The sequence below is a fragment of the Manacus candei genome, unplaced genomic scaffold, assembly GCF_025592945.1.
Source record: "Manacus candei isolate 608988 ecotype Guabito, Panama unplaced genomic scaffold, ASM2559294v1 h1tg000049l, whole genome shotgun sequence".
NCBI lineage: Eukaryota > Metazoa > Chordata > Aves > Passeriformes > Pipridae > Manacus > Manacus candei.
The window spans coordinates 6,094,417-6,156,775 of record NW_026138097.1 but is presented as its reverse complement, the minus strand read 5'-3'; the positions used below and the strand labels follow the sequence as shown (position 1 = coordinate 6,156,775).

At 36.7% G+C, this 62,359-nt stretch overlaps 2 protein-coding genes across 5 annotated transcripts; both read left to right on the top strand.

The window, feature by feature from the left end:
- The first annotated feature begins 3,454 nt into the window (after positions 1-3,454).
- On the top strand, positions 3,455-51,864 carry SLC9A3 (solute carrier family 9 member A3). 3 transcript variants are annotated; one of them, XM_051798890.1, is made up of 17 exons: positions 3,455-4,464; positions 27,297-27,599; positions 32,151-32,311; positions 34,294-34,372; positions 35,213-35,390; positions 36,258-36,478; positions 38,377-38,579; positions 39,379-39,468; positions 41,069-41,139; positions 43,050-43,179; positions 46,335-46,450; positions 47,005-47,134; positions 47,660-47,836; positions 48,403-48,478; positions 49,454-49,530; positions 50,165-50,278; positions 51,611-51,759. In XM_051798890.1, the coding sequence occupies exons 1-16, from the start codon at positions 4,275-4,277 to the stop codon at positions 50,246-50,248; spliced, it is 2,286 nt and encodes a 761-aa protein (XP_051654850.1). In that variant the 5' UTR covers positions 3,455-4,274; the 3' UTR covers positions 50,249-50,278; positions 51,611-51,759. The 3 variants fall into 3 exon arrangements, with proteins under 3 accessions (XP_051654850.1, XP_051654849.1, XP_051654851.1); XM_051798889.1 differs by lacking the exon at positions 49,454-49,530 and having other exon boundaries at positions 3,456-4,464; positions 51,611-51,864; XM_051798891.1 differs by lacking the exon at positions 49,454-49,530 and having other exon boundaries at positions 4,322-8,138; positions 51,611-51,864.
- An 893-nt stretch (positions 51,865-52,757) lies between these two features.
- On the top strand, positions 52,758-58,577 carry LOC127476244 (uncharacterized). 2 transcript variants are annotated; one of them, XR_007906520.1, is made up of 3 exons: positions 52,758-52,888; positions 54,177-56,062; positions 56,895-58,577. XR_007906520.1 is itself a non-coding variant. In XM_051798936.1 (2 exons), the coding sequence occupies exons 1-2, from the start codon at positions 52,837-52,839 to the stop codon at positions 54,728-54,730; spliced, it is 606 nt and encodes a 201-aa protein (XP_051654896.1). In that variant the 5' UTR covers positions 52,758-52,836; the 3' UTR covers positions 54,731-58,577. The 2 variants fall into 2 exon arrangements, 1 of the variants encoding a protein (XP_051654896.1); XM_051798936.1 differs by having other exon boundaries at positions 54,177-58,577.
- The last annotated feature ends 3,782 nt before the right edge of the window (positions 58,578-62,359 follow it).

Sequence of the window (62,359 nt, the reverse complement as noted above, 5' to 3'; positions counted from 1 at the left end):
TGGCAACAACAACAAACAAGAAAAGTATCACAAACTGCCTGAAATGTCTGCCAATTTCAAAAAAATTGACTGAAAATGAGGGCTCTGGTAAAAATCCCCTCCACTTACACTCTTTAAATTCAGTCCTGTCTTGAAATGAGCCATGAAAAATCCAGCTAATTTCCTCTGCCATTCTACTTCTCGGCCAAAACCATTTTCACCTACCTCTTTGATTAATTCATCCTTACCCTAGCCTTCATTTTGTTCACTTAAACTGGTAGTAATGTGTGAGGGATGAATTAATACATTGCTTCTTAATGTGATTTCCAAGGCTCATATTAGTAATACTGTAAAATAGTGCTCTGTAACATCTCTTAGTCCAGCAGTTATTTGTCCACCTCGTTGCAGTTTAAAATTGCACAGCTGCACTAATTTCACTTGGAGAGTGGTTGGCAAAATGCCAGCTATTGAATCAAATAAATTCATTATAAATTCATATAGTTCTGCATTCATCTGCATATAAACTACATTAATTTTCACCAAATCATAGTTATACTGGTACAATGCTATTCACAAAAATTACTGTTCTATTTATACTGTTCTATTTATACTATGTATACGGTTGGCATTATGGCATAAAAATATACACTGGAACTATATTCCTTTCAAATCTTAACCTGCTTATGCATTTAATAGATATTAACATAAAAAGTGTACATTTCCTTGTAGAAAGACAGGAATGACAACAAATGATTTATGATGGTTTGTATTGCATCAGGAGATTTTTCAAAGTTCACTTGCCAAATCTTTTCTGTTTAGATTTATTTATTTTCCTTCATGAAAATTCTCAGTTTGACAGGGTTGTGCTTCTTAATTTCATTTCAGCTTAAACAGATTTGTTTCAAATGCTAATATTGAAAGTTAATTGTAACTTCTACCTCTAAATTAACGTAACTGAAATACTGAGTGTGCTTTCTAGAGGAAACTGATATAATTTTAAGGATTTCTTTTATTTTTTAGGAGTTGTTTTAACTGAAATTGTCTTTTACCTCAGCTCTGACAAAAATTCCCAAGAAGAAATCATTACAGGACACAGATTACCTGAAGGGTATGTATAATACTAATATAACACTTATAGTAAATAGAAATCTTCCTTGTGCAATCTTTCTGAAAGTCGGGAAATAACAGCTGTTGTGTGATATGATATCTTTTTGCAAACATAATACTCAAGTTAGCGCTTTTCATTACTGATACAGGATGAGGTCATGGGAGACTACATAAGGGATTCCATAAAGAACACACAAGAAAATGGAATCTATTAATAAATACATAAATGCAAATGTCTTCTTGTACAACTACATATTTTGTACAAGTTTGTGTGTGCTCAGTAAACTCTTGTTTTAGCATGTTTTGATGTACCTACAGCAGATTCATGATTGTCAGTTCCTACCTCTGTCCTCTCTGTGTCCTACTGAAATATTAATGAATTGCACAAGAATTCCCTGATATCTAGTCATTTGATACCAAGCCGACTTAAAAAAATTCCATAAGCAGTCACAGATACACTTTGAACTATTAACTTGTTGTTGTTAAGCAAAAGTAGTGTGTTGGCATTTTAACAGTGTTGTAAACCTTGTTTTGGAAGGTTTTGTGACAAGCAAAATTATATACTTTTGTAGCAGTTTAGACCAAGGCCTTGAAAAAAAAATCTTTAGAAATGCTAAAATTCCCACAACATCTCTTTGAGGTAGATTGATGGGCGTTATACTTTCAACTCAGGGGCATATTAACAGCTTTTCTGTGCTTATGTGGTACCTACCACCTTTTGTTTTTTCCTAGTAGTGGTCTATCTCCACCAGTAAACTCTGAATTGTCGTCTAACTCTGGTTCCTATTGTCATGGGTAGAACCCCGCCTAAGGGCAATCAGAGGCGTGATCTCAGCTGCAGCTCTTCCATGGGAAGTGTAAGCCTTTGCTTGTCTGTAGAAAAGATCCACTAGAGAAGGCTTTCTCATTTTTGTAGCTCTTCGGCAGGTATTCTTGATCTATGATATATTTGTCTAAACATTATGGTTAGCTTCAGCACTTTCAATAGAAAGATTTATTTCCAACCCAGTTATCATTTTGTGGAACTAGATTTAGGAAGAAACATGAATATAAGATAGGACACTGGCAGGTGTGGTGCTGTTTTATCATCTCAAGCTGAAATGTTTGATTGTGATGTGATGGTACTTGGAATAAGTTGTGACAATAAAAACAGTGCTGACAGCTTGTCGCTGTTCATGGTTCATGGTTCTCTTAATATCAGCAAACAGAATTGATAATAACAACTACTACTATCGACAGGGTTCAGCAAAAGTTTACACAGATGATCAGCTGCTACTTACTTCCAGCTGTAGTTTTCTCTCTCTGATGACAATGCACAAAAATGTTACTCTCACATTGGCTAAAGCCATCTGTAGAACCTTTACAAAACTTAAGAGCAAATCTAAAAGACATTTGAGTGCCCAAGTCATGCTCTGGAAAAGATAAAAAAAATGTAGATAGAATTTAAGTTGTTAGACACTGAAGTATTTTTCAGGTCTTTGTCTGCCACATTTACTGAAGGTAATGAAGGTATTTTGTTGTCTGTCATGCTTCCTAAAAAGAGTTGCCAATTCCATCTTCCGATTGGTTCCTACTTCAAAAAATTCCTCCATAATTTCCTTTCCCATAAGTAATGAAGAAGTGGAAATAAACAACCCAAGATGTTTCATTATTTGAAAAGAGATCCAGTCCAATTTGAGGCCCGCACTTGCTTTGAGGTAATAATATCAACATTTCATGGAAATTTATAGTTTTAATTAATCAGTTAATTGATTTATAGAGTGTCTGCACAGGTCACTTAGACTATGAAAAACTATTTAGCTTTTCTCCCAAGTGACTGAAATAATCAAAATAATTTCTCAGTCTTTCAATCACTTTAAATGAAAGCTTTATCCTGTTCATTTTTGACCTCCTGATAGGATCAATTGTCATTTAAGTAAAAAAAAAGGTAGTGTTTTTCCACAGAAAGTCACAGAAGCAGTAGACCGCACGTGAGGCCAGCTGGGTTGTTTTGGAGCACACAGTAGAGGAGAGGAGCTGCTTCTGCGGTCTGTGGAAGGGTACCCTCAGATCTGCCCACTGGGAACACTATGGTTTGCTGCCTTTTTACTGCAGAGTAACGATTATTATGGGTACATCTGCCTACAGCACATAACATGGATCATGCATGGTATCAGACAAACGCTATCAGCAAGAAAACGGGTTTTAGAGGGAAAGTGAGAACCTTCTAAAAGGTCTCACGGTGTAATCATTCGGGAAAAAAAAAAGACAAAAAGAAGAGGAGGAGAAGAAGCCAGATAGTGTTTTTAATATAGCACATCTCAACAAGCAGCTCCATGCAGACCTAAGTGGAAAGCCAAACCTTGCCTGCTGGTGTCCTTTCCCGGAGCACCGTGGGAAGAGATGCTCTCTGGTGGACAGAAAGAAAAGCTGTTTTGAGAAACCTGCTGCTGTGCCCTCGGTGAGCTAGATGAGGCTCAAGAGAGGATTCAAGGCTGAGAAGCGGCAGAGTGCATTTCATCTGTGACAACCTGCCGGGAGAGTGGGATTGAGGAAGGGAGTCTGACCAATTGCCCGCTCATCCAAAGCGCCCGAACGGAGATCTGAGGATGCCCTGTGCACCCGGCTGCGGACTAGGCGCGGACCCCGGGCTCCCATAGGACAAGGTGGCGGGAGCGCCTCAGCCTTGGCTCCGAGCGCCAGCAGCTCCGGGCAGCTCCTGTCCGCTCCCGCCCTGCCCAGCGCCGCGCTGGGACGGCGGGCACAGCCCCGATCCCGCCGCCACCCTCGCACAGCTCTCCGCCGATCCCGCCGGGTGCTCTGTCAGTCAGGGCATCGCCGTCCCCGCACAGCAGCCTCTGCGGGAGCGGCGGGAGGCTCCGCCTCCGGCCGTCCGGGAACAGCCTGATAAAGGCAGGTGCGGGCAAGCAGCGGGACCCCAGCTCGAAGCATCTGCCTGTGCGCGGAGCCCCTGACCCGCCCTTGGCCACCCCGTGCAAGGCGATACCCGAGCCCGCCGGGGCAGCCGGCGCGGGACGGGACGGGACGGGACTGGAGCCTCCCGACGCCGGCCGCGCGCGCCGCTGTCCCGCCGCCTTGAGCCGTCGGGCGCGTCTCTGCGAAGGGACAAGGACCTCGCCCCCAAGGACCTCCGAAGAGGCGGGATTTCTCCGGGAAGGGGAAGCAGGATTTTGTTGTGTGGCTTGGAGATGAGGCAGGTATCTGGAGTGGGGCTCCTCTTGGGGCTGATGGCTCTCCCAGTGGCGCTGGGACAGAGAAGCTCGGAAAGCGCTAAAAATAGCAACCAAAGCTTTGCCATCGTCTCTTTCGAATGGGATCACGTCAAGGAGCCTTATATCATTGCACTCTGGATACTTGTGGCTAGCTTGGCCAAAATCGGTAAGTCCGGAGTTATATATTAATACATGTCCTCTTCCTTTCCCTTCCCCCTTCCCCTTCTTGCACCCAACGTGAATGAGGAAAGCTTGTCATAAGTCCACTGACCCGTTTTCAGGGGGTTTACTGTACTCTGTCCTGATTTCATAATACAGCCTTACACAGTGCTTAGTAGGGTGATTTTCACCTGCCTCAAGGTGTTACCTAGTTCATTTTCACCGCCCAGACTGTGTCTTCTGCATCTGTCTCCTTGTAAACCCTTGCAATTCCTTGAGACCTTTCATTCCTGTTGCTCCCGGGAAAACCTTTTGCAAAAGTGAAACAGCAATCGAGCCTTATAGCTTACACAATACCTGTTCCACTTTACGGTGTGCCATTCTCCTGATTATGATTGTTAGCTCTATCAGCTAGTAAAATCAAAAATAAACACTATAAACTACACGTACGAACGTAGCATTCTCAGCTTTGAAGTGCATTGCTGAATTAGTGAAAGAGCATGGTTTATAAAGGTAATATCTGTTATCAGACCATTTGATGTAGCTGAAAAAATACAAGCTTTCGAGCACACAGAATTTTCTTCAAGAAATTAGAATCAATGAAAAACAAGGACTTAGCCTAACTTCAGTATAGTCTAAATGAATTTTTATTAATGCTCTAACTCTTTTGTCCTGAACTTCGTGACTCTTCTGAAAGCAGTTTTATATCAATAATGCTCTTTGCTGAACTAGAAGAGTCATCGTTCAATTGGAATGTATTTTATTTCATATATGCTATTGTTTTCAGACCTTTTATCTTGAAAGTTGAAAAGGTAAAAAGACTTCCAGTTTAGCTAACACTGTAAATGTCATTTCCATTTTCAAGAAATCTTCTCTATAATCAGTTTCAACTCAGAAGGTCAGCTGAAAATCCTATTAATATTTTTCTGAACTTGTACTCTTAGTACTAATTTGATGTACCAGAATCACATTCTGTGGATTTTACATGTCACAGAGAATGAAAGATGTAAAAAGCTATACTTAAGTATATTCTATCTAGCACAAAAGACAAGCACAGTAAGACTTGCGTGGAAAATACTGTTTCCGAATCCAAATAAAACATTTTAAAAATGAGGATTAAGTTATGTAAAAGTGATACCGTACAGCACTTTTCAGCAATATTTGAATCTTGGGTTTCACTTGATTAACCATAGATATATAACTAAATACCTTTATCTGAACCTTTATCTAAACCATGCAAATAGTTTGTGTTCAGATGGTTGCTGCAGCACCTGGGTTACATAAGAACCAGTTTTGTTTTAATTGACTTTTATTGATGGGTTATAGCAATTAGAAAGCTGGGGAAACCACATACAGGAAAAAACTGACAACACTGAGTCGCTATAAAATTGTGCAGACTAAACTAATAAACAGGCTACTCATTTGAACCTTCTTTTTGTGATACTTTTCTAAATAAGTATAGTTATTAAGGCGGCTTTGTGTTAGTGTTATTTAGCCTTTACTGCTCTGTACATGTGCCACAGTTGTACAGAGTAATATTAGTACTGCACAGCTAAATCAGTGTGTCTCTGAAACCCAATGAAGCTAACAGAACAGTTAGATTGTACTCTATTTATATTACAATGGCCTGGATTGAGATTCGTTGTGATTAAGATGAACCATTTTACCATGAAGTCCTCAATATAAACTCTTAATAAAGCACTAATTGTCAGGAGCTGAATGGTACTGATTCTGTTTTAAAGTTCTTTGTACTTCTTTCAGAGATGCACAGAGCATGTCACTTACTAGTAGATAGTACCTATCATCAACTCCATCACTTTTCTTCCCCGAAACTCTCAAGCTTCGTTCCTTTCTCTCTTCACATTTGTGTTTGTGATTCTATACTACACTGGACATTTTCTCTGAAGAAGCAATGGACAACTGCTGTATTCCCCCGAGAGCCTATGAATGCTCCTGCTTTCCCCACCAGTCACAAATAACACATAGACAAACAGGAATGTACATTCACTTTCAACAGCTTATTAATGGAGAAAGCCTGAAGGTGTTCATAAAAGTCAATGAGAAAGGGAACAGAAAAAACACAGCTTTTCACCTTTCTATCTGCCTTGGTGTGTCAAGGGTTCTGGAAAGTAGGTCAGAAATCTATCAGAAGATTTTGAGTGGCAAGAATCCTCTGCTTGTTCAAAGAAGATTTACGTATCCGAAAAGGAGACAGAAAAGAACAGAGAAAGAAAATACAGAACAGCTGCCCTTCAGTCTCTTGCTTTACTACCTGAAGGAGGGCAAAGGTAGTGTTGTCAAAATGCTGTTTTTGCTCTGGGTTTTTCAGCAGGGGAGGAGCTGATCTTATATACTCAAGCTCACTTTTCCGTGGCTACAGAGATTGAGAGAGCTGTTTTACTAGTGGATGATAGGCAACTGGGTCAGCAGAGAGTATTCTGGGAATTGCAGTTGGTAACTGGGGATAAATGTATACAAGAATACTTTGCCTTCTCTTGCATTAGAATAGCCTTAGGCTTTCTGTGTTTGTTTTGTTTGTTTGGTTGGTTTTTTTAGTTTTGTTTTTTTTTCATTTGTGTGGAAGTTTTTTTCAAAAAGTTTCAGTTCATGGTGTCATATGGCTTGGGGCTGTATTTATTAGGAGATTCTTACAGATTTTCTGAGGTTTGATGTTTATGTTGTGTACATTCAGAACGCAAATTAGTGCTGACAAGGTGTTCTGCAACATAAACTATTGTGTGTGAAACCTCATAAGCATCCCAAATACATGAAGAAGTGGCCTAGTGTTTTGGGCTCTGTGGAAAGGAAGCTGCTATTATAGTTTACTTTAGTTTAGTTTTTGGTCAAGTCTAAGTATTGCTACAAATGAAACTGTGGAAGAAGAGTCTTCATACACTTGGCTTTCATGCATAATAGGAAATAAGTTAATTTGTATCTCCTATGAAACTGCTGATGCATCTTGGTGTACTGTTTTACATATTATAATTGATTTGATTTGACCCTCTTCATTTGAAATGTTCCAACTCATCATTCTTCCACTTCAAGTGGAACTTTCATAAGGTTCACAATGTTCCATTTTGGCTAATGGTCTTTATTTCCTCTTTTGATAGGCTTTCTTATCACTATAGATGTGTATCCACATGGGATAGGGCCAATAAACTACTCACAGGTGTAAATCTAAGCCAGAAAAATATCTTATCTATGTGAAGAAGGTACATGAGGTACAACTGAGAACCCTCCTAGTGGACTTTATGTGTCCACTTCCTGATACCTCAGCTTTCCAGGTGAAATAAGAAATACCACTGAAAAAAACCCAAACAAACATGCACTTATTGCTATAGACTAGGGCATTTCCTACCAAAACTATGCAGGTAGAGGGTGTGCCATTTTTAACCAACATGCGTACAGAGTACAGTTCTAAGACGAAAGACGTGTACACTGACCAGACTTGCATATGCTTTCTAAATTCACTTTTTCATGTGCTCTCCTCTTTCTTTATATGTCTTTCATGGAACATATCTTGAAAATAATCTTTTAATAACAGACCTGTAGAAGATACAAAGAGTGTCTTGGCAGAAAAATCTGCTACAGAAAAAACCAGAAGTAGGCAGGAAATCAGAAAGCAGCTGTGGAAACAAGTGGAAGAAGGAAAGGAATAATGAATCCAGAAGCTAAAATTAGGTAAGAGAAGAAATAGTTTAAACACTAAATATTGTAGACAATTTTTTTTCTTTTCTGAGGATATCTCTCAATTGCAAAAAAAAAAAGAAAAAGGAGAAAGAAGAATGCTTTCTACTTGGGGGTTATCCAGTGCATGCTTCTGTACTTGTTCAAAATCCTAGGTAACAGAGAAAGATTGTATTTATATTTTCAATGGAGGTTATGTTGGGGAACTTGGAAAATTCCTAAATTCCTTCTTGTAGTTTAAATCCTTTTGTGTACTATAACATTTTTATGACATTTTTTCAGAAGGATAAGCAATCAGTCCCAAAATAGTAGTAGTAATAATAATAATAATAAACTTACAAAGCAGTCTGTCTGTCTGTCTAGCTCTCTGGATTTGCTAAATATGTGCAGATAAACAACTAGAAGAAATGGTGGGAGAGTGAGTGACTGTGAACAGGAATGAAGAAGGGTACAAAGCCTTTTCACTATTTGAGGCAAATGTCCTGCCAGCTGTTTTTGTTGGTATAGTTTATGCTGCATCTAAGAATGCCACAAAAGCTTGGGGTTTTTTATAATTTCTGTGTATTTGTATATGTATTCTAAAGGCTTTTATATTAGAAATTTAAAAGTGGGAGCGAAATGTGAATCCAGGACAGTGGGTAAATCCGTCTTCAGGAATGCCACAATGCTTTGGAGGAGGGGGAACAAGTGATTCAATAACAATGAACAAACATTTAGGAGAAGGCTGGTGAAGATACCATGTCAGATGGACTGGTTGAGTCCATCAGCTCTTGAGACTCCAGGAGGACATGATCTGCAAAGCACAATGCATCTCTAAACTTAGAGATATGGATCCCTACAAACACACTAGTTTCTGCATGCCTAGGCTCCTTCACATTGTCTCAAAGTACCCTGAGAAAGGATCTGTTTAGAGTATTTTGTGAACACAAACAATTGCTGTGGAGAATTTTAAGCATGTTAGGGATGGGCTGGGGAAGGAATTGTGAAATGCAGGTCTAACCACCCATCTAATTTCGACTCCTGGGGCAATATTTTCTTTGAAGAAATCAATAACCCTCCCTCCAAAGCAAACTGTCAAAACAAAAGCCCATTTGACTCCGAAGTTTCTCCTCCTGGCATTCTAGGCTACTGATAAGTGTCAGTTACAAAGCGAAAATGATTTAGGGTATTGTTTTAATGAAACAAAATGTGAGAATTGCTCTTCTGTTGCCAATTCTTCAGTAAATAACATCTTTAGGAAGAAATGTTAAAGGATGCTTAGCAGAACTTTATTGGTTGTATTTAACTGAAAATGGAGTCAGAAATTAAAACGGTAAAATGGTGTGGATACTATCAGACCCTGTAAAGTTTAAACTACCAGCCTTTCCCTGATTGTAGTGCTTGTTAAAAGCTGCTTTCATTAGCAAGTGATAATATGAAAAAAGGCTTTGCATTGTGATTTAGGAAGTCTGAATTGGCTACCTTCCCCTGTTCTGAACACGATAAGGGAACATCTTTTACCTTTATTGTGAAGTCAGTAGAAGCTAGAACAGGTTAACACACTTCTAGTGGAGGCATATGCATTTCCTTCCTGGATATACATAGAAAAGCTATAAATTTGTGCTGGCAACTGTGTTATATATCTGTGATATATTTAAAAATGCTGTATGTCCTTTTGCAAAGCGCTGTTTAGAATACCTGTGATCTAGGAATGTTAAGTACTGTAAAATCTCTACCTTCTAAGGAATTATCTTTTGTATCCAACATTTTATATATCTTAGGCAGCTGAAAAGAACATTTCCAACATAGAATAATAGCTTTGCATTTTTAATGCTAGGAACAACTGTGTAAGCCATATTTTTATTGAGTTTAAGAACTGTAAGTGCATGCCCATTCCCACGCTTTGTTTCCATTTTACTCTTGAACCTTACTCATCCTTTTCCTCTACTTCCTATCTCTCTGAAACACACATCTCTCTTCTTCTCCCTCCCCCTCCAAGTCTTGTAAGTCTCAAGTCTTAATTATTTAGAGCAGGGAAGAAGATATCAGGATAGTATAATTTGACAAGATTCAGATTACATCCCCTGACTAATAGCAAATGTACAATGGCAACTTGTGTGAATTACATAAGAAAACAATGGCATTTTGAGAATGGCCCTGAATTGAATACAGTTCAGGCATGCATACCTAAGAAAGGATCTCTGCCATCAATTACTTTCAGGCACCTGTGTGCAAAGTGCTCGGCGTTCTCTGCAGAACAATGGAATCCTTTTAATACTGTAATCTTGGGATTTTTGAAACCATTGATTTACTGTCTTCAGAGCTAAAGCCACTTATTACTAAAAGTGATCTACAGACCCCCGAAGTGACTGTAAATCTCCCATGTAGTAACGCAGCAGACCACAGTCCTGCAAGAAATAAGGGTAAGCAGTATATCCTTTCAGGTGTACACAGGTTCTTCAAGCAAAAGGGTCTCTCTTTGTTTTTGTGGGCCTTTTTGAGTCAGAGATGCTTAGCAGGGAAGCTGCAATGTAAATCCTGAATTATTACTTTGTTTAACTCATACAACCAGAAGCCAATAAAAAAATCAGTGAGTTTCACCACCAGTTTGCTTTAAGTAGCATTTTGAATTCAAATACAAGACTTTTTTTCCCCGTTTACCAGAGTTTTAATTGCTCTGAAGTAAAGGGGTAATGGATTGCTGAGTTCTTCTGTATCTTATGTCTTGCTCTATTCCAAGAGGAAGTGTTGAGTCCAAAGTCATAGAAGAATATTTCTTATCCGAATATTCCGTTTCCTTTCAGGAAAATGTCTCTGTGTTTTCTCATCTCTCTGTAGCAGCACAGTTAAACTAATGCCCCAAAGAACTAGAGGCTCTAATTGTTCTTCAATTTGCTAACAAGTGGCAGCCATTTAAAACTAGAGACCATGAAAAGAGTCCTGGAAAACCACGGAGCATGGCAGATTGGCTGTGGTTAATATTTTGATTGCTTTTTGTAAAGGAGTTTGCAGAGTATTCACCCCTATGAAAGGAGTGACTTGTTACCCCATTGGCTGCTATGTAAAGCACTGTAAAGTCATAAATACTGAAACTACAGGCTGACAAGGAAGAGCTGACTGAGTTGGAATACAAGACATCAAGTGGAAACACTTTTAATTAAGGTACGAATATTTAATGTTCATTCACGGAACAAGAAAACTGGAAAGTATTCTGAAAGGCCTGCACAAAACCAGAGTTTTTAAGTAGACGGATCTGGATAGTTTTTTTTCCTTCCAATAAAAGAAGCACTAGTTCTGGATTCACTAATATGCGCCTAGGAGAGAAGTTCTGCATTTGTCTATTGAAAGAAAAAAATGTCTTGGCGTTTTGTCAAAACTGAATGTTAAAATTGCAGTAATCACACACCAGGAAAGAAAATCTCAGTGTAGATTGTATACTGATTTTCAAAAACAGGTGGTTATGATTTTTATTTTCTTCAATTACAGTTTTTTACAGATGGAAAAAAAAGTAGAAAGGGAAAACTTTATGGATTCATTCACTTCCGTAAGCTGGGCTTTGAGGAAATATTAAATATTCAGAAACCTGCAAAGGTCTTGAACAAGTAAGATTTCATAATGAAAATCTCCCAGGTACGAACAGATTGTAAACTGATGGAGAAACTTGTTAAACACAAAACTCATTGTTAAAATATTCTAACTCCTTTATTAAAATAAATACTGTTACATCGTTTTGATGGTACAGTAGCATTCCAGGGACTAGGTGACACAGATTGGTATAATATGGCTTTTTGTTAATATTATGTTATGCTAATGTTAATACTGATATACTAACAATTGTACTGGAGGTATAGTTGTTATGTGACCACATATAAAACTAAATATAGTTGTAGTATGGAGGTGTTACAATCTTCCTACTCCAGTGGAATATCAGAACTGCTGAATATTTGGAGGAAGATTTTCAGGCCTTGACAGCATAGACATTCTGGGGATGACTTTGGGACAGTAGTGAACTGGGGAAAAGTGATCTTTTAAATTGGGTTGGTCTGTGTTTAAAGCTGAAGTCAGTGATGCACTGCTCATGTGATGTAACTTGTCTCTGAAGCTGATGGATAGGGAAAAAGAACACAGGACTACATGCATTGTGTCCTTTAACACAGACATCAGCTTGATATTTTATTGGATACTGGAACTCCTATAGATTTCACAGAAATCATGGAATAACAGACTCACAGACTGGTTGAGGTTGGAAGGCACAACATCTGGTTCAATGCCCCAGGTCATCTAGGGTGACTTACAGCTGGTTGCCCAGGATCATGTCCAGACAGCATTTGATTATCTCCAAGGAAGGAAACTCCACAATGCTTCTGGGCAACCTGTCCAGTGTTTGGTCACGCTCATACCCTCTGCCAAGCTGCTGTCCAGCTGGATGACCCTCTGCATATACTGGTGTATGGAGTTGTTGCTCATCAGGTGCAGGACTTTGCATTTCTCCTTGCCAAACTTTACAAGGTTCCTGTCAGCACATTTCCCCAGCCTGTTGAGTCCTTCTGGATGGCGACCTGACCCTCTGGCCTATCAGACACTCCTCTGAAATCTGTGTCATCAGAAAACTTGCTGGGGGTATGCTCTTCCCCATCATTCAGATAATTAATGAAGACGTTAAAGAGGACTGGACCCAGTACAGACCCCTTGGGTACACCACTAGTTAACAGCCTCCAACTATACTTTGCACCACTGATCACCACCCTCAAGGCCCAGACATTCAGACAGTTTTCAATCCACCTCACTGTCTGCCCATCCAGCCCCTACAACACCACCTTGAGGGGCTGCGAGGCTTTTGTGGAAGATTGTGCCAAAGGCTTTACCTTATTGATGGCTCAGTAGACACAAGTCGATTCTCTCCTCTCATCTTCCAGGTGCATCAGTTCATTGTAGAGTTTTATCGGATGGCTTCATGAAGCCATGCTGACTACTCCTGAGGAATTTCTTGTCCTTCATGTGCTTGGTAATGGTTTCCAGATTTAGTTGCTGTATCAATTAGTTCTGTAGATCCTAGTCTTTAAATTAGCAGTGTTCACACGTGGATGGACCTTTATCCACATCCTACGTAGTTGAAGTTAGCAACACATCTGCATGCCATTTTGATGCAGTAGGTATACTTTGATTAACTGGTGCAAAATTGCACACTACCAGAAGAGAGAAGAATACATGGTGGCCATATAGTGGCTGCAATGGTCATGCCATCATGAATTAAAGAAAGGAATGACAGGGTACCAGTATAAGGTTTATCTATCCTGTAACCTGGATGCTTTCTGGTGAGAATGGCTTCCACTCATATGTCATCCACTCTTCTCTCTTTCCTTATCTGATACAGTATAAGTTTCATCTCTTATTTTAGCCAAAGCTTTTTCCAGGATGAACTGATATTCTAGTGAATAGTACTACTTGATGGAAACGTGCAGTGAGATCTATTAACTGGTAGTACCAAGCTCAAACAGAAGCTAAATGAGTCAGCAGGAAGATGTGTAAACCTGGAGTTGGTGGTTGTAGTGTACAGTGTTTCCTATAAATCTCTCATCTGCACACAACTGTATGCCAGAAAACACAGCTCTGTAGTTCTCCTCTGTACCGTGCAGGTATTACTTCTGGGTCTTCCACTTGCAGCACTGGCACTTTGAAATCCTATTTCAGTTTCTCTATTTCTAATGGGATTTTTCTCAGGAAGACGGCCCTTGTTCTTCTAAGAAAAGAACCCTAAAACAAAAACAAAAAATAAAAATAAAATAACACCAAACCAACCAACTGAAAAAAAAAATCATTAGAAATAAAGAACCTAGCAGATTCAGAAACGACACTATTTTATTATTTCACAGTGAGATAGATACGGCATTGAAGTCAGTGAAAAATAAACATTTTGTAATTCACCTTCACTCCTTCCTTGCTCAAGTTAATTTGATCCTCTGCTCTGAGGATGAGGTTATTACACTTCACACGAGTCTGAAAAAAATGGACTGTCACATTTTTCATGGAGTTAAGGGGAGCAGCAATTAATTGATATATAATATACTAATCTTATTCGAAACCTTATGTTCTCTAGCTTTTCACTAAACAGAAGTACATCTTGTTTTCATGTCTTGAATACTTGTACTGAAGAAAATGGTAATTAAGTGAAAAGCCAAAGCTTTTTCTTTAGGAAAATCTATTACTTTTGAGCACTTAATAAAGCATCTTAATTTTTCAGCCTTTCTTAAGGAATAAAACATGTTTGGCCTTACTAAAACCAATACTTTTTAAGGCATGTTCACTTGAATCATGCTGTTTGGTGTTTGAAAGTATGAGGATGTAAAAACACCAGGAGGAAGTATGAAGTTTCCTTCTGTTTATTGTGATTTATGAGTAAAGATTAAAAGTAGTCCAAGATAAACCTGCCACTGTAAGTGGAAATTCAGCTCCTACGTGGGTACGGAAGTACTTATGTCAGGAAAGACCTACGCAAATGTAAGGATGAAGGGTCTTATAGCTGTATTTTCCTCTTGGTGCCTGGTGTAACACATGTTGTTTATCACATAATGGAGGATCCTAATGTGTTGAAAGTCAGTATATCTTGTCTATATACCCTCATCTGATAAATTTTTTCTGATTGTAGGCAAGTGAAGAAGTACTGAAGCCAAGAGTCGGGTTTGTTCTGTAGTATCTAAAACACAGTGTCCTGGTTCTGGCCAGGACAGGGTTAATTTTTGCGGTAGCCAGGAGGAGGCATAGCTAGGACATGGAGGAGGGGGCATAGCTAGCACCTGGAGGTTATCCTATACCACCTCACATCATTTTCCAGGATGGTGGAAGGGCTCCCATTCTGGGTCTTAGGGTTGCAGAGGGAGCAGTGGGGTGTTGTCAAGGGTTTTCTGTGGGGAGTGAGCAATAACATTTGAATCATTCACCTTTTTTCTTGTATCCTCTTTCAGTAGTATTGTTGCTGTTCATTGTCTCATTTTATTGCTGCTTTCAGTAAATTACTCTTATCTCAACCTATAATCTTTACCTTTTGTGCCTCCAATTTTCCTCTCCAGCCCACCGAAGGGGGAATGAAGGGGGAGTGATGGAGTGGTGCTTTGGAGTGTTTCAGTGGGAACACTAAATTGGGGAATACCATTCCAAAAACACAACACACAGTATCCGTACCTGGCTTGGTAAAGAGGCCCATACTTTGGGAACTGCTTATCAGTTAAGGATATGATAGAAATGTAGATAAATCATCAAGCATGTTCAGCTGCTGAAAAACTAAACACTCATAACAGAAACGAAAATTCTAAAATATATCCTGTATATCACATGCTTACTTAAATGCTAGTGAACGTGGCAGAAAATGGAAAATCCATAAATTTAAGGAAAATTCAGCTGAAAATTGCCTTCTGTCTTGACATTTGTTCATCTTTTTTTGCCTTCCTGTCAGATCTAACAGCATATTCAGGTGCACAATTTCAAGAGATTATTGGAAAAAACAATATTAGTACAAAATTGTGAAGTTTGGCTTTTCATAACACTTTATAGTTCAGAACAAAAGAAGGACTTAATCCACTAACATTTTTTATTTTACAGTTGGTATGAAGCAGTATCACTTCATCTAGGTCTTTCTCTCAGATTGACGCTTTTCTATTCCAGCACTCTTTTTCCAGAACTTACCCTGGCATTTACATGTACATGAAGATGCTACACTAATCCCTTCAGAATTAAATCCACATATATAATTTTTATTCAGTTATAGGCTTTCTCTCATTTATGATTTATCTATGCGTAAATAATTGAACTCCTTTTATTGGACATGACTCATCAATGTGCATTCATGGCCCAGAGAGCCAATCATGTCCTGGGGTGCATCAAAAGAAGCGTGGCCAGCAGGCTGAAGGTGGGTGATCCTCTCCTTTTGCTCTGGTGAGACCCTGCCTGGAGTACTGCATCAAGGTCTGGGATCCCCAGCACAGAAAAGACATCAGTTGGGTTGGGTCCAGAGGAGGGCCATGAAGATGATCAGAGGGCTGGAGCACCCCCCCTATGCAGACAGGCTGAGAGCATTGGGGTTGTTCAGCTGGAGAAGAGAAGGCTCTGGGGAGACCTCATTGCAACCTTTCATTACTTAAAGGGTACCTTTAAGAAAGATGGGGACAGACTTTTTAGCAGGGCTTGCTGTGATAGGACAAGGCATAATGGTTCTAAGCTAAAAGATTCAGACTACATATAAGGAAGAATTTTTTTATGGTGAGGATGGTGAAACACTGGAACAGGTTACCCAGGGACGTGGTTAGGTGCCCAGTCCCTGGAAACATTCAAGGTCTGGTAGGATGGGGCTCTGAGCAATCTGGTCTAGTTGAATGTCCCTGCTAATTGCAGAAGGATTGGATTAGATGACCTTTAAAGGTCTCTTCCAAGCCAAATCACTTTATGATTCTACTGAGGTCTAACTCCTATATACGTGGTAATAGAAGTCAAAAAGAGACACTAGTGTGGATAGTTTAGTTACATTTGATTCATACTGAACTCTTACTGCTCCCAACATTTAATTTTTTGCATAGATATTTTTAGGAATCTATGCAAAACCTTTTTACTATGTTGGAAGGGATCTGATTATATAAAGGACACTTACTTTTACAAAGCAAAGAATCCTATGTATCATAGAACAGAATCGTGTTTCGTTTATGCATGTGACACTCCGGGATGTTTTTTACTTAGGAAGGGATTTGTATCTGGTTTCTACCCTCCCTTTTTTCTTGAAATAAGCAGTCAAGTAAGCAAAAGGTTTGAATTGTGAGCTGCTTCAAATACAGCTTTAGCCTGTTTTGTTCCCCTCCTTTTTCTTTCTTCACTGTGGAAAATCTAATCTCCTCATGAACTTGCTTTTGCATGCTAACCTTTCTCATTTTGCCTGAGTATGCACTACAATACACAAATGCATAACTGAAAAAAGAGCTGTCTGACCACCTTCCTTCTCCATTTCAAAACATAGAAGCTATTTTTGATGTACTACCTTTTGCAGTATAAGGACGCTAATTAAACTACGGTTCTTCCTGCTGTTACCATCATGTACTTCACCTCTCAAATGAGATAGTGAAGGTATGAGAGTTAATGTATTACTTAATCAGAGAAGCCGTAAGGACAAAAATCAAAAGCCATGTTAAAGCACATTGAATGATAGCAGTATTTCAGAGCCTTTTGCAGGAAAAAGTTAGATGATATAAACTAAGTCCACCTTGCTCTTCTTAAATCTGAGGGAAAATAAATCACGTACTTGGATTTCTGAGCAAATTTACTTTCTTATGGGCAGGAATGAGTGCATTCAGTAACAAAGCATGTGATGTCTTCTGTTCTCTACTTCCAACACCCCTGCCATGGGCAGGCACATCTTCCACTAAACCAAGTTACCCATGGCCCCATCCAGCCTGGTCCTGAACACCTCCAGAGATGGGAGTCCACAAACTCTCTGGGCAACCTGTTTCAGTACCTCACCACCCTTATAGCAAAGAATTTCTTCCTAATATCAGTTTAAGGCCATCTTCCCCCTCGTCCTATCAACATACTTGAGTTTCTGAAATTACATACAAGAGTTGTAATCCATCATGAAACTCTTCTCTTAGTTGATGGAGACTCCTCCAACATGAACTCTCCCCCCACATAAGACTCTGGAAAAACTTTGAAGCTTTTCAAGGTGCATGGTAGTATTTACTTTCAATGAAAACTAACCAGGCATATTTTGTTAGTTCTCTGAAATTAAGGTTTTTTCAAGAGCTGCTTGACATGCTTACTTATTTTACTGCTATAATCAGGAATACTTCCACTGTAATTCCATGCTATTGCAGTTGTACTAAGTAAAATCTTGCCAGGGTGGAACAAAGGGGGCAGGAATGTTGCCAGTGCTTGAAAAAAAAGTACTTTCCTACGCCATGACTTGGAGCAGCCCTCATAGCTATTCCCTCTAGACCCTAGGCTTTAATTATGTCCCTCTTGCCCTTCTTAACAGGAACAATCCAATGCCTTGCTAGAAGCAGTACAGGGGAAGAAGAGAAAGTCCCTGTAGTATAGGGACATATTCAGAATACCATATTGGTATTCGCTACATTATTTCTTCTTCATCTTCTTTTTCTTCTTTGTATGGTAGACATGAATCAAGGAGAAGAACTGGTTCTGTTTTCTGTCCAGACTTTGGTAATTCCTTACACAATTTATCATGACACCAGAACAACTGTTTCCATATATTACTAGTACTGCATTTCATTGCAGTTTTTAATCTGTATGAGCAAATGCCAAAATACTCCTATAGGGAGACCTATATTTCAATTGATTTATCATATTAAAATGAAGGTTAAAAGGAAAAAAAATCTAAAATTCATAGTGAGAAATAAGTTAACTCATTTCTTTATTTAACTCATGTTAGTGGAAAAAGGTTTGGTATTTTAAAATAAAAAGATTGCCTTCCCTATATGTCAATAAATTTCAGTGAATTTTGAAGACAGTTTTAAAACTGGAGCAGTTGCAATATACACCATTAATAGAAAGTAAATTCTACCTTGTTTTCATGCCCCTAAATGCTTTTTCAATTTATACTGTAATATCAGCTGGATTTTTAGACCTCAGACAATAATTTTTGTCATAACTACCTTAGTGGTCAGAAAATAAGCACTAAGTCCACTTACAGTTATTGCTGACTCTTTAACATGCAGTTGGAAGAAGTAATGACAGAAATATGCTGGTTTTATTCTTTTGTATATAGAATAGTTCCAGTATGTAACATCTTGAACTGTACTTCTTTATATTTGTGTTCAGTATGGAATATCATGCACTGACAGCAACCTAAACACAGAAAATTCATAGTAACCCTTAACTGAGTTCAGTCTGTGAGGAATATTAACTTGAGCAAGAAGATTGTCTTTCAGACTTAATTTTAATACCTTTGGATAGAGAGTGAAGCAGTTTTATGAATCTTTTGCTGTCCTGTTTTATATCCTCTACTATACTTCAAGGTGTTTCTAATGTGTACTTTGCTCTCATTTTGAAATATTATTTTTGACTGTTCCCATTTTTCTTTCAGTGCCATTCAGTTCCATGAGGGCCAAATGCTACCACACTTGCACTGCAGTGGGACTGCTCCTTCAAAAAAGAACTATTTGGCATAATTATGATAAACTGTACCTGACTCTTTTAACTTCATTATGTTCTAAGTGCTTATATAGGTAATAGTTGCTTACTCACACACTTCTTTGAATTTGACTTGAGGCTATCTTATTATGTTATGACCTATCAGCTGAGAACATTGACCTGTATGTTGGTTGCATTTTTAATTGCTAACATATTTTGTTAATCGTTGGCCTCCAAAGAACAGCGACCTAAAATCTCCTGCTTAATGAGCTCATTACAATGCTGTATGCTTTGTAAATGGTGGTCATTACATATGTGACAAATAAAGCAAGCTTTCTTGAGCTGGATTGAACCAAACTCAAACCAGTTCATCTAAACAAGTTAAACATGAAGGACTTTTGAACCTTGCTTAGGAAAAATATGTCCAAGACTAAATATAAATAGTATTAATAGTCATGTTCATGTAGTATATTTTAAGACAGTACCCAAGATCCAATACCAAAAATGGTTTTTATAGCTTGTTACATAATACATGTATATTATACCTCTGAATTTCTTCAGACATAAAATAACTCCAAGATTTTTCAATGAATCTTTCAATTTTTGCTAGATTTGGTAAAAGTCTAAGGTACTGATTCATAAAATAATTTTGAATTTGCCTAAGTAATATTAATTAGAAGAAATTCATAGAAACTCTTAAGGGTTTTTTACCACTTGTATATAAACAATTCAAAATGGTAACTAACAGTTCTTGCAGAATACTGTTGTTGCAAGGTCCACAGAACAGAAACTAAAGGACTATAAAATATGCTAGCAGACTCCTGACCAGGAAAAAAAACCCCAAGCACACTTTGTTGATAAAGATTAGAAAGGTAAATATAGGCAATAATGATCAGCTTCAGTAATGACGAGTCTGCTCAAACACTTCCTGGACAGACTAGAAATGCAGTTTCCCTAATGCTTTGAATCCTTGCTTCAACTGAATCCCTCTTAGGACACAATAGAAGATTTTTTCCTTGATTTAGGCCTAAAATCATCCACTAATAAGATAGAGGGCATAACAGTTTCCAGGTGGGTAAGGTAAGGATGAGATAAAAGTATGAAACCATAAGAAGATTATTTATCAGTCATAGGAAGTCACTAGAATTTAGCTTTTGGACTGATCTTATGCAGGGTTTCGGTTTTGCTCTTTTTTTAATTTACCACTGCATAAAGAGGTGGGGCATCTTACTGAAGGTTTCTGATGACACATTTTTGTAGGCATTACCAGTGTTCATGTAGATCTGGCTATTGTACAAGAAAAAACATATAAACTTGAGGAGTAGGGAAGGGATGAAATTCAGTAATACCATGGGCAGTTTCACTCAGGAGCCAATGACAGGAACTGGCATGAGGTTGTGAGTGAGAAGAGAGGTGCACATCTGTACAAAGTGAATACACGGTGACTATGAGTCACCCACGTGATAATGAATCCAGGATGTAGCTGAACTATAGATTGTGATAGGAAATTATTAATGCTGTTGGACCTGCTTCTATGACTCATGCAGAATGCAGTCTATATTTCTGATGGCTCTGAGTCCACAAAAGTGAACTCAGATTGAAATAGAGAGCTAAAGACTGAAAATAAGTGGTTTGGTTTAAAACAAGCAAATAAAGACAGTGTGTTTTTCTCTGTGCTTATATAATAGGAAATGAAGGCATTAATAGTAGGGGAAAATAGCTATTTAAGAAAATTGATATCACTCTCACAAAGGAAAATGGATATAAAATATCTGTGAACAAGCTCAGGCTAGAAATCAGAATGAAGTCTCTAACTCTGCGATGAGAGCTGGTGGTGTGCCTTCACATAGACTTAGCTGGAGCAAAAATCCTCTGAAATGAGGATCATTAAATAATGGTGGTGGGATAATGAAGGCCTGGCCACACAACCAAATACCTCTTCTAGTACTTATGGTCCTAATTAAAATTCCTAGATACTCTGTGCAGGCTACATAAGCAACTGTTATTAGTTGAAAGGTATGCCTACGGCTATGCAGGCAAGAAATGTGGTGTTTGGTAATGTACAGAACTTAGGAAGTCAAATAATGAAAGAGATCTTTAAAAAGAGATCTAGTACAACTGAGGTCAATGCACAAAGATGAAAAACTGGTGCGTCATGTGAAAATAATAAAAGTTACGAGGATAAAGCAGAAAATGAAAGATCTAAGAGTATAAATAAATCAAGGATAGCAAGTCCAGGAAGTTTATCAGAGGACTAGTAGTTGTAGGTGGGCATGACTGTTGAGAAGGGAACCATAACAAAAGATAAGAGAAATAAAAATACATCAAACTTCATTAAACAGGAAATTGTATCAAAAACTTTCCCTTAGTGAAAATTGGAGTAAGTAGAGATTACACTTATCAGCAAAACTTCTGGAGATATTTGATCTTAAAGTGGTAGCATGGAGCTATGGAGCAAGAGAGTGGCCAGGCATGTATGCCTTCTAGGGATGGTGGAAGCAAAATGATCCCTTCTTGAAAATGCGTGCTTGGTGTTATATTTTAGAGGATGTGCCCATTCTTTAATCAGGTAAACCAATACAATAGGAATGGATTGGGACTTTCCAGAGTCTTTTGAACTTCTTTAATGTCCAGCCACAGCTGATTACAGATGATACAATTTAGGTTACAAACAGACCTATACGTACACTTTGAGCTATTATACAAGCAAGATGAAGCAGATTTTTTGCCATGTCCGCTCTCGGAATTTTTTTTTTTTTAGTAATAACATATACCTGCAGAAGACACCACTGAAAAAGCTGCAGAAAGGGTAGAGCTAAACGGTTTTTGAATGGAATTCCCTTGTTATAATGCTGATAAGATAAGAAAAATGTCATGCTTGCCAGTCAGAGTCCAACTGCCGGAAGATGTTTAGAAGAAAGAGTTCCCTTTGGGCAGAATATTCTTCTGTGAAACTTATCATATCTTCTATAAGGAGGTTTCTATGTTGTGCCGTTACAAAAATCTGATTCTATACTGCCTTGGAGATACTATTAATTGTATATCTGAAAAGTGAAGAATCACAAAGGAATTTGCAGCATTTTGTTCTCACTTTGGTCAATGGAAGGGTTTTCAGCAGTTACGGAGAATCAAGTCTTGGATCTCAAATTTAAAGCACTCATGGCTTAGTTTAGTACAATAACTTCAACTGCATAAAATAGACTAATAGCATACTGTCAGTGGATATTTGACCCACTAACAAAAATACAAAGACCACACACAGAAAATAACAAAAGACCACATACCTCCCTCTAGCAGTGATAGGAGGAGCTTAGAAATGTTTGCAAATTCATATCTATGCTTTCATGGAAACTATGGAAATTATAAAGCTGAGAATCTTTTAATTTTCTAAATTATTTCGTGACTCCTTGGATTTTATCCAAAGATACATGGAAAAGAAACCTCAACAGAGAATTACTATCATTATTCCTGATTTTTCTGAATGACATGTTGTGTACTGTGCATGTGCAGTACGTTTTGGGATAGATTGGAACAATGATATTAGCTAAAAAAAATGTTTCGTGTTTTCAGGGCCTTGGTTTTACACTGTCAAAGTTAATGGAAATGTAATTATTCACTTGAAATAGTGCTGAAATGACTGCATAAATCTTGAAATTTAGCAGCATTTTTAACAGGTAGTTTCAGATTTTCATTTTTGTAGTGCTGTATTTTCTAAAGGTGGTAAATATACCTTGAATTGTTCATTTCAGCTGGAAACAAAGCAAAAAAAATCTAGAACTAATGCATTAAAATGTTTCATTTGATAAGTAAAAATCAGTATTATCTAAAAATAGGTTTCATTAGAGACAATTTGGAATTAATATGTGAAAACTCTACTTCAGAAAATTTTCTTTGTTTGTCTACAAATATTACATTACTTGAGAATGAATTGTACAATATCTTTTCTTTAGTATTTTTAAATTTATTTCCCTTGCTATTTAACCAGTATTTCTGTTTTCATTTCATTGAGTAACTGAGAAAAATCTTATTTTGTTGAATCAGATCTTGCAAAGCAGTCTCAGACAGCCTTAGAAAGGAAGAGAATTCACCGAATGCTGTAAATTCCAGTGAAGAATTTCATCTAAGTTACTCTATTTTTAAAAGGCCATAAAACTCAGCTTACTTCTTAAAGTATGTTTCATTCTTTGGCTCAAAAGAAACTGGTTCCAGCCAACAAATCATAGATTGCTGATTTGTTTCGTATTTCTCATCAGATAGGTTAAATGCCATAGTACCTTTTTGTGGATCTCGAAGCAAACATCTGAAAAAAAATCACAGAATGTTTATACCATGCAATTGTTTCTTAATTTTGTAGAAAGCTTCTAATTAAGCAATGCTCAGCCTGAATTTAAACAGTTTAACCACTAGCCAGTCCAATCCACTTTCAAACCAGGTTTAGCATGTACTGGATGGAAGGCATATGTTTAACTTTTTCATTAATACTGTGTCTAGACTTATGTAGATGAATTCTAAATGCTAAATGTTAAAATGGTAAATGTTAAAATTTATAGATCACAAAATTGTCCTGTGCGCTGTTGTTCCTCTTACGCCATGGACTGGCTACAATTTTTGTTTCTTTACCCTTTCCCTCTCCTCATTAAAACACATTAATGTACTTTTCCTTATCAATAGTAGTGAAAATAGACTTAATTTCTTCTCTTGGTTCCTTACAGAGTAATTTATCTGAGCAGCACTGTGTGCTATCCTTCCTGATATTTTTAATTTCTTTCATAACAGAATCAAACTAAACTCCTTGTCCATTAGGAGTTTTCAAACTGTGTTGGATTGTATTTTACCCTTCAGTCAGATGAAATACCTCGTCATGCTATACATTTAGATGTAATTAAAGCTTCCAATTCTACTTTGTCATGGGGACATAATTCATTTGGTGGGACTATTTTTGGACCTCTTCTAGGCAAGTAAAGGCAAACTTCATGAAATGAAAGTACTATCATTAGGTGAGTTTGTAACACACTCAGAATGTATTAGGGACATCACTTCAGGATAATGAATTGTAAAAAACCATTAAGGAGTGAATTTGGAATTAATCTCTTTCAATTTTCATACGTGTAATAACTACTCATAATGCACAATCTTGATTAAATATATTTCATGTGCATAGCCAAAAAACCCCATTAGTTATTGTAAGTGCAAATATGAACTCAAACATCAATATAAGTTCTAAGTGCATCTTAGTCTAAAGCTATTTTTTTAATTTCATCAGTTGTGGTATTTTCCTTTTATCTATTTCTATGTTTATAAACATGTTTCTGTTAATCATATGGCATGCTATCTGCCTGAAGAGCTAGCTAGGCAGTTATCTTAAACCAAAGAGAGTCTAGTTTTCAGATTTTGCTTGGGTCAAATGCAATAATGAAAAGAATCTTCTTAGAGGCTCATTCATGCAATGACTTTCCTGTCCATGGCCCTCATCCCTAAACTAACAGAGTGGAAGAATTTATGGCTGCTAGTATTAAAATCTGGTACAGATAATCAGTCAATTTGAGTTAAAGGGAACACAGACAAATATAGAGCTGATTCCTGGGGAACATGTGATTTATAGGTGGAGACAATGTTATAACCAAAATCAGATTGGCTTCCCAGCATTCAAAAGTGGTTTTGGTTGTAAAGGGGAGAATTCTACAGAATATAAATTTTTAGATGGACAAGCTTTCCCCCCTCCCCCAATGCCTAGTTCTAAAAAATTTTCACAAGTTTATTTTAATTTTTTAACTTTAACGTTTTGTAGTCATGGCTTATCTGCTGACATGAGAGTAGGAAAAACAGACTTTAGTTAGTAAGACTAGCTCAGCAACATTCATTTTCAGGGATAAGGAGATAATCCCTACTCTGTAAGGTGATAAATTAGTTGATAATTCACTGACTGAAAATTCAAGGAATCAAGAATGGCTAGTAGGAAAGATTTTTGAGAAGTTAAATGCTGCAATTTATACACATGGAGTAGTAGCTAGTTTGTTTTTCTTTATTTCATTTCTTCTCTCTTTTTCTTTTTTTTTCTTTTCCTTAATGCAAGCCCAATTGATTTTATAACAGAGAAGAGGTGAACTGAGGAAACCCACAGTGTTTGTTTCTGTGAAGTGTTATTCATCTCTTGATTACATGACACAGATGACATAGAAAACTGGCATGATTTAGTCTGCTTCACTGAATGCAGTTTGTTTTCATGTCTGATTGCTATTGTATTAATCCTACTTTTTAGCTGTGTTCTAAGATGGCTTCGTTTTCAAGTCTTGTCTACAAACACTCAGGAGCATCTACATTCATGCTCATTGTTGGTGTAGATAGGCTGTTATCATTTTTCCTTTTACGTTTTCTATTCTGATGAGACCAGGGAGGTTATACAGCTTACAGGAACCATGTTATTGTGGGGTTGCTATAATGATGGATGATGCATCTAACATTGACTGTATAGATGCAGCCAAGACGAAAGCAGACAGTTCAGGAATGGGGCCCTTAAAATCTAAAGGTAACTAGTAAATGTTTGACTAAGACAAATACTTAGGTGGGAAGAAAAACAATGGTCTTTCAGTAAAGTAACCCGGTCTAAGATCTCTACATGATCATGGGAAAGATTCTTCCACTATGGCTTAAGAGTCTGGAAATCTTAATGATAGCTTCTTGTCCAAGCTAGTTTTGAGCTAAATTGCATTAGCATTATAACAGCTTCAACACAGCTGATGTTCAAACTAGGGGAAAGTTCACTAAAGTGAAACTCCCATTTTCAACACAAAGCTATGTATGTAAGTGAAGTCGCATTTATTGGGTCAGTATCACAAAGTGGGTTCAGGGTTCAGGTCACCTGGGACACATCATTACTTAAGATAAACTGAAGAACAAGCTCACAGAAATCCCAAGAAAGTCAATTAAACTATCCGTGCTTCCTTATTATCAAACACTTCTGCCACTTCCTCCTATTTCATATTCCATCTGTTTTTGTAGAATTGACTTCTCTCTGTTCTTCTTTCTGCTTTCTTTTTTCTTTTATCTGACACCTAACAAGGACATTTTAAATATATGTTGCTACATGTGTTTGCAGTCTTGGTGGTGTTTCTGTCACTTTGAAAAGTCTGTTTTTACTGTCTGGTTGTGCCATCTTTCTGTCTCTTTAGATTCACTTATGGTATTTAGTAATATTCCCTCCCTCTGATTATTTGCTATATTAATAGTTTTACCACATCATACCACTACATGTTTTTCTATGACAGATACCATTGACTGCTTGTCTCTATTAACAGATTTGACATATTACTGTAACACACAGATTTTGCGACACTTTATACAAAAGAAAGTAGCCTGTTGCAGAACCATTTTGCATGAATATATCTATATTTGAAGGCACCACTAAAGCCCCCATTCCCTCAGAAAGCCTTTGAATTAACTGAAATCTGTATTACGGAGGTTTTGAGGAAAAGGCTCAAAATGGATCTCCCAGGATATGAGCTTCATTTTGCTCCTGCTGAAGGCTACATTATCAGAATAGTCTATAAATCTAAAAAGAGTTGTCTTGAAACTTGTCAGCATTCTTCGCCCATCTTCCAGTATGCCTGTTAGTACACTGATCATTTCTAAACAAATTATTAGGTCAGATGTGTATTTTTAGATACAAAAATAAACAATAAAGTCATATATTTCTAGCATTTCCACCATTTCTTTTCAGTCTTGCATTTACTGCTTTGCATAGAACACTATCTTTCCCTGAACAGATCTTGTATGGAGAAGATAACCCAATAAAGGATAATAAATGTTAATAAATATTGTTTTCATATAAGTTAAAATATACTGGATAAAATCTGAAAATCAACCTTTATTTTATTCTATAAGTGGCTTTTTACACCGTCTGTATCTCATGCATTCCATACACGCTTTTGGGTCTAAGAACAATGAAAGCAAGAAGTTTGTGTGAAGTCAAAACCGCCAGCTAATAACAGTTATTGCTCAAATTGTTTCTCCATTTAATTTCTGACTCATTGTTTTCCTTTTTCTTTGCAGTTTTCCATTTGTCCCACAAAGTCACTCGGGTGGTTCCAGAAAGTGCTCTGCTGATTGTCCTCGGTATTGTTCTTGGTGGCATTGTATTGGCAGCAGATCACATTGCCTCCTTCACCCTGACACCAACTGTATTTTTCTTCTATTTGTTACCCCCCATTGTTTTGGATGCTGGATATTTTATGCCAAATAGATTGTTCTTTGGAAATCTTGGCACAATCCTTTTGTATGCTGTCATTGGGACAGTTTGGAATGCTGCCACAACTGGTTTATCTCTCTATGGTGTCTATCTGACAGGAATAATGGGTAAGTTTGATCTATGAAGGCACTACTGTATACCAACTGTTAGATGGGTGATGATTTACAACTTAACAACACTTTCCAGCAGAAAAGTTCAATTTTGACAGGAGCAATTTGTAATATCTTTACGAAATTTAACAATGACCTGAGAAATCTTCCCTGGAGACAGCACAAAAGCAACTTGAATCCATGTCTCTCGTGCTGTCCTGCTCTAAATGTGTGTGTACACTCTCAGGGTAAAGCTCAGGATTCTTTCTGCTAATGGACATCTGAACAAAAATACACAGTGAAGGGCTTGTTTCTTTCTGCTGTGATAGAAACCTCAAAAGTTACTGTGAAATGGAAGTGCCTTCCTTCAGTCAGATTTAATATTAAGTAAGGAATGGTTGCTGAGTGGGTATATATGTGTGACACATTTCCACATCTCTTTTTTGTCTTCTGAGCCTGGAAATTGTAACTGAAGATTTAGAAATTTTAAACTTACAGAATGAGGTAGCAGATGTCTTACTGACAGTAGATGTCTTACTAAAAAAAAAAAAAGGTCATTTTAATGAGAGCAGCCCAATGGGGTTTGAAAGGGTGCAGAATTTCCCAGACCACAAATCCAAAAAGTGAAGATTCCCTATTGCTTGTGCTTTGCCCAAAGAAACTGTGGATGCCCCATCCCTAGAAGTGTTCAAGGCCAGGTTGGATGGGACTCTGAGTAACCTGGTAACCTGGTCTAGTGGAAGGTGTCCCTGTCCCCCATGGCAGGAGGGATGGACTGAAGGGCATAAGAGGTCCCTTCCAACACAAACCGTTCTATGATTCTAAGATGCACTCTATCTCAATTATTCTATAATAAAAGGGCACAGAACTGATAGAACAGGCCCAGAACAGCAGTGCTTAATCTGTACAGACTTGTTCTTTGGAGACATGTTATTTAACTGCAGATATTTGTGATATAGACAGCTATGGTAAATTTAGCTTACATTTTATATATTTACCTTACTATAACTCACATTTTGGAAGGAGTGTTTTTTTTTCTTAAGAAGTTACAAAGGTGAGAGTTCAGGTACAAACACTGTTGACTCTTTATACTGCGTCTACAATATCATATTTATAAATAAAATCAGGTTTTCAGGAACAAAATATATGACAGAAGGATGTTGCTATTGCAACACAGTGGAAAAGGATTTCTTTATTTAAATATCCAAGATGCTTCAAATGATTTTAAAAATACCACCAAACTTATTCTCTTAACATTGTGTTCTGGGAAATATAATGAATGATAATTACTTTGATATAAATCATTAAAGGAAAAGGATTGATCTCTTTATAACGTGAAATGGAAAAGTCAAGTCTTTTCAAAAAAGTTTTTTTTAATTGAAAAATTCTCCTATCTCTTCCTCTCCTCCCAATCAGTAAACAACTCTCATCTAACTGCAAAAGCTGGATTTGGTGTCTACATGTTCTGCTTCATCATTATGCAAATCTTTTAGTGATAGTGTTTACTAGAACTCTGAGCTTACAGTTAAACAGCAGAATCAACCCTTACCACAGGTCACAGCTAAAGCTCTACAAGATAAATATAGGGATGTTAACAAATGCAAACAATAAACTGACATGCCTGGTGAATTTAAGTTTAGAAAGACCATTAATTGGTATACCCTGGGGACCTGTCTTTGCCACGACGACATAGTATAACCTACTAGAGTTCTAATTTCAGCTATGAAAAAGGCCAGAGGAGGCTGTCCCTGATTCAAACTGTGCCATTCTCCAGCAAAGCTGAGCAGGACTTTAAAATACTCGCTAATCTAAATACATTGTGTTGACCTCCAAGATGTCAATAAGTTCTAAGCACCATCCTTTGTGATAAACCTTGCTGTTGTTACTTACTTGCTGAAGCTAGGAGAATGCCGAGTTACTCATTTTCTAGAAGATTCTGTAGTAGCTTCTGGTTGAAGTTCTATGTCATATTTTTGTTTCTATCCTACTTTTTCTACAATTGAAGTGAATAATGCTAAAAGTAATATCATTAAAATGTAGAAATGTAAATCCACTACAGACTAAGATGAAATAAAAACAAGTGACTTTCAACTTTGCCATTCAGTGGGCTTGTACTACTGTCCAGCAATATAAGGGTGCATAATCCAAATTAGATTGCTTAGATTTCCTACATAAATAAACAAAAGCAGCTCTTTGTTTGTATTCAATACCCTTGTAGGAAAATAGAGATGGTGATAAGGACAAAAAAATCCTTCTTTAGAAGTGAAATGAAAATATTAGCACCTTAACTGTTAACTAATAGTCATATCAGTCTGCTTTCCCAGAATAGGAAGAGTTACCTAATCCTAAACCTTTCTGGCTGATTGCACTGAACTGTTCCCCATCTGCTGGAGAACTAACACGTGCAGTATTGTGGAATAATTGTGGCTGTGACTAATGCTTAGAGCAGTTTTTCCTGTACCATCTAGGTCATAGCTGCAACATGCTGAGTGTGTCTAGAAGTCTTAAACTGAGCCCAGCAAACTTATCTTGCTCAGGTGTCACTGCTGTCAGCTAGTCACTTGGAAATTACTTGTGTTATTAGTCTATGTAAAAGTCTGATTCAGAAACTCCATGCCTCCTGACAGTGCTTTGTAGGAATTACAGATGTGTCCTAATCTCCCCATAAATATTTGCTCACTAGCTTTGCAAGTCTTCAAAGAATGTACCAATGATTGTAATTGGTAACACATAAAAAAGATAAGAAATCTCAGTGAGCCAATTTATTTTAAAACCTTACATTCTATTATACCCTGATCTCTGATAGTTATTGTCATTGGACTTGTTCCTTCCTTAAGCATGCCAGAGAAGGACAACATTTGGTGGAATCATTACTTAGATTCAGGTTCAAGGCTATTCTCAGAATTTTTGGCACAGACTTAAGATCACTCCTTCAACCCCACTCTCATGCTGAAATGGGTAGATTCAGTCCTTCTTCACGGCCCAATATGTCCAAGAGTGAACAAGACTATTTATATTTTTGAATATATGAGGTAGTCATATGCAAGCTATGAATTTCTGTTTTCAGGGCCTTACCAAGATTCCCATACATTTTATGGAAAACATTGTAGATGCTCTGATTGGCAGATAGCAGCTAAGAGAATATATACATCTGCAGCTCCATCAGATTATTGGCCATTGTCACATATAACAGGCTGTTGTCTACTCATGTTTCTGGCTGCCCATATAAGTATCCTTTCCTTGAGTAAATATGCCCATATAATTTTGTATCAAAAACATTCGGAATCTAGTTTCTCTTTCAATTATGATCTAAGCACAAAACATTTTGAATTTGAAAAATTACTTCATAAGAATACTTTCTAGAGGAGTGGCCAGGTTGTTCTGGAAGTACCTTACAGGTAATATTGATCCTGTGGCTACGGTTACTGACTATCATTGCCTGACTCATGCTTCCAAACCATTTAATCAGATGAATTTCTTCTTTACTTATAGAAATCATGCCTAATACAACTATAGATTAATTTTGGGCATGGGCCTCTGCACTGCATTCTAATGAACAAATTCTCAATATGTTCCTTCTTTGCTCTTCCTCATGTAATTTTAGCACCATTACCTCTTAATGAACCTTGCTTACTTCTCCATCCATTAATGAACACAAAGGGAATTTTACTGTTCTATACTATTTCAGAAATCTTTTCCCCAGAAAAAATGACTGGGGATATTACTACTCCTGATTTCATGAAGAGGGTAAGCTGATCAAAGAGATCTTTGTGGTTCTTCCTTTTCTGCTCCTTTTAAAATGACAGTGATGTTTGTCTTGGTCTGTTTGCATAACTGAACAAAATAACATTAATAACTAAAAGAAGGTTAAAAAAAATACCCAGTTACACTGTTGCCAGAGTTTTGTAGTTCCAAAACATTGTCAAAATTCCTAAGGGACCACAACACAAATATATTGAGGTACATTTTGATCCTTCATCTGTTTTTATGGTCCACTTGCAGAAAATTTAACAGTGACCTCATGAATCCTAATTTGGAAACAAGTGGCTTAACTGCACCTATCAATAAATGCCTACTTGAATAAGGAGGCCACAATTGGTGTTCAACTGCACTGAGTGTAGTTAAGCCCCACTGTAGAAGTCAAATTTGACCTGCGACATGAACTGTCTTGTAATGTTCACTTCAGAAGTACTGGTATAGTCCTCTTGACATCTTGTGAGTTCTCAGTTACCCTACGATAATTTACTTAAGTTAGACAAACCATACCACACACAGATACAAACTCAGTTTAAATATGGGAGCACTTTGCTGTAAGAACAGGCCTGTACTGGTCCTGCTCCCAGAAACAACTTTGATCCACATGGGCCAATGCTGGATCCAACAAATTTGTAGGAAACAAGATGGCACAGTACAGAACTTCTTAAATAATGTCTGTACCACACTTTCCAGCTGATACCTTAGGATCCCTATTTTGAAGGATTTGACATTATCTGTAATATCACAGTCTGTCATTACTATAGATAATACAGAGCTGATTCTGCTTATTATTTGTTTGCTTTGTTTTTGAAGGCAAACTGAACTCTGGAGTGCTGGACTTCCTCCTCTTTGGCAGCTTAATTGCTGCTGTGGATCCTGTAGCTGTTCTGGCAGTGTTTGAAGAAGTCCATGTCAATGAAGTTCTATTTATCATTGTTTTTGGAGAATCACTTCTGAACGATGCTGTAACTGTGGTAAGTAAATTATACAGCCCCAAGTCACCCAAACTCTAGGGGGTTTCTTCTGAAATGCATTTTCCCCTTAAAAGAAATGCTGTAGTATCTGTGTGTATCTACTCATGGGCTATTGTAGTGTAGCTCATGGTGTCTTCTGTCTTACTTATGAATCCTATATTGTGAAGATTAGATGTTTCAACATGAAAGCTATTTGGAGCTGGTAAGTGACATAAAAATATACAGTCCTGGGCTGGACACTTCAAATGAAGTTTCAGGGATGCATGTTTTATTTGCCTTTGCTGTTCAAGTAGGGTTTTTATGACTTAATGAAATTAGTTCCAAGGATTTTAAGCCTTTCTTTGCTGTTGTTTTTTAATGCACATAGTCTTTTCTGCATATTTGTGTTATGCCTATAATTTCTATGCATACCTCAACCAGTGAGAAAGAATACTCGCCAAAGTGTTTATGCCTTCTCCCTCTGTTTTACTTCAATCAGATATTTATCAAACAGATATATAACAAAGATCCGATTTGGAAAAACTTGTGTGACATTTTAGAAAGTTTCTGTTTTGTTTTGTTTTGTTTTTTTTCAAACATGTTAATTTTCTTTTTTTATTTAGAAAGACTTTAATAGACTTAAAGCAACTCAAATTTCTACCGATATTTTTATTTTGATTGAAACCTGTTTTCACATAAAATTTTTTCTTACAATAAAATAGTCGATAGTTTTGTAGTGCAGTGTTAGTGGACAGGGACCAGAAAGTCCTAAGGCAGAAAGGTGCTGTGCAACCAAGTTGCTATACAACTTCAGTTCACTTTTGGATCATTTCCTGTTTCTGCTCCTGCCTATCTCCAAAGGAGGGTAAGACATGTTCACTAGGCTCAGTTTCTTAACTTTTTGCAACCGAGGAAGCAAGGCACTGCAAGGTCACTGGCTGCAGCCTAATTGTTCACACGAATTTGAAAATGGCTCCCAGAGAAACCTAATTGCCCTTTGATATCAGTATCATTAGTAGTTTTGGGGTATTGACAGGAAGAAATATTAAAATAAACCTTTGACGAACTCAAGTATCAACATTACTGGCTTTCAGAAGCAAATGAGTTTTTGTTACTGCGAAATGAACATGAACACTCACTCTACAAATAGAAGAAAATTTGATTCATTGAAGGAAATCTAGAAGAGAAGAGCAAGCATGATCAAGAGTCAGAAAGCACAGTCTATGAGGAAATTTGAAACAAGTGGAGTTCTTACCTTGAAAACGGAAAGCCTGGAGGACAGAAGAAAGTAGATGATATGGCATTCTTTAAACATGAAAATGTAAAAGACTACTGTTACAAAGCAAAGTAACCTGTGTACTGTGACTGGGTAAATATGATAAGAATTATCAAGGTTAGTTGCAACAAGGAAAGCTGAGAAAGCCATAGTAAAGTTCTCCTCTGTCACTAGAGGAATTAAGAACAGATTAAACAGGCATATGCTCATACAAACCTCATTAGGCAGGGGTATGAATAAGGTTATTCATTATTTTAAAAGCTTATTATTTTAAAAGCTTTAATACAATTATTGCAGTTTATTCTCTTTTATGTTCAACTTATATATGTTCAATATATTTCAATTTAGTCTCATTATTAGCATCTTATTAATTATCTTATTTATCTTATACAGGTGATTAAATAAATCTGTCAAATATCTGGATTTTACAGTGAGAAGTGCCTTAGAAAACACATTTCTATGTAACAATCCTTCCTATCAATAGGAAACATTGAAATGAGAAATGGAAAATTGTGGTTTTTTCTTAAAAAAAAATTTGTTTCTTCTTGCTCCACTGCGTTTTCTCCATTTTGAAAAAGTATCAAATCTGCAAAGTCTTCTCCCTCCACACAGAATTTCCCTCAGCCACACACTGTTTCAGGATTCATAATATTAAGGCCCATAATGAGATTATTTTAATAGGCTCAATTCAGGAGCAATTATTAAGTTAGTCTACTTTTCTTTTCAGGTCCTGTACAATGTGTTTGAATCTTTCGTTGCAATAGGTCCAACGAATGTGACAGGAATTGAATGTCTCAAAGGCATAGGTGTGTAGAATTCAATTCTGTATCTCATATGTGATATATGTGCATATGTAGTATTTTAAACAAAATATTATTAATATGCTATTGGTAACTGCTATTTTTCAGCCCTTTTCATTATTACTCATATTACCACACTAGTATGGCATAGACAAATGTCTTAAGAAAACAATTAGATAAATATTCCTGAATATTTGGAAAACTTAATCAGATAGATCTGTTTTCTTTTGAGGAGACTCAACAGATGTGGAATTCATTTGATAAGATCACCAAACTTGATATTTTCTTTGTATTTAATAACATGTCCTTAGTTTCAGCCTATGCTCTTCCTCCCTGCATTCCAGGAAAGTTGAGATTGTGTATAGGCATTCTCACCCCTTATCACTGATTGCTATCCAGTAACATTTGCCAGTGACTATCAAGAAATTTTATTTACCTAAAAATAGAGTCCCTATTTCCAATTCCAAGCATGACATGGTACTTACTACATTATCTTATGAATAAATGTTTTAACAATGACTTTGACATATTCTAGAATATGCTTTTGTGAATACATTTGTTTATAGAACATGGGAAAAAAACAGTACCAATTAAATGCAGTGTCTTTTGTATAAAGCTAAAATGGTGAGGCTTAGAAGAAAGTAACCTTGATTTTCTACAGAATGCTACATTCACATACCAAATGCTCAAAAGTATTTCCTGTTGTTTCACTTTAGAAATAAGTTTTGACATGTCCTCCAAAATTTTCTCTCATTTACTAGCCATTTGCTGTTAGGTCTGTGCAAGAGAATGAATTCAAACCATTGTATTTTTACTGTTTAAGCTGTGTTAGGTTTTGCTTTTCAGTGTCGTTCTTTGTGGTGAGCCTTGGTGGGACACTTGTTGGCATTTTCTTTGCATTCCTGCTCTCACTGGTCAGTCGTTTCACCAAGCACGTGAGAATCATTGAACCTGGATTTGTGTTTATCATTTCCTACCTGTCCTACCTCACAGCAGAGATGCTGTCTCTTTCAGCTATCCTGGCGTAAGTTTCTTTTTATTGCTCTCTGGGAAGGGGCTGAGAAGGAAATATGGTTTTTAAAAATATTGAAAGGAAGGCCTAAATTATATAGGACAGCTATAAATATGACACTCATGAAGCTTATGCTGGATAACACTATTTTCACACTGCAGTAAATTATAATTTGCAAATACTGTTATTCAGCCTTGAAAAGGAATATATGTTTTCAAGTATTTGCTGTGCAACATGAGAACTCCTTTACAAAATATAGACATGACTCGTCCTTCTTAGTTATTAATAATACTTCAATCTTAACAGTTGTCCATTTGTATTGACATCTTTCCCTATAATGTGTAACCAAAGCAATATTTTTCTATGGCATTATGTGAATGTCATTATTCACTGCTCTCTCTGACTTGGCTGGTCTGCTAAGTTTTGCCTGAAGTTTGCCTGTTTTGGCTTGAGTACCCCTGTGATCTCTCTTCTTTTAATACTCATTGACTCCTGGCATACCTTTCTTCTCAGTTTTGCTTATCATGTTTGTAGATGATACAGTAAGTATATCTAAGATCTAAAAATCTTTCTGCAAAGAGGTCACTAGTTTATGTCTAATGTAAACAAGATTTAAAATTTTACATGTAAGATGTATGATAATCTGAGGAGAATTAAAGTCTGTTGTGATCTAATGAAATGCTGTCTTCAGGCCTCTTGAGGTTATCTCAGAATGAATGTTTGAGATATGCTTTTTACCTAGATTAGACTCCACATGGGCTCCTGAGTTTATTTTTTCTTAGGAATTAATGGTGGGTTTTTATCACTATGTGACAGACAGATGGAAATAATATTAAATGTTGCCGCGGATATTTTCTGAACAATCGCTTCTTTTTCTAGGATAACCTTCTGTGGCATTTGCTGTCAGAAATATGTCAAAGCTAACATATCTGAACAGTCTTCTACAACTGTAAGATATACCATGAAAATGATGGCCAGTGGAGCAGAAACTATTATCTTCATGTTCCTGGGAATTTCAGCTGTAAATCCAGATATCTGGATGTGGAATACAGCTTTTATTCTGTTGACTCTGGTCTTCATCTCAGTATATAGAGTTATTGGTAAGGGGATAATCTTCCTATTCTTGCACTGTGTTGCTAATGCAATCACATATTCTTTATACCCCTCCCTACAAAATTTGGAGTTCTAGGCTTGTTTCTTTTAAAACATTACCTTTATTTTGGTTGAATTTATGGTTCGGTTTGGGTTAGGAGAGTAGATCTCTACAGTAAGCTTCATCATATGCTGAAAATATAGCAAGATTTCATTTTTGATGATGTCTGAGGATATGACTAGCCCAGCAGCTAACATGAATCATCCAGTGGCTAACCTTTGCTGACCCAGTACATGGTATTGGCAAAATCTCCTAGTGAAAAGGACTTTGTTCTTTAACAAAATATGTGAATCCTGTCAGCCATATCGCTCCTTCAGCTCTTTCAAATTTGGTGATAGAGAGATTGTCTTAAGCTAATTTTATGGTTGACTTCAGGTTTTAGACACAGAGTGATATCGGACCATACATTAATTACACTGCATGGTCTCTGGCTTAAGAAATAATTCTCAGGGACTGATAAAAAAATGAGCAAATAAGACTGTGGCAGGTAGTGATTACCTACTGTCAATTTACTGGGGTTATATAAGTTTGCAAACATTTCAAAATACCAAAAATGTCTTGCCCAGCTATGTATGTAGTTCTACTGTAGTTTTGCTGAAGTCACAAAAAAGGCATAGAATGAAGCATTTGTAGAGAGTAACACATGTAGTGATTTGGTGTATGTACTTACACCTGGGAATAAATTAAACTGGTTTATTTGCCTGTTTGTCTTGACTTAAATTCAAATAACAGGTTACATGTCTATCTAGCTGGCAAGTTTCCTAGACTCTGTGTTCTTATTCTGTCTCAGAGGTTCCTGATCTGAATGTAGTGTCTAGTTCCTTGTCCTCCTTTCTGAATAGTCTGTAAGCATCGTTTCATTTATCTGCTTCTCAGTGACTGCTAATGTGCCTGAGGTGTTCAAAAGAGTTTTCGATATCTTGTCTTTGACACTGTTTGTATTCCTGAAATAAGTGTTTAACTATCCTGTAATAAATGTGCTCAACAATTAAATAGTAAATATTCAGCAATAACAATAAGCACCCATTAAAGTAGTTGATCTTAGACACTGGCAAATCACTAAATACCTGATGATACCTCATGTAATTGCAGCTCTCATACCCTGAAGAGGTAGATTGGTGGCATGAATGGATTTTTAAGAGTCCTTTCTTACAGTGACCAGACACTCTTCCCTTGGCACAAGTTCAGAGTTCTCTAAAAAGAGAAATATCTGTTTTGCATTGGTTAACAGCACTGGCATGCTGCAGTGGGACATGCGTGCCATGCCACTTGGAGGAGTGGTGAAGCTGTTTTTCCTCTGTATGGTGGGAGCTCTGGAACACATTGGGATAACTAGAACTTTAGGTCTCCTGAAGCAGGCAGCATCTCACCTGTATGTCTGAAGACAGTGTTAGCATAACTAGACCACCCTTCCTAAGACAATGACATAAATATCCTCTTTAGTGATTTGTAAAGGGTACCACACTTAGTCCGTAAATCAATGCTGTTTTAACCCATTTCTATTAAATGACCATGTGAATATCACTGGTTATGGTGCTAGAAATTCTATTCTTTCTCAACGAATTTCAAAGATCAGGACGCAGCAGAACTTGCCCTGTAGTGCCTGTGCTGGAGGGCAGCGCTCTCAGAAGAAGAGCTGCTGGTTCACAGAAGCAGCTCCATCTAATTCCTTTGACCTGATGTAAAGGAGAAGACACAAGTGGGCAGCATAGTGCTACAGAGGGGGAAGTGGATGGAGTAGATTGTTACGAAAGTGGTGTGGTGGTACCATTTCTGTTACACACGGTTGGGATATTGACATTGCACAAGGGTATTTCTAGACATGCTGACATTTGTTTTTTACAGGTGTAGTTTTACAGACATGGATTCTCAACCGCTACAGAACGGTCCAGTTGGAGATAATAGACCAGGTGGTGATGTCCTATGGTGGACTACGTGGAGCAGTTGCTTTTGCTCTTGTTGCACTTCTGGATAAGGACAAAGTGCATGACAAAAACCTGTTTGTCAGCACAACTATCATTGTTGTGTTTTTTACTGTTATTTTCCAGGTAATTTAACTACTTAAGCATGCTTCTTGCAAGGAGAAGGAGTCCCCCAAAAGTACTGAATGCTTAAAGCAGTTCTCAGCTGAAGGTTGCATGTGGTTTCACTGAACTGAAAGAATAATTGAATTTGTAATTTTAGTAACAAAGATCCCATTTTATGTTTTCATATGGGACCACATGGGACAAAACACAATTTCCTCTGTGCTAAAAATTGTTCAGTCTTAGCCACTTAGTATTAATAGTGCCTAGTTAATATCTGATTAAACATCCTTCACCTCATATGAATAACTATAGGGAACAGTCCTTTTAATGGGAAGATAAGTCATTAAGCTGATCTACCTGAGTCTCAGTCCTCGCTTTATTATATTTAATAGCAGTGGGACAAGAAAGTATTTAACATCCAAACAAAATAGCGCTTTCTGGATGAAAAAGCATTAATTTAAGTGGAGATATGTCAGTATATAGCAGCTTCTAATTTTATCTGAAGTGTATTACAGAAAGTTTAATTGTGGTCACAAACTCCTGATATGTGGAGAAAACACCACAATCAATTGTAAAAGGAATACTTATACACTTCTAGTACCATATTTTTACTATAGAAGTTGTTGATTGTTGTCTTTTCAAACCTTTGTAACAGAAGCTGAGGGTACAGCATTTTATCTTCTAGAGAGGACAGAGATCAACTGAGAAAGTATGAGAACCACCAAGTAACACACAAATGTGCTCTATTTCTCTTTAACAACACCAGTTGGAGGAAAGTCTAGGAAAACTCAAGTATTTATTATCATGTTTCAATCCTCAGGGACTTACTATCAAGCCTTTGGTACAGTGGCTGAAAGTGAAGAAAACTGAACACAGAGAGCCAAAACTGAATGAGAAACTTCATGGCAGAGTAAGATATTTTAAAATAAAACTATGGTGTCTTTTGGGTGTTTACAGAGCATCTTAAGAGAAAACAAAAATATTAGAGAGAATTTCTTTCCTTGGAAGGGAAGGGACCGTCAAATTTCAAGAGCAAAATCCTTCAAACATTTCAAAAGTTATTTTTAGGTTACTATTTGTCTCCTCTGAAGGGATACTCAACTGAAAGTTCTGGTCTTTCACTTGAGAATTCAATAGGGCTGTTAATGTCTGGAAAAGGTATGAAAAGCAGGCTTTGTAGCTTGCATGTTACATAGAAAGATAGTCTGCTGCCCAGTACAGATTAATTATATACTGAAATTCCCGATCAATGGCAATAGTTTTAATGCAGTGAGAGTGCTGTATGTTCCTGCATTTCTTTACCCTTTTAAAAGATTTTGAAATACAATCTCTTCCAGTTCACTTTCACACAACATTATAAAATTCTTATTCAGTAAAAAACCCCATATATTTTCAATATAAATATAGGTTATAGGATGGAAGACTATAGACAGAAGCATCAAGATTGGAAGAGACCTTCAAGAACATCTAGTTCAACCATCAACCCAGCACCACCATAATTACCCCTAAACCATATTTCCAAGTGCCACATCCAGATGCCTCTTGAAACTTCCAGAGATGGTGACTCCACTACCTCCCTGGGTGGCTTATTCCAAAGTCTAGCCACTCTTTCAGTGAAAAATGTTTTTTGATATATAGTCTGAACATTCCCTGGCTTAATTTAAGACCATTTTAACCTCTTTTCAGGTAGCTGGAGAGAGCAATAAGGTCACCCCCTAAGCCTCCTCCAGACTAAATAACTCCTGTTCCCTGAGCCATTCCTCATAACACATGTTTTCTAGACCCTTCACCAACTCCAGCACCTCAATGTCCATTTTGGAGTGAGGGGCCCAAAACTGACCACAGTACTCAAGGTACAGCTTCATCTGTGCCAAATATATCACCCATGTTGTTGCAAATCTAGCATCTATATTCTGCAGTAATCACTCCAATGTTCAGAGTAAAATGTTCACAACCACATGCAGAAAAAGACCAAATTGTACCTGCAGCTGCCTTGGTTTGAATCAACAATTATAAACCTTGGATTTCTATCAGCCATCTAACATAATCAGGACAAAATTTTGCTCTAGATATTAAAAGAATGATGCCTACTTCTACTCTGAGGGGAGTACGGATTCCTGAAACATCTAAAAAGACACACTAGGGAAATTGTTCAACTGATTTAATCATTGACACTAATAGTGGCTGATGTACTTCATAGGTCAGAAATGGAGATGGCAAAATGAGTCAATAAAAAGTTTTAAAACTGAATGTTAAAATGGGGATCTGAGTGCCTTCTTGCTGAGAACATTGTAATTCAAGAATAGTTAGTGACTTTATAAAGAACTGGTTAGAAAGCTCGGGACCTTTGAAGAAAAGCTTATAGTAGTTAGTATTTCTGTAAATGGGAAATAAATTTGCTTAACAGCAATAAAATTATTCTGCATACTCACCTGGTCTAACTTTAAAAACATTTGAGCTATTTTCTATTTATGCTTTTTTATTTCTTAACCCCACTTTCACTTTCCTAGGCCTTTGATCACATTCTTTCTGCTATAGAAGACATTTCTGGACAAATAGGCCATCATTATCTGAGAGACAAGTAAGTAGTAACTAACTTGGAATGTTGAAATACTGCTAGGAAATCTTATCTGTACATTATCACTTTTTAAACCTGTGAGTTTAGGGAAAGCAAGGATGTAGAATGTAGTTTAAGAGGTTATATACTGAAAATACTGGAAATATAGCAAATGTGAAAACAGTGTATTTTTGTCCCCTTACAACTGGAACCTGTTCTTTCTCTTCTACAGTTCAGATTATGCCTTTGCAGGTGCCTCAGTTCACATTCAGGAGTCAGATTCTCTCAAGGTTAGAGAACTGGCTATTTGTACAAGTTTTAAGCTAAAATGTTAATGTTGGTACTTTTCTGTAATACTACATTTAATGAAAAATATTTATGTGTGGGGGCATTAAAAAACCTCAGCTACAGCTGGGCTAGCTGCTTATCCTATTTCTACAAAGGATGTGTACAACATCTCTGAAAGTAATGGCAGAGGGTGCTTTAAAATGACTCTGATAGTTTCAGCCTATTAGTTTGAAACCAATAATGAACTGTTCCCCTCTGTTTATAGCTGATTCGTCTTGAGAGAAGCAAAATTACTCAGCTGACAGATACACCATTTTCTTTAAAGCACATGTGAAGAGTTACCATTGATGGGCACACTTCCACATCTAGATGAATAAGTGTGGAAAAAAGGACATTAAATCTGGACATCTTTAAGAGTGTTGTTTCAGGTTAGGCTGTTCTCTTCATGGAGTTAGGTCATTTCATAGGTGCAGGCAGTCACAGTTTTGACCTGCTAACCTCTTGCTGACTCAATATGCCAGTTCCAATCCAAAAGCCATGTGGCTGTGCTAACTTTCTGCCGAGCACTCCCCTAACCCTTCCTAAGAAGCTGAGTCTATTAGCTTAGGCTTAGCATTATGCTTATGCAACTATACAACTACTAGGCTGGAGCTAGATCATAGTGGAACTTAAGCAGAATTACTCACCTGTCTACATCCAGTTATAGGGACAGTCTCTTTCCTTTCCTTTTTCTCTTCATTCATTTATGCAGTGAAGAATTTTCCTGAGGCATTCCAGGCAGAATATCTTCTTTCTTTTGGTCTGGTCTAAATTTGTAGTTTGCTTTTGGGCAATGAATTTCAGTGGGCTATATATAATATGGGAGAATACATCCCCAATTTTGAAATACTGCCTTGAAGATGGAACTGTATCTTTTAAGTGGCAGATTAGAGTTTGACTTCTTACATGTCAGAAAGGAATCTCCTTGAATAACAAGGAGTAGCTTAATGTAGATTCATAGTTGAGTGTGTGGTTTGGTGACTAATGTATTTTGAATGAGACCATCTTAAGGCTGTCTTTTGGACTCTATATGCATGAAAGTGCTTCCTCAGAGTAATGGCAGCTCCTGCCACCCTCACTGATGGTGACAATCTTGGAAATGTAAATCACAGAAAACACATATCACTACTATTCCCCAGAGTAGAGTACATCAATGGTATGAATAAGGCCCTCTGGTAGAGCTTTTGAAGGAGCACCGTTGTGATTTGATTTTCTAGTCTGGCTGTCCTACAATACAGCTGGGGAAAAGCAGATTATTTTCCAAAGGAGAGAAGAAAATTAAGTATAATCAGAAGCAGAAAAATAAGGGAGCATGATCTCCTAAAGTATAAAATGTCTCACTGAATTTGAAATGGGATGCTATAATCATAGCACTCTTGTTGTAGTAGTGTTGGTAAGTGAACAGATTAAATACTTTGTGATAACTGTACAAGTCTGTAGGAGGCTTTTCATTAACTTTACATGCTAATTGAAAAGCTTCAAAACACGATCACGTGTTCATCATTTTTTAGAGTGTTTAACTCAAAAAATATCATTTATGCTAAATTAAAAATGCTGTGAAACTAAAATTGCTTGTTGCCATTAACACGGTTTGTTTAAATTATCAGGTGGTCCAATTTTGATAGGAAATTCCTCAGAAAAATACTGATGAGAAGGTCTGCTCAAAAATCAAGAGACCAAATCCTTAATGTTTTCCATGAACTCAACTTGAAGGATGCAATTAGCTATGTGGCTGAGGTACTTATGAATACTTGTTGACATATTATAGCATCACTTGGGATTTGATTTTTTAAAATTTATAATATAACCTAAAGTTGATATATTGCAGGAGATGTCTAAAGGAAAAATATTTCCATCTCTTATCTGCTTTTTTTTTTTTTTAAATATGTTTTGAATCTCGGTGTTACCTTTTTGAGGAGCTGTAGTTCTCAGTATTATGCCTGATCACCAAGAATTAGTATATTGTACTTACGTCAGTGTACTCTTCTGTTGGATTTTACTGAATATCTTTGTTTCTATATTTACTGCATGAAAAAATACTGGAGGAATATTGTCTTTCTGAATGTATCAACAGTCTGGCTCCTGCAGAAGAGTGGTTTTATGCAGTGACAAATCTAATTTGAAGAAGCTTACCTCCAAGCGGTGTGGTATATGGCCAAAATAAGTGGACTGCTAATCTCAATCTGCCAGATCATCATAACACAAAAAAAAATAAAAAGTGGGAATGGCAACTCTAATTCAATGAAATCATAACCCCCACAATTCAAAAATTAGGATTAAAGTGATACAACAAATATCAAATGCAGTCACAGAATTATGAAGTTAGGGAAACTTAAGATTTGCAATAGGAGAAGTTTTTAAAACTACAGAATAGAAGAAAGTTTCTGACCTTCTGCTGAAGTACCATTCTCAGACTGGAGCAATGTTACCAGATTGTGTAAGAATTCCCAATCTTCTTCAGTATGAAACTAGTCACCTTAGTTCAAATAGCCACAAATGTGCAGTGTTCTCATAGTGTAAAGGACAGTTTTAAATGAAATATTTTTAAAGGTGATCTTTAAAATTATAATCTATCTATCCTTATAATCTCCAGATGAACTCTTTTTCACAGCTAGGTGATATATCAGTTAATTTCCTTAATTTAAATAAAATAAATTATTACTGCAACTGATAATACTACTGCTACTAAGATTTTTTTTTTTTTTTAATGAGCTACAGCCAGGTGGACTTCTCCCAGTGGAACATGTAATTTCAAAGATTGAATTCAGAAAACAAGATGAAATTCATAAATTATGTTAGTGTGAAAAATGGGGAGTGGTTCAAAAGACAAGCAAATACTTCCTTTTGAGATTTTGTAAATTACCCATTTGGTTTTCAGACCATCTGAGCTCAAAAACTAATTTACTTTCTTGTGATGCTTTCTGAGTCACACCTCAGAGGCAGAAAGTTAGATAATACTTTGATATAGATGAGCATGAAACTCATGTTCAGATTCAGTGTTGAATTTATTACAGTATTTCCTCTCTTTAACAGATGCAAAGGGCTGTATCACTAAACCATGCAGATTTAGCACCAGAAGTTTTGACCAATAATGTCTTCAATTCCACATAGTGTAGTCAGATTGCCAATTTTTTAGGAAAGGAAACAGAAGAAAACTGACTTTTGCTACCTTAGTCCAAATGTTATTTCTGTATATTGTGTCTTGCAGATAAATTCTATTGGTGAATGTTTACTGATGTGATAATAATAGGCAAAGTAATTAAAAGATCTCCAAGCTCTACAGAAGTTTTGCAACATAATTTCTTCCAGCGGAAATTAGTTACTAGTTGTGAATCCTAAAGTCATTTCACTTTTGTCACTTGAATATTTGCTTCAGTGATACACTGCTTTAATGACTTTTTCTTGACTTCTCAAATATATCTTTGCACTAAATATCTATTAATTACAAGCTGATATTGAAATTGAAGCCATTTCTTCCAGGACAAGTAAAGATCTGCTTTCCACAGCTGCTTACTTCTCACTTGCAAGAAACTGAGGACTTTAAAAACAATTTTATATTTTTTCCTTTGTTCAGCTCTGCTGTTATGCTGCATCTATATAACAAACAGGAGCTTGAGAGAGTTCAGTGTTAACCTAAATAAATTCCTTACAGTTGAGAGAGGAGAACCTAAGCCAAGCAAAATAAAAATAATCCAGAGCAGGTGAACAGAAGTGATTTAAAATACTTACAGTTCATAACTTGTTCTGGCTAAAATTCCTCCACTGATGATACAGTATGATGTATATATGAAACATTAAACTTGATTTGAAAAGAAAGTCAGATTCACTTAAGAAAATGGATGGAATGATGCTGTCCCAGAAAGTAATTTTATTAATCTCAAGTTTTCTGCCTGCAGAAGCCAGAGTGTACTGCTTAATGTCATTAGTCTGATCCAACACATACTGTGACATGTACTTGGGCTACCACAGCAAAAGAAAGCATTTATTTGATTTGCTCTATGAATATCAAAATGTAAAGAGAACACAGTTCAGTTAAAATTGGAGAAATGTACAAAAAAATCTCTTTTAATGTTCTGCAAGAGAGATGTCTTTTCTTGATGTATTCTTTATTACTCTTTAAAATGTAGAGACCTGCTATGCGATTTCTCTCTGCCGTGCCTGTAACAAATGTGGATAGGGCCTTCCCAAATCTTCGTTCGCGAAGCCTGGCCTTGATGATGATTCTTCAAAACCGTAGATGGGTTCAACCTATGTAACCACAATGTCACCCAAAAAATACCTTTCACCTAAACAAGAGGTTACATAAACTGCAGGGAGATCTGTGACGACATAAATCTGAGTTTTTTGAGCAGTTCACTTCTGTACGCTAGTTTTAGAACTGAAAGAAAATCTCATCCCTTCAGTATCTCATTCTGACATGCCATAACCTCTTTCAAATAGCCTTGTAGACTTCTATCACCACTTAACGTTTGCTGCTTCCAGTCTGGTACAGAATAGAAAACTTAGTCTTTTATTTTTGAAAATGTTACTGTTAGTGCAGTGGTGCGTCAATCCATAGAAATCTATGTGTATATTCCTATGCACGTGGCTTGAAACATGGTACAAATAAAATTGCAAATCTATTGAGGCCTAAGAAGTCACTCACCTCCTCAAAATCAATTTTAAAAAGTGGAATAGTTTTACTCCTGGCTTTGTTCATGGGGCTAATGTCACTCAACGTAAAGAAACCATAAAACCAAAAAATGGTTTGTATTTGTTACCGAAATACAGCTTTTCCCACGCCTCTTGTGCCGTTTGAGTGCAGCAGTCTCACAAATTATCAGTATTTTCTGATACACATTTTGTCTTAGGTGTTTACAGCTGTAATATGTCTTGTTTCTTTCTGTGACCAGGGAGAACGTAGAGGTTCGTTGGCATTTATACGTTCTCCAAGCACAGACAACATGGTGAATGTGGATTTCAGCACCCCACTTCCAAGTACTGTGGAAAGCTCTGTCTCTTATTTACTGTAAGTAATGTGGACTGATGGGGATGTATATGAGAGGAAATTGAAACAATGTTTAAAAACCTGAAAAATGCAATTTACAGGGGCTTCATTTGCTACTTTTTTAAAACTTTAATTAATATTTTCTCTCACATAAAATCAGTATACACGGATTTATATTGTTGCATTTTACACACAAACAGTTTTTTTCAGTAAAAGCTGGTAAGATGAAGCAGACATCCATTTTAGAGTTGTTTCATTTGCCTTTGGTTCATCAGCTGCTCTATACATGGCTAGATGTTATTTCTTTATCTGCTCCAGAATAAGTCGAGAGAGAAGTGAGGAAAAAAATCACCATGTGAAATTAATGCTACATCCACTTGACAGAAAAAACCATAATCTTTTCACATTTCCCATTAGGCATTTGCTCGCTCATTTCCATTTAGCCAGTTCTTACCCTTCCTTTTCTTTTTAAAAAACTTCATCTTCTTTTCTCCCTCTTGTTCCTCATCTTCCTGCTTATTACCCCTCTTCAGCAATTAATGATTTTAAAAACTGCTGTTTGTTCTCTTCTTTAGGAGAGAAAAAGCTGGACCAGTTTGCCTCGACATGCAAGCTTTAGAGCAGAGGAGGAAAAGTATCCGGGACACAGAAGATACACTTGCTCATCACACCCTACAACAGTACCTGTATAAACCCAGGCAGGAGGTGAGAGCAAAAGGCTAGCATTGAACTGTTTTCCAATCTAAAACTAGGAGGTATTATGAACCAAAACTTGGGAGAGAAACTCAAAAGGAGACAACTCGCTGCAAAATCTGCACCCTTGAGGAAGATGGGCTCTTTGGCTGCATGCTTTCTCACTTGAGAACATGCCTTTTTAACACAATTAGTGCCTTTGAAATCACTGAGGCCAGTGCAGCGCAGAACTGTGTCCAACATAGGTTCTAATCAGGATTAAATGGGGTGTATCGACTGAAGTAATTCAGATACTTATAGGGAGAGGCTGACTTTGAATGACAGTCCACTCTTACGTACTTAAGATTCTTGGACTTACACGTGTTTCATAGAGAAGAAAGAAAAACTGAAGTTTCATTAATGCCTTCAGACTTGTTTTTGGTTCATTCTTTCCTATGGAGTTGTTTACATTTCCATGACACTGATTGAATGCATTGATTCAGGGCTTCGAGCTGTATTTCTAAATAAATGAATATTGTCTTCCCTTCCTGGCCACAGCACAAACACCTGTACAGTCGACATGAGATCATGCACAGTGAAGATGATAAACAAGACAAGGAGATTTTCCATAGGACAATGAGGAAGCGCTTAGAATCTTTCAAGAGTACCAAACTAGGAATAAACCATCCCAAGAAGCTCAATAAAATCCACAAGCGAGACCGGGGCCAAAAAAGGGTAAAATACTTTCACAAGGACCCAGATAAAGCCACCTATTATACAAACTAAGGGGTGGGGAGGGCAGGGAGGACTCTGAAGGGTCCTATGTCCTGCATTTATCTCTGCCCTGTAGAACTTCATGAACTTAAAGGACCTAAGCAAGAAGAGATTAAACTATGAGGTAACTCAGGGGGCATCTTCTCACATTCTCCTTTTCTCTATGTTTTGAGACTCTTCTGGGTGAGAGGTTTCTGATCACTTGGAAAACAACAGACCCTGAACCATGCTACAACACTGTGGGGAGATTTTGCAGGATAGAGGTAGCAGAGAAGCACTACAGCATAGAGCATTCAACCAAATTGATATGAAACTAAGAGGGAGCACAGAGAGACAAAGTTTCTTTTTTGACTCTGTACATACTATCAGCGTAGGTGGGAAACTAATGGCATTCATATTGAGCCTCAAGCACAGATTACAACAGATTTCAGGGTTATGCTGCTGGACTCGTCATTTCAAAGGATGGCACTGCCATTGCTATTTGAAGACATTGGCATTTTTGGTCGCTTTGTTTGCTTTCTTTTCAGAGGAACAGCAGTGTCATACCAAACGGAACCATTCCTTCAGAAAATCCAGTACAAGATTTTACTTTGAAGGAAAAAGGTAAAAAGATTCTTAGATGATTTTCATTAACTGCATTTTACCAGCTACATTACTAGTAAAGCATCACTAAAAGTTTTTGTGATATTCAACAGTGAAACTGCTATTAAAAAGGGGCTTCTAGTAATAATTTAGAACTCAGAGTAGTGATCTTCTCCATACTTAAATGTATTGTCTATGGTTTAGAAGTGATTTTTCTAGGAAGCTGGATGACAAACATAATTTTAATTGGCCTTTTTACTCACATTTCTAAAATACCACATTTAAATTTTGAAAACAAAACAATGTAGTGGCTACAATACTGCAGTGAAATGAACTTTCATCTTCCTTTTGGGTAAGGTGCACAGAGCTTCTAAAATTTTTCTTTTTCACCACAGCAGGATATGTCTGCCCGGGATATCAGCCATATAAAGTTGAGCAGTTGAAATGACATTCTAATCTGAGCTAAAGTCCGTTGTTTTAGAAGGGTCTGAATCAGATTTGAGGCTGAGAAAGCATGTTAGTATTCGAGAGCATAGCTTTGAAAGGATCACAGAGTCAGAGGCCAGTTTCAGTGCTGAGTCACCCTTTATCATCAAATCTAAAACACAGGTCAACCTTGAAATTGTAATTGGAAGCTATCCAGTCTAGGGAGTACTCCTTGCAAAAGTTGGTTTTTCATGTAAAGCCCCAAATTCTTAAATTTTTTTTTAGGCCATTGATGTCAGGCACAGCAATATGTGATGGATGCTTATATGTTTGTTATATAATTATAAAATAATAAGTGTCACTTTAAAACACTTCAAAATGTGGTTAAAAGCCACTGAACTTTTATTTGTGTTCTTTCCTCTGTTTATGCCTGCAATCCCTTCATGTCAAAGAGAACTCAAGTGAAATAGAGAGGGATTCATCTTTTCTTGATAGCTCCAAGCAAAAATATTTTTCTTTATGCATCTTCTTTGAACCATTTACTGAGTGTTATTTTTCTTTTACTGACAGGGGCAGTACAGGTTGGCTTCCTAAGTGTAATTTTCTCAAACTTTTTTACATGGGAAAAGCTTCCCAAATATTCATTAGTAAGTCATTCAATGTTGTCTTATTAAAAAACTCTGTAAGATGTCATCATCTACTTAAAACAAAAAAAGCTTAATTGTAAGACAGTCTTAACAAGTGGTTTAGCAGCTATTGCAAAACTTATTCTAATGAAGTAAAAGCAGCAATGACCTCATTAGGTCTAAAATTAGTCAGGATGCAAATGACCTTTATAAAGTGATGAAAATGTAGCCACTGCTCATTGTGATGGGGCTTTTGTCAACTCATGAGCATTTAAGTCACAGAACACAGCAGGAGCAGTGGTGCCATGTCATATGTTGGTGTGTTTAAGTTCCAGGAAGGCAATTCTGTTAGGCAAAAGTTTGGCTAGAGTGTGAAATCTCTTTTTATCACAGCACCATATGTTAATGCAAGCCAGAAACCTGCACTGAGTTTCTTGATATAATTGGTATCTAAGCTGAAACCTGTATATACATTCACATTTCAGTGCCACAACTGTTGATTAAATTTTACCCTTATCTAGATCCTTGTTAAAGATGTATCTGATAACTATGCCAGCATCAAACCAGCATGAAATAGCATTTTCTATCAGAATTGATAAAAATCTCTAATCAAATTGGACTTTCTTTCCCTCCCCCTGCCCCCTCTCCCCAACAGATTTGGAGTTTTCTGAATCAGAAGAAAATAATGATTATGAGACTTTGCATCTGGGCAAAGGAGTTGATTTCCTGGCTAATGTGACACAACAAAATTTCACAGATAATCCTGCCGGTAAAACTATTTATTACCTACAAAGGTTTTTTTTCTCAAATTTTTAAAAAATTATTAGAAATGCTGATGATTTAGCCTGGTTTTTTTTGTTGTTGTTGTTGTTTGCTTTGATTTTATGTGTTCTATTTGAAAATGTACTTGTTTAATATTAATGTTAACATAAAAAGTTTTGGATATCTGGATGTATGGAGAACATCAAATTTGCTACTGATAGAAGTTGTGAACATGACTACCTAAACCAGTTTTAAAACCATTAATTATTTCTAGCAACAGAAATTTTAAAATTGTCTTACCTCAAAAGAGCAGTCAATATTAGTCCTTTGGAACTACCTTCTACTTGCATTGGAAGCACTTCATTGTGAGAAATTTTGTTTTTCTTATTTCAGACAAGATTTCTCTTAAATTCACAACTCCCTCAGATTCTTTACAGGTTCACAGAAGTCACCGAAAAGAGCAGATTTGCAACATTTCTGGAGCACTCATTGCACTTGATTTCCAGCCCTGAAAGGCTCCAAAATATCAGCTTGGAAGTATATCACTATATATAACAGAAATCATATAATATGATTTATAAAGTTTTAAACACTTTTGTGTTTCAATTTTTCAGCATGACATTGTTTGCTTCATATGTAATGTGGTGCATATAGTGAAGAAAAATGCTTGTGTCTGTACTCTTTTGGCAAACATGCTGATACAGTCTTCTCACTGTTTTGTGGCAAATTCTATGTTTGAGTATGTATAAAAACACCCAGAAATAAGTGGGTGGCAAGATGCAGGCCTAAAATGTTTCTGTAAAAGCATTACAAACTTGATAACTCTATTAACAGTCTCCTGTCGCTTACTTTTGACTGTTTCATGGCCTGTTTTAGCTACCTCCCACAAATCTCATTCCTTTATAGAGTGGTGAAGTTGTTTTGGGTTTTTTGGGGGTTTTTTTGCATGTTGTCCCATCTTTTCTTTCTTTTTTTGTGGATTTGATAAGAATTTTCTGCAGTTATTTTATGTTGTGCTTTTTTTTTTAAATTAAAATGTTTGGGCCGATTTCTTCTTTTATTGATTTTTTTTTTTTTTGTCTCCAGATATCCCAAACATAACTGCATATGGGATATAATATCCATTTTTTCCCTTTAATAGAAATCCATATATATCTAGCAATAACCAAGGTGTATGTGTGTATAACGGTCTGTGTATTGGCTTAGTCACACCTATACCAGTGTGCATCAGCGTACTTTTTTCCACCAACAACCATCTCCTTTACAAAGCATCTTGCTGTATTATCAAGATATTATTTTGATTAATTTTACTTGTCCCTTGTGAATTTTTTGTTTTTAGGAATTGATAACCCGGTATTTTCAGCTGATGACGATCAAAGCATCTACATGAAATTCTCACCGTGGTTATCCAGTGAAGATACTGTGGTACCATCACAAAGGGCCCGAGTGCAGATCCCGTATTCTCCAGAAAACTTCAGGCGACTTGCTCCATTCCGGCTCAGCAATAAATCAGTAGATTCCTTCCTTCTAGCAGATGGCCCAGAGGACCGACCCAGAACTTTTCTCCCAGAATCAACACATATGTAATATTTTAAACAATGTTACCACTTTATTTTTAACCAGCCTTCTTATCAATCCTGACTACTGAGAAGTAAACTTACTTTTCTGATTTTTCTTCTTCTAGAATATCTATTTCCTCCCTGAGTTCTTTGTACAACTAAACATCTTCTATTTTCCTCCAACTTAATTAACAAAACATCTTTCGATTTTCCTTCTGCAGAAGAGCTGTTCAACTATTTGGGGTCCAATGCCTTGCTATTTTTACAGCAGATAATTATCCTTCTCTTTGTTTTGACTTGAATATTTCAAATGCCAGAATATTGTGCACTCATTTTCAAGAGGCTTCAGGTTTCTTTGTTAGTGCTAGATGATAAAACTGATACCTGAATTCCCTAAATGGAGTGTGATTTTTGACTGTTTTGCTAAGAAGCCTTGAGTCAGTTCTGAATATTTGTCCAGACTATTTACCCAGTGCCCAGGAAGGAAAATGGCACCACTGCTACAATACAAGTACTCAATGACACTACTGATGTATCATTACATAAGAAAGGAGTTTAAAATGAATCATGTTTACTAGAATGTATCAGTTCCCTTTTGTGGACAGAGATAATTACACCACAGTATTGTGGAGAAACAGTATTCTAGTTAGAGCTTTATCCTTAAATTATGAGTTTATCTTAATCCATATCTTATTCTGAAACTAGAAAGAGGCTTAGCTTTCTGATGCAGTGAATAACTTTTTGCTTCTAATGTGTTAGAGGCTTAGAATTAAACTTACTCTGGATTTAAATGAATATCCTAGTTGCCCTTTAGTTTTTGCTGTGTGGAAATTTTCCATACCATAAAAAGCAGCCTTCACTTCTATAATCAAGTTGGGCAATGCTTCAAATGAGTTTGGCAGGTCACAGTTCAGGTATCGTAATTGAATAGAACACAGGGCATTGCAGGGATTGTGCAATGAAATGCTGAAGTTGGTGTCATCATGAATTCACATTTGTGGAATACATGATCACAAATCTATGTATGAGTGTCCTCTGTACATCAACAAATAAATGTGGTAAGTGGAATGCACTTCTGTGGTTAGTTGATGAAACTTTGTTCAGACAAAGACTTCAGGATAAGAGTGAATACTGCTAATCTTGACTTGAGAAGAATTTCATAACCTTTTGAAAAGAAATAGAAAAGGAAGACCTATTTTTCTTCTATTCTGGCTTCTGTCCTTTCAGAAAATGTGCTAGTTTAAGTGCAATTAGAGGAAACAGACCACTTTCTTTACTGAAGTGGCCTGTGGGTCTGTGTTTGGTTCTAGTACTCAGTTCCTTACTAATGCATCTTGGCTTATTTTTTAAATGATGTTTTCAAATAAATACTGGATTAAAGAACTATGAATTACAGCCCAATATCCTGATTAAAAGTGTGAACAATGAGCAACACTCCAAGAGGAAAATTTCTCCTTGACACTTATCCACATTGAAATTCTCTTTATTTTTTCTTCCCCACTGAGAACATTTTCACAGAATATTGACATATGACTTGCTGAATATTTTCTTGCTAACTTTTGTTCTTTTCCTCCATTCAGTTACCTAACTTATATCATTTACTTTATTATTAGGAAGTGGTACTTGTAAGTTCTTGTGCAGGTAACTTTTGCATATCAAAATCACTGGATTTTTACTGCTGCATTTCTTAACAAGTGCTTTGGAAAGTTAGATTTCCCAAGCTAATAAGCTTAGACCTTGATTATTCTCAGAAACAGTCCTCTGAATGATCTCCTTAACAAAATTCTCCTAATAAGAGAATGATATTGAAATTTCAATTAAAAGTTTTTGAAGAACAATGGAAACTGAAAGCCAAGAGTGAAAAGGTTGTTTCTTTACATATCTAACATATATCAAAAACTGATCATAGGTTCTGATCAATAAGAAATTGACTCCTTGGAGACACCCTCTGCTACTTCATTGAAAGAATGTAATTTATATAAACAAATTCTGAACTATTTCCTTACTGAGCATCAGGACTAAGCATTTCAAGATAAAGATACACTTTAGTGCCCAGAGGATGGCTCCATCTCCTTAACTATCTGAAACAGCTAGTCATTCATTACAAACACTGAGCCAAGTTTTGCCTGACACTCAGCAAGGATAAGAAGTTTAATTAACTCTCTTTAGGTTGTCCAAGATAGAACTGGGTATAGAGTAGAGTTCTTCAGAAAAACAAACAAATAAACTTAAACCATGCCCTTTCATAAGACTTTCATAAAAATAGCCAAAAGCAAAGCCCAATAGCCAGCATACTAATAGATAAAGTATGTACTACAAATGTTTCTATTTATTTGTGTTCTTTAGGTGATATGGACCATGATGTTGAAATGACAGAATACTCCTCTTCAGATGATCAACTAAACCAAAATGGAAGTGTTTCAGTGAATCCCCTCCACTTCTTCCCCTCTTGTCTTCAAATGCCTTGGACCCAAAACTATTCTTCATTGGAAAACAGAGGGAATATATCTCTTTCTTCTGTCTCTGAGTATATAGCTTCATGTGACCCAAATGTACCTGATCTCTTCTGGGAATCGGGTACAGATACGAATAACAAAGAGACAGTAAACTCAGGTTATTGTTCTGAAGTTAGCTACAAGTCAGAGAATTCACAAGAAGAGAATTCTCTACTTATCTTTGAAGGGCTGGAAGACTCTTACCTGAAGGAGCCCCAAGAGAAGAAAATGTTGCTTGATGTACAAGGAAATTACAGGTCTGCTGCAGCCAGACGTGTACAAAGCCGACGCTCTTTTCACAGGCCAAAACCTCTGCAACACCCTAAGCTTCAGAAGCTAGCATCTCTTCCAGCATCTTGCCATGTCCCTCCACATTCTTTGGAACAAGAGGAAACACAGTTGTGAGCCAGGACTTACTTGAAAGAAGAAGATGAGAGAGAATCACTCGAACAAAGGGCTTCTGTAACAATAGAGAGCAACCTATTGGTTCATAGGATCTGCTCTAGAACAGATGGAAAGGGAGTGGGGTCCTGTGATGTCAGAAACACTGGAGCTTTTCTGCTGTACTTACATTTTTAAGTTCTTATTCATAATGTAAGGGTGCATAGTGAGGGGGAAATAAGACTCCTTGTTATTTTTTCATGTAGACTGTTACAAATAATCTATTATTTTTGGAGGGCTAAACCAAGAATCTTTTCAAATGGTAAATCGTTGATGTTTTTTTTACATGGAAATGGTTTATTATGCCATTATGCCATAAATACATTTAAAGAACTAGACTGTATTTGCTTCTTCAGTAATGGAAATAAATATTTATGCTATATGAAATTAAAGTAGGAGAAGCAAGTGGTTAACCTCTTCCATGCTAAGTCTACTCTGATTGAAATTGATTGGTGGCTTTTATAAGTGCAATCTAAAGAAAAACATTTTCCTGCTCTTGAATATTTGTGTCACTGAGTAATAGTGGGATATTGACTCTCGTGGAAAACTTTCCAGGGAGAGGAAAGTCCTGGCATCTTGAAATTTAATCAAGTACTCCAGGAGGGCCAGTTCCTTCCTTCACCTTTATTCCCTCAACTCAGTAGCACTGGAATGAAAGAACACCCAGAATTAGCTCAGCATTTTAATTTGTGTGGTCACAAGCGATTCATTTCATATTCTTAATTAAACTGCTCTATTTTAAATAGCCTCACTCAGATAGGACTGTAAATATTTGTCATTTTTACTGCTGCTTTGGAAGACACCTTCCAAATACTTTTAGATTATTCTGTTAATTTATGTATCACTTTCAATAGCTGATCAGGATAATGGTTTCTCAGATGGTATTCTGAGTTTTGCCACATGGTTTAAGTGCCACAATGACTCAGGATGTTGACGGTTCAAAGTATTGTACAGAAGCATGTGCATATATATACCTACCTGTTTGTGCTAGGAACGTCCTTTATTTTTTTGTGTGTGGTTTTCTGTTAAAATGCTTAAGATTGCACTAGACCCTTATTGCATATGAATTAGATCTACATCACCTTGAAGATAGCTGGAGACATCAGTGAAAGTCAACTCAGATGAAGACTAGATAAAAGTGAAAACTCTGAGACCTCTCATAGATGCGTAATGCTACATGCCAGCGTATAGTCCTCTGACTTACGTGTATTTTGCCTTGGAAGATTCCAGTCCTGAAATTTTGGCTTGAAATCTTCAGTGGTATAAGTTGCAAAGGTTCTATAACAGCAATAGAAGGTGAGTGTTTGGCCAATTCTGTGATCCTAATATGTTCCTTATTTCTGTTTTATATCCGTGTAAGCCATTTGTAAATGAACTAAGTCACCTTCAGGGTGATATCTGATTTGTTTGAGAGTGGATCCTGGACAGAGGCTTTTCTAGTAAATTTTACTTTATCTATAGGAATTAGTGATTGTTTCACTCTGCCTGCCCAGATTTTGAATGGCTTCTAGGTGATTCTGTGTCAGATGTCAAAATAGAGGTTTACCCAGACACCCAAAAAGAGTGGAGCAATGTGTGATAACTCATGTTCACATCTTCTTTCTATTTTTGTCCTCTTTGCTAAAAGAGGTTTGACTGGTGCACATTGCAGACATGTGATGGCAAATGTCATATATAAACCTAGACAGACACAAAACACACATGTTTAGAGATTAGATACAGAGAAGTGGTTCTTTTGATATCAGTTCACAAGCAGCTGCCTGTTTGGCAGTCATCTTGGGCAATGGTGCAAATCAACTGGAAAGCTTCATCACCCACAGCTAGTCTTGTTATAATTCAATAATGTAAATACAATTTTTGTGAACTGAGTATGTATGAACATATTATTTTGGTGAAGTAGAGTATATTAATACTGTTCCAGATATTACAATTAGAACAATTTTAGTAATTGGCATATATAAAAGGACCATTACCAATCCCAAATATTAGGACAGGTAAAGTGCAATGTGCCAAAATCTACCCTTCAGTCTCACAGCATAATGCTGAAGTACCAACACCAAAATTGGCAAGATGCTCATCAGGTGTTGGTTTTGAAATAAAACTTTCATTTCTTATTGCTTTTGTACAGAGGTCGTTGCTGTGCCGCAGTCAGGAAAAGAACCACACTGTGGACTGCCTCTTGCATGCTTGTTAGAGGATTCCCAATCTATTTGTGTACAGGCTACCTCAAGGAAACGCTTTTAAATTGTCATCAGCAGGTGGCAGTTTTCACCAGATAAATGTTGCACAGACAAGAGTATGTAATTTTGAAAATCACAGGATACACATTTTTATTGTTTTTGTAATCTTTTATGCTAAACAAGAAAGGATCAATAAACGCCACTGTATTTACAAACACAGCAGCCTGTGAAAAGCCAGAAGGATCCTGTATGCTTTTGAGAGGGCTGTGGGTTGTAGGAGTTTTATAAAACAAAGAGGAACATCATGCCATTTTAAACAATAGAAAAGGAAAGACATTGTATATAAAGGGCTTACCTCTCCATTTCAAAGGCCCTAGGCATTTTCTATATGTTGCATCACTATAGTTAAACAGATGAAGAATAAAATAGGCCATTCTGATAGCAAAGAGACCTTTCACTGGAATATCTTGCATAATTTCTGAGGCTTTTATACCTCCCAAAGAGGGTTTCTAGTAGAATTGTTTCTGCAGCAAGGTTTTGTTTGGCGTAGTTCCTCAATTTGAAATGTGATGAAAAAAACTTTCATGTCCCCAATTTCCACATTGAGAACATACTCATAACTAGAATATAATGGATTATAGTTCTTGGAGTTTTTTCAGGGCAATTGTTCCAAATGTCTACCACGGTATATACAAAAAACAGGTTATAAGTGTTCATCATCTATTTCAATTGTTTTTCCCATAGTCTTTGATTGTACTTTTACATTTCCTGTGGTATATGTACCTGTGGGTTCAATCGTTTGGTTACTTCTTCAGTACACTTTAATCAATAAACCACCACTAATTTCTATTACAGCAACATAGATTCAGAGCTGCTGAGGATCTGGCTTTTTTGGTTTTTTACCCTTGTTTATTAGATTGGAATATCAGTTCACGTCTGGGGATCCCAGTTAATTTCTTGCTTCCCTAAAACTATCTCTAAATTTTTTTTTGTGACATTCGCTGTCAAAGAAAGGCAAGCGGAACATTCCACAGCTGATATTTATTGAACAACTAACTATGGCCTACCTTGTTGCAAAATGATGAAATGAAGAAATATTTGATGTTTCTTTTACATATTCTACTCCATGAACAGGGTTCTTTTTAATGATGTTTATTATGCTGCACTATGACCTAGCAATGTTAAAGAAAAACCCAGAAGTGTTGCCTGTATTGAGATGAATTCTGTCTCTCTGAGCTGTGAACCTAGTTATTGAAATATATGAAGTTATGTTTTACAAATATATGGTCTATTCAGAGATTTATGTAACAAAGGTTGCAAAATAATCACGTGCCTTAAACTGTCACTCCTCAGAGTGCTGTTGTTTGGACATACTTGTATGTACTTTCCAAAAGGTGTCAACTTACTGCATATATTTTTAAATGAGTAAAGATGTTCTGCTAATGTCTTTATAGAGATGTTTTAATAGTATATCATAATGAGAAGTTTGACAATAAATTATATCACTTTGATGGAATCACACTCCTTTGGCAACTGATTTAGAGAATCATTTATTTATTACATTTAGAAAAGACTCCTCATATACAAGACTTCTGAGAAGTATGCATTTCTGCTCCCAAATCATAGTTAAAAAAGACAACAGAGTGCTGATAATTCATGTAATTTATAAAACACAAATCATTAAAAGCAGCAAGAGAAGCTGTAGAAGATCTCCTGAGGCTCTCTCTGACAACTATCATACTTTTTGTATAGTTCTAGCCTCACAGTAGAGAATGATAGAATTCCCATTGATTTCATAAGGCAGTATTTCCATCTATAGAACAGAAGGGCCCGTATTTTGTCAAGTTATATAGAGAGATGTCATCATAACAACACTATAATTTAAATTTTACATAAATGTAATATAGCATCTCATTATTATTATGCACCTGGATTGGAGCAATCCAACATCATAGAAGCAAAGATTGGACCAGTCTTAGAAATGATTTAATCAGTTTCAGTAAAGTTTTAGAAAAGTGAAGTGATAAACACAAAACCCTACCAGCTATAGGAGGTATTCATAATTTTATATAGCGTATTTTATTTTATTTATATAGTTATATATAGAATATATACTATTTATAAGGAAAGGAGCTTTTCAGATCCATTGGTGAATTCAGCAGTGCTTTAAGGAAGCACGCGTGTCTATGCATTAAAGGGACCCTGAAAGGCAGTATAGCTGTATTCATGGCTGAAAACAAATGAAGAAAGTCTGAAACAGAAGGATCAGTTTCGTGCTGCTAAGATGTAAGTAGCTAAGAATGGGAAAAAAACATATGTGGGCTAATTATGTGCATGTGAATGTTCAAAATAGAAACAATGAAGACTGATATGGGTAAAGCTGACTTCAAAGGAAGATAATGTAGACATGTGCAAAAGATACATATCACCTGTGTAATAACCATTGCTTAATTCCTTCCCACACATACATATTTTCAAATTTTAACTCTATAATGAACAGTTTTAGCTGACAACTTAATACTAACATTTCCTTCAGTGTAAAAGCACTAGAAATGCCAGTTAGTGTAGTTACAAATAATCCTGGATTGACAACTCAAACTGTGAGAAAAAAAAATCACAGAAGTTGTAGCAAAGAATTAAAACTGTTGCTACCAAATGTCTGCAATAAGGTCTCCAGAAACGAAGTGCTGATTACAAAACTTGCTATCGTCCTATAGAGACTCACTGTCTCAGAACATTATAGAATATAGAGCATTTCACCCAGGAAATAGAAATGAATTTTGGTCAGAAGACAGAAAAGACTGAAGTGACCAGTTGTAGGGCATGGTCAAAAGAGCATACTGACAAGCAATCTGTTTACATGCAACCTGTCCCTTAAATACCCTTACATCTCTATCTTCTTACACTCTTTTACCTCCCAAACACCTCCCCCTTTCCCTGTCTGTTTCATATTAAAAACATCTTATAAAATGTCTTGCAGAATACCAAGCTTTATCCCATAACCAGTAACCCTCCTTGGTCTGTAAGGTGATCCAGTTGATTGATCTTGATGGCTTTCACCACACAGAAAATGGAGTCCTTCTGTGATTGCCCTGGAAGAAGCCAGATCAGAATGTTCCAGTTTCTCTACTTCAGTTATAAGGGTTTCCTGACGATCACTGTCCCTCTGTGCACCTCTGTCTCTGTGAATATGAACTTCTTGTTTCATAATCTAACAGTTTCACTCTAGATTCTGGGAAAAAAAAGGTTTTAAAATTAAGAAGATTTTCTATTTTTACTTTTGTATCACATGATTCAAAATCTGTGAACTGATCAGGTTTTGCCTGCGATAAGTGGTATTTTTTATGTTGCTGGGATTATCAAGGTAAGTAGAGTTACCTGCACCAAACTGGTTTCTGCAAAAAATTAGCTGATTCTATCAACCACCTGACATGCATAAAGAACAATAGCATCATTACAAACTGGCAATTATAATTTAGTCAATTGACCTCTTCAGATAAGAGTTTCAGTAACACTATTTATCACATCAGTCCAACAAACTCCCACTTCCTTTGAAATGTTTAAAAGCTGGATCAAACTGATAGGTAATGTACAACCCTAAATTTAATCAACCGAACACTGCCTAAATTTCTTGAGTATTAAAGCTATTCAGGCATTCTGAATCATAGAAAAGACCCTTAAGATCATTGAGTCACATCATTAGTCTAACACTTCCAAGTCCATCACTAAACCAAGTCCTAGTTATCACATTTACAGATCTTTTAAATACCACTACAGATGGTGACTCAGCCACTTCCTTCGGCAGCCTGTTCCAGTGCTTGGCAACCCTTTCAGTGAAAAAATTTTTCCTGCTATCCAATCTAAACCTCCCTGGGGAAACTTGAGGCTGTTTCCTCTTGTCCTATCGCTGAGGAATGAGGCCAGAATGCTGAGTTAAGAGATGTATGAGATATGGATATGTTGGGGAGCATCAAGTGTAGGATGACCGTAAAGTCTCTCGCATTAACATGGGTAGGTCTGTTGTAGAAATATATTACACATGACAAATAGAACACCCAAAGTGATAATGAAAGAAGATCTGTGTTAGATTCATCATACGAGTGATTCCTAAACTTTATCAAACAGAAAGCCTTGCTTTCTTTCCCTTTCTTTGGTGACATCTGTGAAAATTAATCAAATCTTTTTCTAACTACTTTACTTGCCTTCCGAAGCCTGCAAAACAAAACTCTGAAAATGAATTATCCTAAATAAAGGTTTCTTCTAAAGCAAGAAAGACCTCTTAAGAAAGATATATATAAAGTGTTTAAATTTTCTGTAGTGAATCGAACTTTTGTGAATTTAGAAGAACTTGAGCTAGTGGAGACTGCAAAGACTTTGAAAAATAGCTATGCACTTTATACATCATAAACTACCAGATCCATATACTGAAATGTTGAGTGCTGGTCTAGAGTCAGAATCTCTGATCCTATTGCCCTTACTATTGGAAGTCAAGGGTTCAGGTGTTACTGACCATAGGGAAGATGTTATAATTGTAACAAAGACCTAAATAAACTAGATGTTCTGGAGTATCGTAAAATAGATTTTCTGGCTGCATTAGCACATGAATGGTCTAATAAGAGATGTAAGTGTGCTGAAGAAACAGCTGAAGTAAAAAAACTTTTATTATACAAAAGTAAGCAAAATAGTGAGAATATATATAATAATTACCATATGGATACAAAAACTGGCCTAATTTGGAGAGAATGCAATCCATTCTTCCGGTCCTGCAAGTACTTTTATTGTACTTAATCTAATTTCTACATTGCATAATTCCTTCTTGTTTTGAAACAAATATACATTTCTAAGAAACTCTAATTCGTATACAAATCTTTAGGAGACAACCTTGCGTTGTGAATGTTTCATTTCTTTCCCAAGCTTGCACTGTAAAAAATGTAGACATTTTTTCAAATGGCAATTTTGAAATTACATGAAAGCGGTTTTGCTTATGGTTTTGTTAGAACTGTGCTTAGTTCTAACATGAAACAGATGGGAGTACAGAAGGAGTTTAACCTATGGTATATCTTCCCATGCAAACACTGCCATTGTGCAACTAATTTCATATGGTGGAAAAGCAAGAGCTGACTGTCTTCTGCTCTTTTATCATCTCCCATACCTTGAAACATGTAGCTAATTTCTTCAAGAATTTCCAGATCATATGGTGATTCCCACATGAAAAGGAATCTGAATGAATTTTTCTTGCTATGTAGGTCTGATACACTCTGGATAGGCCTAGAAGAAAAAAAATCTATTATGGAGGAAGGTCTGGGCCTTTTGCTATTCACCTATACATTAGGTGAATATGTGAAGAGGCAAGCAAACCAAAGTGACTACATTTTTGAGAGTAATTAATTTTAAGAGTGCTAACCAATAGACC

Coding starts and splice junctions, on each gene's coding strand:
- LOC127476244 (XM_051798936.1), top strand. CDS start 52,837: ATGATCACAAATCTATGTATGAGTGTCCTCTGTACATCAACAAATAAA. Junction 52,889..54,176: donor TACATCAACAAATAAATGTG/GTAAGTGGAATG, acceptor TGTGTTCTTTAG/GTGATATGGACCATGATGTT.
- SLC9A3 (XM_051798889.1), top strand. CDS start 4,275: ATGAGGCAGGTATCTGGAGTGGGGCTCCTCTTGGGGCTGATGGCTCTC. Junction 39,469..41,068: donor ATGAGAAACTTCATGGCAGA/GTAAGATATTTT, acceptor TCACTTTCCTAG/GCCTTTGATCACATTCTTTC. Junction 46,451..47,004: donor AGCTCTGTCTCTTATTTACT/GTAAGTAATGTG, acceptor TCTCTTCTTTAG/GAGAGAAAAAGCTGGACCAG.